This window comes from Cyprinus carpio, chromosome A3 (genome assembly GCF_018340385.1).
Source record: "Cyprinus carpio isolate SPL01 chromosome A3, ASM1834038v1, whole genome shotgun sequence".
NCBI classification, from domain to species: domain Eukaryota; kingdom Metazoa; phylum Chordata; class Actinopteri; order Cypriniformes; family Cyprinidae; genus Cyprinus; species Cyprinus carpio.
The window spans coordinates 27,794,539-27,866,627 of record NC_056574.1 but is presented as its reverse complement, the minus strand read 5'-3'; the positions used below and the strand labels follow the sequence as shown (position 1 = coordinate 27,866,627).

Sequence of the window (72,089 nt, the reverse complement as noted above, 5' to 3'; positions counted from 1 at the left end):
GTAAGAGAGAGAGAAAGGAAGAGAAAATAGTTTGCCAGGTATTTGGAGTGAATGAGGAAAGGAGATAGAGGCAGTCGGAAAAGACAGATAGTGTCCAACAATAACAGATAAAACTCCACTTACCCTCCTTCAGGTGGCCCCGGGGGTATATCTGTATCAGGCTCTGTTAGTGGAGATGGCTGTTACATTCCAGCTAGTGCTATGTGTCCAGGCTGCCTCTCAGCCCAAATCAGTGTTTTCCTCTGTGGCCCCTGCAGTCATCTGCCTGTCTGTCACCCATGGTCATATAATGGCGGTAAGGATGGTTGATAAGATTTCTCTGGACTTTATAAAGTTATGAATAAAAACTGAATGCTCAATGCTTTATGATTTTTTTTACAAGGGTTAAGTGTTGGCAATTTTTACACTGTTTTGTTTTGTCATCATTTTTGTCTTTTGATGAAACTGTTCTTTAAATTTACTTAATATTTACTGTAGTTATGTCATATTAATTCAAGTCCATTTTTTCCCTGACTGAAATGTCATGTAATTCAAGTCCATAAAGAGCTGAAAACATCTGGTAAACAATCGCTGCACCTTTTCTAAAACATAAATTAACTGCTTGTTTGCCACAAATAAATAAAGAGATATTTGGCCATAAGTTTGAATTTGGCAGGCGACCCATAGACCCATGGTATTTGGTCTGCAGATTGGCTTCAGAGGCTGTGGACTGAATCCTGCCACAATCCCTGGGTTAGTAAATAAACCTCATGTGCTAGAAAACAAATGTTTTTGTGAATAATTATTAGTTCCTATATTTGACATTTTACAGGAGATCAGTCTCATACAGTATACTGTGTGTGTGTGTGTGTGTGTGTGTGTGTGTGTGTGTGTGTGTGTGTGTGTGTGTGTGTGTGTGTGTGTGTGTGTGTGTGTGTGTGTGTGTGTGTGTGTGTGAGTGTGTGTGTGTGTGTGTTTGTGACATATCAGGACACAACTTTGTATAATGACATGGGTATGACACAGGTATTACAAAGAGAGGGTGACTTATGAGGACATAACCCATGTCCCCATTTTTCAAAACGCTTATGAACCATACAGAATGAGTTTTTTTGAGAAAGTAAAAATGCACAAAGTTTCCTGTAAGGGGTAGGGTTAGGTGTAGTGTATATATATACAAATACATATCATCATATATAACTTGCTCACAAAATGACTTATTTTGGATAATGCTGATGTATCACCTGGCTTCATGCAGGTGTACTGGGTGGGACTTTGTTCTGGCTTTCTTCTTGCCTGGCTACTGCATGACCTGGTGCTCCATCCTCGTTGGCGACTGGTTGACAGAATGTAAAGAGGCATTCCTAAAAGATCTTTCCAAGCAGTTCAGAGGTTCTGAAAACCATATGGAAGCATAGTCATTCTAATAAACTTTGTATATCCATGCAATATTGTTTGGACTGATGGTCCAATTTACTCATTAAAGCAAGTTAGCATATCTTTAGACCATCTATTCAGATCATTATGAATCCATGTACTAAGGACAAGTCCAAACAGCACCTGATCCAGCATCCTAATCCAGTGGCGCAACACATGCACAATTTTTTTTTTCTGCATCAGTGTGGTCCGTTATAATAAGATTTGTTTTTTTGTTTTTTTTTGTTTTTTTTTGTTTAGCTGCTATTGTGTGCCGCTCTGCGATTTTTTTTTTTTTTTTTATTATTATTAAATAAATTCAGTGCTGCACAAAATGTTGCAACTGTCAGAAAATTCAGTAAAATTCACCCTGGGCTTGTAACAATTTAACATTTCTCAACAGATTGCCTTGGGGTTCGGTACTTAATAGAAATGCATATGAGTTTAAACAAACAGTAAGAGAAAATGTATTGTATGTTCATGCACCACTTTGAAATTAATGACCTTTCATGTCGTCACCTTTATTTCTATAGTGCTTTATACAGTACAGGTTGTCCCAAAGTAGCTCTAAAAGACAATAGTGTCATTATTTAGCTCAAGTCAGTTCATTGTTGGTTTAGTTCAGATCAATAACACTGTGAAGTTCATCAGTCAGAAATAAGTTTAATTCAGCAGTTCTACAATAGGCAGTAATGTTATTCAACTCAAGTTAGTTCAATGTTGATTCAATTCAGTTCGATACAAGCTTCAATGTTGCAAGATGTCATTCAGCTGTAAAGCAGCTCTAATGATGGTTAATGTAAATTACTTCTCTCTCTCTTTCCACACACACACACACACACAAAAAAAAAAAAAAAAAAAAAAAATATATTTTTTTTTTTTTTTTTTTTTTGTATTTTATATATTTTATTTTTTCAAATTTAGTTCTTTATTCTTGTTTGTTGAAAAAAAATCATATAGTGAATAAAAAGAACAATGACACTTGAGAAAACAAAACAAAACAAAATAAGTGAGTTTTATCATTTAACATGAAAAAAGCACAGAAATAAAGTCACATTTGCAAAATACCCAAACATACTATATCTGTATGTCCCCTAGGGGTAGGATGCAATAAACAGAGTAGGAAAGACATTCACCAGACTTAGACAGATAAACAACAACTATATTATTGGAAGGCATGTTGAACAGCAGGTCAATTTTTCATACTTAAAGAGCAGCTGAATTGCTTCAGGGTGCACTCAGACCCAAATCTGCAACAAATCTAAAAGGGAAACTGAAAAATACAGTTTTTGTGATTAGATGAGTAGCTATATTTGTTGGAAGTGCGTAATCTCTTAAGATGAGACTTCATGAGCGTGGCCTCTGCTTACACAATTTCTGTCATATCTCTGCTAAACTGTTCCCCCCTTTTTGTCTTTTTTGAACTGTTCAACTTATATTAATTGAAGATTTTAAAACAAGCAAATTCCTAATAATAAATGTTACAAAATGCTCACTGAACATCAAGGAAACCCATGACATGTACCTTTATTTTTATCTGAAGGAAGCACATTGGAAACAGACACCCACAAGTGTCATGTAAACTCAGGGCCGCTGCTGGCCAAATGGGTGCTCTAAGCAGAACTGTACATTCGACATCCTTTGAACTTGGCTGAAAGTAACCTTTGACCTGAGTAAAAAATTCAAATCTCTCTTGAAGTTATCCTAAAGCAGAGTCCACAACACTGTTGAAAAATGTTACCTCAAGCTTTTTGAGGGAATCACTGATGGGCTCATCTGCAGCCTCGTAGGCAACAATGCCTTTTAGTGCATCTTAGCCTTTTCTCCTTAAGCTCCTTTGCAGTTGACTGAGCATCCACAAATCCAGACTGTCTGTATTTCAAGAGAGAATGTTTTGCACTCTCAATGAGTCGAACAGCAACATCCAGTTGCACTGAACTAGACTGAAGCATCTTGTTCACCTGGTTAATATTGATTGTGTGGTCTAAGCTGTTGTCGTGACTTCGGAGAGTCTTGCTGAGGTTGGATCAGTCACTAAAACCGTCCCCTGACAGGTTTGTGTCTTTGGTAGTTTTTCTGCTTTGAATAAATTAGCCAACTTCTTATCACTTTCTCTCCATTTGTGAGTAAGAGATAGCATTGCAAACTATTAAAACCTCGTCCATCATTGTCTTTGGGGAAAGGAAAATCTGATTCTACTTTATATCGTCCTCTCTGTACAATTTCAAGACGATCAGAATCTGTAAGGTGACACGGCCAGAGAGAAGTATCAACTGGCAGAGCACTCGAAGGGGACACCACATCAGTTTCTACTTCTTTATTGAGTGATGGTTCCTCTATGTTCATGGAACTTTTGCCAGACTGTAGATTAAGAGTTGTGGCCACTGCATCTTTACCTATACATAGCTGCTTGATTGACTTGCTACAGTGCTGCATCCCACATCAGTGACTGTGTAGCTGCTGGGTCCCTCTGGATCAGTGCTTGACGGTACCGCTTCATCCTCTTTTGTAACAAATTTCAGCATTGACCCTGCATTAAATGAAGCAGAAGATATTAGTCACTGAAAAATTACTGAGTGCACTTTTAAATAAACAATTATTGTTAGTTTAAAAAAATAGTTCAATCTAATAAAACAACATTAACAGCAACAAAAAAGACAGTTACCTCCTATGGCTTTGATTTTATTAATACTGTTGTCTGATTGATTTCATGGTCGAAAGCATTCAGAAATCACACAAAAGAAAATTAAGCAGTTTTACTACAATAAAACCATGGTTAATTTTTGTAAGGGTTGTGATGTCCACATATTTTTGTTGAAGAAATTATAGAGGCTGTAGCATTTTCTATAACCAAAAAGTGGCCAAAAATGAAAGATTAAGTGGATATTTGAATGAAATGTTTGGTCAATATTGAACAAGGATTTGATGTCCTTTATGTATAAAAACAGCAATAACCAGGCATTTGATGCCCTTGGCATGCATTTGTAATACTATGTAATGTACACTGTTTATTTTGTATTATGTATTTTAACACTTTTATTCAATAAAACCATATTATTATTATTATTATTATTATTATTATTATTATTATTATTATTATTATTATTATTATTATTAAAGAACCATGGTTAATTTTCGCAAGGGAATATTAAGGCAGATGCCTTGGTGATGGTGAAATTGTTACCGACATTACAACATGTTATCAACGTCAATAGCCAAAAAAGGATTCACAGGATTATGAATGTACCTGAAACTGATGCACGGGCTTCATCTTGGGCTTTTTTTCTTTTTCGTTTCTCGGCGCCGGACTGCTGATATCTTTGCATAGTTTTCCATGAATTATTGTCTTTTACAAACATGAGGTGAGGGCAGGGGTGGGGGTAAATGATGACAGAATTTTCATTTTTGGGTGAACTATCCCTTTTATACCCGGGAATCGGCATTTTCAAGCCTCTGGAAATTCCAAAAGGTTTTCAATTTATAAAATGTCTTTGGTTGATATTATGTATTTCCTGTTTGGCAGGCCTGTGCTCCAATGTTCCACTGGAACGTGCTCATGGAAAAGGAAGAGGCCATGAATACACCTGTTGGGAACTGCCAGCTTTTGAACATGCAAACAGGAGAGGTGGCAAACTACGCCCCCTGCAGGGGACTTTATGTTTAGGCGATTTACACCAGAGGCTGTAAGATGCTGCTGTCCCATACAGTGATATAACTGCTATGATTACAGCTCTGTTTATAAATGTGCAATACAAATAAGCTTTAATTATTCTTCATTGTCTAATGTCTCAAGCACTCTGACCAATAATGACCAAATCCGTATGTGCAGATCCTGACAGGCATTACTGTGGAGCTGGATTTACCACAGACATCACAAAGGTTCCTTGCTTCACTTATAATGGTAATGGAGTAATTTGCATATTTGAATGTGTATTCAAACACCTATACATAGTCAGAGTCCTTGAATGAATTCAATGAAAACAATACCATATAAATATTTATTAAATGCTTTGTTTTTTCCTTTATGTAAAAATGTTGGTTGTGACAGAATGGCAGAGTGATACTTGGTGCACCAGTGGGCTATTATTTTCAAGGTGAGGTATGTTAGAAAAGCTACATTATGTATCTTCCAAAGAATGTCAACACTAGAGCAAGGCTGTTTTCACAACTGTGATTCAAATATTTACAAAAAAAAAAAAAAATGTTTTTTTTTTTTTATATGACTGTGAAGTGTGCTTTGACTACAGCAGCACTGTCACGCAGCTTTTCTATTTATTTCAGGTCAGATCATCACTGCATCTGTTGCAAACATCATGATTAGTGGCAGTGTGTTCTCTCCCATGCACTCATTGAGAGGTGAGACCAAAACACCACAAAGATGTGACCACTACGACCTGTATCTGGGTAAGATGTGACATCAAACATTAGAAACTGAGGCCAAATAAGCTCTTTTTTACATAATAAAATAATAAATATGATCAAATCTGAAGCATCCAGTGAGGTTTTGTCATTGTTCTGCATCATGATACTCTGTTGCTGCTGGGAATTTTAATAAAGACAACATCCCAGGTGATAAGCATAAGTGAAAAGCCATCTTAATTTTTATGTATTCAATTTAAACAGCTGCTTTTTAAAATGCAACACAAGTTTAATCTGCAGCCCTCATCTGCATTATATTCTCACCTTTATTTGACAATGATTGCAGATTATGTTGTTGGCGTCCCAAATGATTTGCACACCATAGGCTCTGTAAGTGCTCTTTCACTGTTACATGGATGATTATGCACTTCAGTTGTCCTCTTGTACAGTTACACAATTCATTATGGACTTAATCGTGATAAGTTGTTGTTGTACTGTGCTTGTTTTTAGGTCAAAATAATAAATGGAGCAACTGTGCCCCTGCAAATCATGAAGGCGATTAGTGGCATCCAGATTATTTGATTTGATTTGTAATGCAGGATAGGAAATAGTAAAGTTGTGTTTAATTAGTTCACAACAGTCTAATATTTTAAGCTATTACAATACTATTGAAAAGTTTGGGGTCAGTGATTTTTTTTTTTATATATATAATTTTATTCAGCTAGTATACATTAGATTGTTCAAAATGACAGCAAAGACATGTAAAAAGTTACAAAAGATTTCTATTTCAAATAAATGTTGTTCTTTCAAACTTTCTGTTCATCAAAGAATCCTGAAAAAAAAATACATGTATTATGGTTTCCACAGGCAGCACAACTGTTGACGATAATATAAAATGTTTTTGAGCATGAATGATTTCTGAAGGATCATGTGACACTGAAGACTGAAGTAATGCCTGCTGAAAATTCGGCTTTGCATCACAGGAATAAATTACATATTAACATATATTCTAATAGAAAACAGTTATTTTAAATAGTAATACTTTTTCATAATATTACTGTTGTACCATATTTTTGATCAAATATTTGCAGACTAAGTGAGCATTAGAGACTTCAGAAACATGAAGAAAAAAATCCTACCTATCCCAAATATTTTAATGGTAATGTATGTTGTCTACGAAACATTTACTTTAAATGTAATAATGATAGTTTTGTCTGGTCCTCTGTAGATTGCATCTTATTTTGGACATTCTGTGGCAGTAACAGACATTAACAGAGATGGGTAAATCATTCGTGCAGAGATCAATTTATCTTTCTGGTAGTTTAAGAGAATTGCACAAATGTTTTTTGAGAGGAATTATATCCCCTCTGTGATCATCAGGTCTGACGACATCCTGATTGGAGCAACACTTTTTATGGAGCAGCGGTCCACTCAGAAATTTTGAGAAGTTGGACAAGTCTATGTTTACCTGCAAAGAAAGGGCTTCTCCTTCTCCTCCAGACCCAACCAGATCCTGACAGGGACACATGCCCATGGGCGTTTTGGCAGTGCTATAGTCCCTTTGGGAGACATCGATCATGATGGCTTTAATGGTAAGGACTACTCTGACATTACAGAGCAGGATTTGCAGTGAAAATAACATGCAGTTTCATATTTCCATGGATAATTCTGAGCACAACCCACCTGTGTATAAGTACAAGAACAAAATGAACAACCAAAATGTTTTAATGAAGACACAAGACAAATCTAAAGGAAAATCAGGCAGTATGCCAAAGCATTGATCTTTACAGGTAAATTCTTTTAAATTAGGCATTGTGATTGCTGTTGTACAAAATCACATTCAGCACCACAGACACTTTTTATTTATTTTTTTTAGTTACAAGCAACTGACATTTGTCACTTAATAACAGCAGGAGCTCAAGCAGTCTCATTTTTCTCAGTAATGAAAGCAAAATATGAAAGTGATTTGACCTAAATGGGTCAGGTGTTATTCAGCTGTCACAGTATAATACAAATTAATGTTGAATTCTAATGTTTATCTTAAGTAAAAGTATTGCTGTGAGATTAAATCTTCTTCTTCTTTTTTTAATTTGAGAAAAATAAGCTTCAAAACATTTATTATTCCTTTATCCTGGGTAAGAGTGATGGATTGACCAACCAATATGTTCAGGTCATTGAGAGCCCATTTAAGACCTTCAAAGATCTGCCAGTGTTTGGTTTCAGCATGAGAGGAGGGACAGATATTGATGATAATGAATATCCAGGTATGTGATATATTACTTGAAATTACCAGAAAAACAATCATGCTTTATTTTTTCTTAAGCCATCAAAAAGTATGGTGAAAGTATGGTGGATCTCCTTTTGTGTTCATTGGAAGAAAGTACTACAGGTTTGGCCATTATGAGGGTGAAATGACAGAGATTTAATTTTTGGGGTGAACTATCCCTTTAAATTCAAAACTCACATGTACTTTATTTTGTTACTTTTTTTCTGCCTCCAACCAATGTCAGCAAATGCTAGCTCTTTTCACTAGAACCCTGTGATCACTGTCCACCTCCCATTACCTTCCCTTAAAATCTGACCAGCAAACGTCAGCTGGGTCACTGCATCGAAATATCATAACCTTCCCAACAGTCACACCTAGAGTACAAAGCCCACAAATAACTGCATTGGTAAAGCCAATCTAAGCTTCAGAGATTGTCCTCAAAGTTTGAATGTCTGTTGTGAACAATCTCAACTAAGAGCCCTTTCCCACAATCCCTTGGGGAGGAGTGAGGAGCTGTCTGGGCGGCACAATAGAGTCACCAAAAGACAGGAATGCTTTGGTCAGTGCCACAGCCCACTTAGTACAGATATAAATGAAAACGGGCTCTGACACTGGGCTTTACTGTGTGGACATGGCAATGCTTTTTGACACACAGCACCTCAAGCTCTTGAGAGGGTCTCTTGGCGTGCTTTATCTCACTCTCTGCCTGTGATCTATTAGCTCACTTCTGTCACACAAACTAGTCCCCACACTTCCTTTCCTCCAGTTTAACATGAATGTCTTGAACCTCAATCACAGTTTTACTTACTCACTTTGTGGTGTTTGCTGATAGAGAGATTCTAGATTTCAAGGCATATAATATGCTTTGGTTTATTCCCACTTTAGATCTCATCATTGGAGCTTGGGGTACGAGCAAAGTGGCAACCTACAGGTACCAGTTTAAAATAGTCTGAATTACTGCAAAAAAAAAAACGTATTTTTTTTATTGCAATCATATGGTCATATACACATATAGACTTCATCATTTTCAGTCCTTAAAATTAAACAGTGATATCTCTTATAAAGATAAAAAATAAATAATCAATACAATAAATAAAGTATGAACAATTAATGTGTTAATAAAAAATAACATTAAAAATGTATTTATTATATATTTATTAATACAAATATTTATTGATTAATTCATTCATTAATATTGCCATGAAAATATCCATATGTACCATATATCATGTGTACCATACCAAATGCACCATAACGTTATATACACACTTGTATAAAGTGTATATATACACTTAATAAAAATAATAATGCCAAATTCCACAATGCTCCATTGGTAAAAAATTAAAAATAGAGTTTGATTGTACACACAGCCTTTGACAAAAACCGGTATCTCCCTCCTTTTTTGCATTTAGCTGTTTTTCCCTGCTGTGGGTCGTGGCTCATCAGTTGAGAACCACCGATCTGAAGTATGATTCTGAGTGTTGGAACAATAATGTCTTTGGCTTTATCAGGGCACAGGCTGTAGTGAGGACACAGGCTCAACTCTCATTCTTCCCTGAACTTTTGAACCCCGAAGACAAATTATGTCAACTCCACCAGAGCAGCAACTTCATTACTTGGTAATGCATCTGAACTTAGTACAAGAGAAAGCTTCACTATGTCATCATGATTCAAGTGGCTGGCATTCAAAATGCTCGATTAGTCAGCCATGAAAAGCTTCTCAAGGATTAGCAGAGTTCGTGTCAGGAATGGTACAGTGAGCTATTGATTACACCCACATCCCCTTTAGGACTAATGCACGATCACAATGCATCAAGGACTTACACTGATCAGTGATGTAATCCATATTTTCCAACCCACATGGTTGTGGTACTTCTATAGAATATTTATCATTAACACTTGTTTTCTCTTTCCCATAGCTTTATAATTATGGCATGCATCAGTGTTTCTGGCCACAGAATTCCTGAAGAGATTTTAAGGACAAGCTGAGTCCAATCTTCATCTCAGTGAACTACAGTCTGGCTGACTCCCAAGATGCAGTGCTGCATGGACAAAGTGTGGCCATTGGACAGGTGAAGGCTTATTGTATATAACTGAATATATTGTTTTTGTCATTAAAGCGACTCATTTATATTAACCTGTTGAAACCTTTTGTTGTTTCTAGACATGGATAATACTAAACTGAGGTCCAGATAACATCTGTATACCAGACCTGAAGTTAAAAGCAGTAGCGTAATTTCCTTTATTTTGTTACAGTTATAGTTATAAACCAGTTACAGACAGGTAAACATTTATCAAAAACAGGTCAACACAACCAGTCCTGATCGGAGATGAGAATCCAGCGCTGCTGATTATTGAGCCTGAGAATCAAAGAGAGGGAGCATGTGAGACTGAGCTATATAGCAGACCAGAAAAGTCCATTTTCAAGTGTAGCAATGCATGAAGCACAGTTAATATAGAAGTCACTTTCAAACCAATTAGCTTTCTGTTGGTCAGCACAGCAAATCTGCACAATGAGCTTGAACCCAAGCGCAAAAATCTGCATGGGGAAATCTTCGGCTTTCAAGCAAAATTCCTATTTGCATGGATTCCTATCGACTGGATTTCATGAAAATTCGCTGAACACCGGTAAATGTGACAACACTTTTAGGGTAGGTTCAGAAATATTTTTTTATGATAAAATTTAAGTTAAGTTTTAGTATTTTATGTGCTTATATACACACACACATATACATATGAAACTTCCATTGGCCAGACAACTAGATCAAGCCTAAAAAAATTATATCTGACTGCCCCCTTTCTGTCATCACACTTAAATTAAAAACCAACCTTAAAAAACAGTATATATATATATATATATATATAGATATATATATATATATATATATATATATATATATATAATTGAATAAAAATGACAAAACCTACACACAAAAAAATACACAAAATTAATAATACTTTAAAATGTAAAAAGCAAATATAAAATAAAATCCAATTTAAAATAATAACAAAATCTATAAGAGTATATGATAAAATAACACTTACAGAGTCTCTTCTGCGGTTGACTGTGTTCTGCCTATTGCTAAATGGGAGCTGAAGGATTACCCAGAAGATGGATGGAAGATTGGATGAAGTAGGTCCACTCGTAAAACATGTATATGAGGTAATATGCTATGTCTAGGATTACTGTTAACACGTTCACTTAATCGGTTTTGCGATACTTATGCACAAGTTTCTTTTCTCCTGTCTCAGCTAAGGAACATAGGCCCCAGTCCAGTCAACGCAAAGCTTATACTGGGGTTTCCTGTTCCACAAAATGAGTCCTATCTGCTGCATGTCTTCGCTAATGCCTCTGAAGAGCTAATCTCCTGTCAAACAGACTATTCCAACATCGACCCACGTGGAGTGAGAGTGCCCCCTACTGACCATCATTTCGAAATTGAACTCACTGAAAAAGTCTGCAAATATCCTCTTAACACACTTTATACTTTTGAAAAATGCACACCTATATCTGTAAACACTGGCTTTTACCCTAACAACAATGTGTGGTGGTACTGTAGTACAATGTTACCATTTATTTTAATACCATACTATATAATAATCGATTATACTGAACGACTACCGTAATCATAATTATTGGTATTTACATGTCACTTCAAGATACTGTGGTATAACTATGGTACCATGTGCAAAAAAATCAATAGTGTGTGTGTATATATATATATATATATATATATATATATATATATATATATATATAATACAGTTAATGGCACTAACTGCTACCATACCTATTTATCTTGGTTCACAGTAAAGCTGGAGTCCTCCAATGCCCATTTTCATCATATGATCAGCAATGGCAAAATAATGTCCATGTGGTACGGTTTGGAATAATTACGATTTTTTTAAATGTTTTTGAAAGTCTTTCATGCTCAACAAAGCTGCATTTATTTGATCCAAAACACAGTTTACAATTACGGGGCCAAGCATTCCAGCGGCAAAATTAGGAGTTAAGCATGGCATGGAGCATCAGACCAAATGCAACAATGAGTAATAAAAGCAATTTTAGAATTTTAGATTGTAATTGAAATGGCTGAAAAATCGAATTCAACCTCTAGTAATATGATTAAATGGCTTATCACTTTTGACCAACAGGTGGCGCTGTAATCAAATCATTTTGATGTGTTCTGCGTGAGGTGACAATGGCACACACAAAGTTTGTTGTCATTATGTCAAAGCTTTGCAAAGATATAGCCTCAGACTCATTTTGGAACCATGCCTAAAATTTGTAATGGTGCTGTACGAAAATGGTTTTGTCAATTGACACTTAATGCATAACTTTCTGTCAGCACAGTCTGAAGGTGATCTGACTCAATTTTGGTTCAAATCGGACCAACAGTTGAGGAGGAGTTAGAAAAAGTAGGTTTTTAACATAAATCAAAATGGCGGACAGGGAGTTCCGATTTCCTAAGTGAAAATTGATATGTATGTTGTTAGGACGACCCAAGGAATATTTTGAGACCAGTTTCATTACAATAGGCTAATGCAATCAAAAGTTATAAGCATTTTTGGAAATTTTATAATTAAAGGTTAATGAATGGCTTATTACTCTTGGCCAATAGGTGGCGATGTTACCAAATTGATGTGCCGTGGTCAGTGTGAGGTGACAATGGCACATACAAAGTTTGGTGTAAATATGTCAAACCTTTGCAGAGATACAGCCCTCAGATGCAGTTTGGCATCTTTCCAGCAAATTCATTCATGCGCTAAATGAAAACTGTTTCGTGTATCGACAAGAAATCCATAACTTTTTGCCAGCTTGGTCTGAAGATGATCTGAGCCAAATTTGTTAAAAATTGGACCAACGATCTAGGAGGAGTTCAAAAAAGTAGGTTTCCAACATGAATCAAAATGGTGGACAGGAAATTCAGCCAAAATTGGTATCAGTGTTCTCAGCATGATCCAAGGAATCTATCAACATCAGTCTCATTACAATTGGTTAATGTAAGCAAAAGTTATTAGCATTTTTCTAAATTCCATTATAACTTTTGACTACAAAGGTGGCGCTGCCCCCAAACTTTTCGAGTCCCATGAGGTTATGGAGCCGAAGATTTTTGTAATTAGTTTCATAATGATATGCTAATCCAAAATGGCTGACTTGGGAAAACTGGACATCATTCGATTCGACATGATGCACTGAATCTGAAAAAAAAAAAAAACGTTTTGTGATTTTTGGCCAAACCATTCAGAAGTTATGAGCAAAAATATCTATTTTTCACATCTCCTGACCACTAGGGGGCACAGTGCCAAAACACTACAGGTAGCCTCAGGTCATGCTTGTTACAACACACACCAAGTTTGCTCTCAATACGCCAAACCGTTTCAGAGATTTAACCTCATATCCATTTTTGCATGTTTTCATAGAATTTGTTTGCGGGCTATTCCAGAACAGTTTGACTTATCAACTTGAATTCGGTTCACCGGCCTTTTTTAGAATTGTATTTTTGTGGTTTACAGTTCAAAAGTTATTAGCATAACATTTTTGAAATTTGGACAAGTGGTGGCGCTAGAGAGTTTGAGTTAGAGACTCCAAATTTGCCATGGTTAATGTTGGGACTGTCCTCTATCAGTGTGCCAAATTTCACAACTTTCCCGCAAGTGGTTCTATGGGCTGCCATAGACTTGCGGCGGAAGAAAAAAAGAATGTTAACGATTACAACAGGTGCCTCTGCACCTTCGGTGCGTGGTCCCTAAATAGTAATATTATGAAATTATTACAAATTAAATGCTCTCTATTTTGATCAGCAGTCACTACTGCAGTCTTCAGTGTCACATGATCCTTCCGAGATCAATATGCTGATTTGGTTCTCAAGTTCCATTTCTTATTTTTATAAATGTTGAAAACAGTTGTGCTGCTTAATATTTTTGTAAAAACTGTAATGCGTTTTTCCCCCAGGATTCTATGATGAATGGATAGTTCAATAAAAAGGCATTTATTTATATAAATATTTTGTAACAATGTAAAAGACTTTACTGTAATTTTATTTATTTGACAGTAATGTTGTGATTCGTCTTTGCCAGTAGAGGGTGATATCACCCCTCTTGTTAACAGTAGTTGCTTATTCATTGAAATTTTGATAATTCCACAATTTGAGCACATGGTTTGTACAAATGCCTCCAACTCTTATGCTTCATAAAACTATATTTCAATGGATTTATTATTACATATTGATATATCTTTCACTGTGCAGAACTGCCTTCGTTTTGAGTGTGAGGCTGCAGGACTGCAGAGAGATGAGAGGGCCATAGTAAGAGTTAAAGAGCAGACTGTGAGTACAAACCTTCTTAAAGGTGGGCAAAACTTTAAAGACAAAACCCTAGACCTTTAATGAAGTCATCTTATATTCATAGCCTTTTCTCTCTCTGTTTATATTTCCATTCACGGCTCGGAGACCATAACATAAATTTTGTACTTCGTTGTTTCGTTTGGTGGTTTGTATCATGAATTGTATGCAACTCCTCATTAAAACTACTTGAAATCTTAAATCTATCTAGACATATACAAATATAGTATGGAGACGTCCAGATGGACAAGAGGAGGTACCTTTGTGGTGGAGAGTAGTGTCAGTCATTGCTGGACTGCTTCTACAGTCTGCGCTGAGCACCATCTTCTGGAAGGTACTTCTATATGTTGAACAGCAGAGGGCGCTTTGTCCCATACAGGTCTCCTGGCTAACAACAAACAAAGCATATTACTGTAAAACAGATATGTGCATGCTTACCACTTACCAACTTCATCCATGTTAACATACAACACTGTATGTTTTAATGTGGGTTTTTTTAAACGTAACCATTGTCGATGTGATGATGATGGTGATGACGTGCAGCAACTGAATGGAGAACCTAATGAGACAGCTTGATGAGACATCACAAATCTTGAGCTTTATGATGCTTTAAGGTTTTTAAAAGTTTGTTTGCTAATTTTATTCTATTCTTTCTGTAATTGTATTAAAAATGAATCATGGTTATAGAGATGCAAGCATTAGTTGACCAGCCCAGCATTTTGGGATAATTTAAATGATGTCTCTTAATTTGGTTGATGATATTTTTTTTTGTTGTTGAGTTTAGTTTGATATGTGAAAATTTTATAAAAAGAACTGTTTTTTATTTTAATATATTTTCAAATGTAATTTATTCCTGTGATAGAAGTGCACTCAGCATCACTTGATCCTTCAGATATCATTCTAATTTGCTTTATATTCAGCCATAAATAGAAGTAGACCACTGATACTCACGTCTTGCGTTTCAGTTTATGTTAAGGAATGGAGATAAATGAGCATCGTCTCCAACCCACTGCCCTTGTTAGTAACATTCTTAGCAGTTCAGATGGGTGATGATTCATTTTGATTATCAGTCATAATGAGATCACTGAGCTGTAGAACAGATGATGAACACTGAGCTTTATTCATAAACCATTGTTACGTAAAATGTCACATTTATTGAACAATTTGCACCGAAATTCATTATGCATATGCTTGACTAATTGTAAGTCATTTGATTTCTGCCTTTTCTTTTCTTTTTTTTCCTTTTTTTAATTTTCAGTCATTAAAATGTCATGTCTGCACTGAAGTGTGTAATTATAATGCTTTGGGTTTGAATAAGTAATTAGACATTTGTTTGTGAGCACAGTTTGAGGCAAAAAAAAAGTAAACAGTGTATGGATAAGAATCACATAACTTAAAATTGTTATCAGAAAAGTATGGTGTGTGGCTCTTAGAAGTGCACTTAGTGATTTACATTTAGCTTAAGCCTTACTCGTCTGCAGTCTTTGCCCTCATGTGAGTCATTTTAAAGGTGCCATATAATGCATTGATAAGATATTTTAAATTGTTCTCTGATGTCCCCAGAGTGTGTATGTGAAATTTTATCTTAAAATACCCCACAGATAATTTTTTATAGCTTGTTGAAATTGCCACTTTTATTAAGCCAAAACGTGCTGTTTATGTGTATGTCCCCTTTAGATGAAAATGAGCTGATGCTCCCGCCTCCCTTCTCAGACGAGTGTGGAGCATCAAGAGCTCATGCTCGCGGTCATACCAGTGTTACGGTTTAACTGGTGGTGACCGTGTTACTGATCCTCACATTGCTTCCAAATGCAATTTTTAACTACCACATTCCTATTCACCATCATTCTGGTAGCACATGAAGGCAGCACTAGTGAAAACCGGCAGAGACAATGGTGGCTTTAGCAATATTAGCCTTACAAAGAGCGAAGAAGCTCTTTTGGAAAACAAAATATGAGGCATGATGCTTACTTTGTCTGGAGTCTGGACGTTTGCACACAAAGCGTTGGTATCGATCCCTCTTTCAGAAGCAATCTTTGCACAACTCCAGCACTGAACTGACTCTCGTTTGTGAGGCAGTCCGGCATAAAATGTTAGCACAAAAGTATAGGACTTATGGTTTTTTTTTTTTTTTTCGGGACATTCCCTTCGAAAATGAAATTTATCCACTGTGTCCTCAGCGGTCTATGGAGACTCCTATGTTCGTTGGGGCATCCCAACACACAACACTTTTAATGCCTCTTTGGCGCTGACATTGTATCTCCAGCATCTACAGCAAGAAAACAGTAATGGCGGACCACTCCTTCTCACTCAGGGCTGTGTATATGCTAATAGGGCAGAGAGCGTCACAAATGGGCAGGACTTTACCCGACTATGATGTCATAGTAGTGAGAAATCTGGAACGGCTAGGGTGGAGGGACTGATTATGATTTATTAGGATTATAAAACAATGACTTGGTGGATTTTTACTATTATAGGCTGGTTGTTTTTACACACTGCGGCCACACAACTGTGTTCAAACACCTTATAAAAGTGATTTTTGCATTCTATGGCACCTCATATTTCTCAAACATGCTGTTCATTTAATTGTGTAAAGCTTCATTAATTAGCAAATTTTTTGTGTGTGTGTTGCCTTGAAGGAGTAGTTAACAAAAAAAAATTGCTGAAAATTTTATTAACCCTCAGGCCATCCAAGATGTTAATGGGTTTATTGCTTTATCAGAATAGATTTGTAGAAATTTAGCATCACATCGCTTGTTCACCAGTGGATGCTCTGCAGTGAATGGGTGCCGTCAGAATGAAAAAAACAGCTTATAAAAAACATCACAATAATCAACAATTAATCCATACAGCTCCAGTCCATCAATTAACATCCTGTGAAGTGAAAAGGTGCATGTTTGTAATAAACAAATCTATCATTAAGGCATTTTAACTGTAAACCAATGCATCAATCTGAAATATGAGTCCTATCCATAATATTGCTTTCTCAAGTGAAGTCATCTTTTCTGAATCAGGAGAGAAATTTGCTCAAATCAAGTACTGTGTTTACAAAAAAAAAAAAAAAAAAAAAAAAACTGTCAGAAACAATTCTAAACAAATTTGTCAGTGGATTTTGATGTGAGAGGGGATGGATTTTTCACTGGAGCAAGCATTATTATTAATTATGGATTCATATTTATTCCATTAAGTTAAAATGCCTTAATGATTGATTTGTTTCTTACAAAAACGCAGCGTTTTACTTCACAAGCCATTAACTGATGGACTTGAGTTGTGTGGATGACTTGTGATGTTTTTATCAACTTTTCTGTTTTTATCATTCTGACGGCACCCATTCACTGTAGAGGAACCATAGTGATAGTGCTACATTTCTCCAAATCTGTTCCGATGAAGAAACAAACTCGTCTACATCTCGGATGGCCTGAGGGTGAGTACATTTTCAGCCAATTAAATTTTTTTGCTTAACTATTCCTTCAATCAATAAAACGCTGGAAACGGCCTTCAAAATGTGCCAAACGTGAAAAGTTGCATATGAGCCTCGGCCGACAGAGGACGCATGGGAGCACTGCACTTCAAAATCTCCCCCACCCATCTGGGACAACAGGACTGAAAGAAGAGGAGCCGTCGTTTTCGGGAAGGGAGTGGGCACCCGTGGCAACCGCACTTTATAGCAGTCAGACTTGTGCCATCCCGCAACGAAACATGGATGAACTGCTACTTACGGAGGATCTGACGATGCCGCTGTAAGAATGCGTCCACCGCACACCTCCCGCTCTTTTTTTCTTTTTCTTTTCCTCTGTAGTGCTTGGAGGACGCTGGCGAAATCACTGCCGACCCCAGGACCAGTTGGTGAGTTTGATTTGAGACCAGTTGGTGAGATGTGATATTAGTGTAGCGCGGTGTAGAACGGAACATCGACTCGCGGCTTTATTATGTAACTGCCGCATTTGCGCTCACAGCAGTTTATCACGCGCAGTTGCTTTTGTGCACATTTACTTTAGTGTCTTTTGGGAGTTACAGTATGGAAACAAAGGATTTCAAACTCAGACGAGCCCGCCTTTTATCTGTAAAGTGAAGAAGTTAGTTAAACGGGCCATGAGCTTCAGAAAAACAGTTGTATGTGGCATTTGTTTCATTCCTATCTTGGTTTAAGAGTGCACGTTATCTTGTGACAAACTACAGGCTATAGTGAAGCCAGTATCGTTTCGTATTTTAAGCCCACCCACACTGCTATTTCCATAAAAATAAGTAGTTCACTGAGAGATACATTGGTTTCTTATTTGTATGAAAATGTGTTTATTGTAAAAGTATATGGGAGACCGATGTAAATTGTAATTATTATTATTAGCCTATTATTTTCAATGTAACTGTTACACCAAGGGGGGAAAAAACGTTATTTGAAATAGAACATATGTTGACCTTTTGTGACAACTTGCCCCAGTGGGAGCCTGTCACACCATAATATGGACTCCGCAGAGTATTAAACAGCAAGATTAAAATATAAGATGTGGCATATATAAATATCAAAACATTGTTTTGGCCAACAAAATTTGCATTTAAGAGAAAATCAAACATTTGTGTAAGTGCCCCGCTACACACACACACACACATAGCCTAAATAATCATTTAAATCTTATTTCTTTAAACAAATAAACAAATGACTTGAGTGTTATTCAGAACAGTTTATGAGTTTTCTTGCTCTAGTTTTGTTACTCTAGTCTGGTGGCAGTTTGTCGCCACAGGACCTAGTGGATCTTTAGGAGCTGTTTGTGCAAACTCTTTTGTGAACCCCCCTTTCTTCCTCAGCAACTTCCAATGCATATTAATGTGGGCTTGGAGCTTCTTTTCTCTTATGCGCTTCATTGGTGCTTGTACTACTAAGCAGCTCACAAACTCAGCCACAGATATTTCAGCCTAAGTTCTGCCTTATCTCTGAACCATTTAAACAGAGAAATTAAAAAAAAAGTCTGTACTGAATTTAAAATTTTGACTGTCAGCATTTGTTTAGTCTTTTTGTGGTTAGTAATCTGTATCCTGCAAAGTCATTAGAGGTTTTTTGACCAACATCAGAAGTTCATTACTGGACTCCAGCCTTTACTGGGACCCTTTTGAAGAGAGACCTAAAGGTGAAGCCACATCATAAAGCTGTGTGTGAGTTCCCAGTTCTGGAGCTGAGAAGGACCTGGGATGACATTTTAAAAAGTCTGGGATCCGTTTTAATCAATGTTTTACTGTCTACTGGAAAAGGCTCTGCTGACTAAGCTCTCCTTGTTGTGCTGATAGGAAACATTAAAGTCAGAGTCAGTCAAAAACATGTGAAGGTTTTCCTCAAAGTTATAGACATATGAATAAATAAATTATTAGCCAAGAATAGATAAAGGAATCAAGGCACAAGCACCAAAGTACAATATCATTCTCCTTCTAGTAAGGGTTTTGTTTGTTTGATTTTTTGGTTCTGTGTACTAAATCTTTTTATGCACATATTAAGTATATCATGCATATTAATAAGTTGTTTCTGAAAATTAATTTGTTTGGGAAGCAGACAGGATTTGTCTTAACCAGTAAGAGATAATGTTATTCAACACATTAGTTTTTGTTTCTCTCTCTCTCTCTCTCTCTCGCTCTCTCTCTCTCTCTCTCTCTCTCTCTCTCTCTCTCTCTCTATATATATATATATATATATATATATATAAAATGTCATGCCACCATCAAATGTGCCCTTTAAACCTGACCCAAGAGTCTTTAAATGTAAATTATTATGAAAAATTATGATCATTTATTGCTGTTAGATTGGGAAGACAGCAGCTAATTACCTCAGCATGACTCATTTTCCAGCATCATTATTTTCTTAGAATTTCTACATCCTGCTTCTTTCCTCCAAAGTCTATACTTTAAAAAAAAAAAAGTGATATTGTCAAGTTCAAATGAATCATTTCAACTCAAGAATTACGAGTCCGAGTACAGAGTCTACCCATCATCTAAACACAATAGCTGGATGGCAGGGCAGTTTCCTGTTACTTCTCTAGTTTTATCTTGATGTTCAGGAAACTCGACACTGATCTTTGCATGCATTTTTGTGCACATATAGAATTTTTTTCTAAACATATATATTTGTCATGATCTTGCATCTCTTTAAGCAGGATCATTTAACAGCTGTGAGCTAAAGGGCTGTGTGAATCACATTGAGGCATCAGATGTTTGCTACTGACACGGTGCAAAGTATCTACCAGAGCGTGAAATATTGTTATCCTGATGGGTTTTTGCAGTGGCACGGTATGCACATCACCGTTCTAATCAAGCTGACACATAGAGCCACCAACTCTGATTTGGGACAAAGGCCTGGCGAGGGCAGGCCAGCCAAGACACTAATGCAAAATGACTGCTGGAGATCTTAGTGTGTCCGTCTGTGCCTTTAGGCAGGTGTTGACCATGCCCATTTTGGACAGTTTGAAAAACAGATGTGCAGTTCCTCATATAATGGTTCTGAGCCAAATAGCTGTTTTGCTCTTCTCTTTTGTCTTGCATTCATGATTGTGTAGGATACTGTCCTGTCACCACATAATGAGACATTGCTTTGTCAACTTCCAGTAGATTTCATGAGATTCCCTTTAAGGGGGTATTACATCCTTCTCCTCTCATGCAAAAACAAGGGTTACCATGACAGCGCTTATTTGAGTGCTGCCCCAGCTTGCCACTCTATGCTTTTATTTGGGGCACAATTGCAGCATTGTGCTGCATGACGCTTTTATTAGATGTAATTGAATTTTGGAACCTGTATGACTTCATAGAGCTCGAGTGATATCACATCAGCCATGATATCAATCACAAGTCAGTTTACAATAAATTATATGTTTACATGATAAGTATGTAAAACAATAAAAAAACAATTAAACCACAAAAAAAAAAAAAAAATTTAAATGCTGGATTATGCATGCCAGGCCAGTAGTTGGCGATGTCACTTTGTAAAGAACCTTGCAGATGCCTATAGACTGAAAACACGTTTTTATAGTTCACGCAGTGACGACAAAAGAATAGTTTTCAAAAATTTGCATTTTCAGGCCCCCAAAACACAGCTGTTGTGTAAATGACCAGTCAAAACACACAAAAAGTTTAGTGAAGGGTCAATTGTGCTGAGGATTAAAACAAGGTGTTTTCAACAGAAATAAGAGGCAAGTTTTTTTGTTTTTTTGTTTTTTGTGGTAAGCAACTATTGTCAATAGAACCACCATTAGGGAAAGATGTGAAGTGAATTGAATTCTGTTTTCGTCTGCAAATTCAAAGCACCTGTATGTGCTTTGGCAGGTCATAGAAAGGCCTTTCTAAGGTGATGTCGTGCTTTGACAGCAGATCTTTTATTTAAGGCTCTTTATAGCATGGGCTGTTTGTGGGCTAAAGGGTACAGAATAGCTTGGCAGGATTTTCTGGTTACACGGGCCGTCACAACTTTAAGGAGTGTGCGTCTGGCCATCAGCCCACCATGAACTCCCCGGGCAGCTGTTCAAAGGTAGGAATTTCTTTGTTGACACCAGACACCCTAACGCTGAGAGGAAATGGCAGATTTATCAGCAGCAGAGCCCCTGTAAACCTGACCTCTGAGGAGATCCTGCTTCACATCATCAAAGTGTGTCCAGATATTTTGATTGGTGGGTGTAAAAAGCTTTAGGGAAAGAACGCATGAAAAATTGGAGATTACATCATCTACGTTAAACACGAAATGGCCTAATGCCCCTAAAACACAAAGCAGCCAGACATCTTCTAGTGCAGCAGTAGAGCTTGTTTATAATGTTAAGTCTGTGTTTTGCTCCGTTTATTGTGTCTAATATGAGTTTGGTGATGTTTTGAAATATTAATCTGGATTAGGCTTTAGAAAGGGTTCCTAATTTTGTTTGTAATCCTTTTGGTCATGCAATATTCTTGTTACTGCTGGCATCTTATTCAGTGCAAATAAATGAAATGTAATGAAACAGGATTGATTCTATCACGTTAAATACATTGCATTCACTTGCATCTTAGGCTGGGCAAAACTAAAATCTAGTTCTGCCTTAGTGCTCATTTTGTAGTTAATCTGTTTAAAGTATTTTTTAATTTCATACTTATGTCCAAATGTTAAGCCTGTTTTTGCTTTTATTCTTGATAGGGTTCAACTCTAGAAGCCTTGTTGTACTTGATAAATTGTCTAAATATTTTTTTCTTTTTTAAGTGCCCACCACTGACAGATAAAGTGAGCAGTCTTGTGAATCTCAGGCTCGACATTTCAGACGTTTCCTCTCATCAAGCTGTGCAGAAGTCTATAAATTCCCTGAACAACAATGGGTTCATTAGAGCTGAGTCAACACATTTCTGCTGTGCTTTTCCTCTCAGGGGTTGTATCAACACCTTTAGGGCCCTTAGAAGATCATTTTTTTCCTTTCCAGCAAAATCTTGAACTTTAGATGACTGGTTTGTTTTTGCAGGCCTTTAAATCTGTAAATGTACCAGCTAAATGTGTACTGAGTCTGACCTTGAATTATTTGATCTTACATTTGCCCTTGCTCCTTGGTTATTTTCCTCATATAACATCCAACCAACATGCTGAAAATATCTGGAAAAGCTCCAGAATCCTCATGAGGTTGCCTAGAGGAGACAGGGACCGCATGCATCTCAAGTGTCATTACATGAAGAGTAGATGTGCTCTAGTTTTAGCTGAGGAATGAATAGCAGGCTCTTTGTTAGATATTTTTTGTCTGATTATTACATAACGTTTTGTCCTGCTGAGCAGGACCTGGGTTACTGTTTTCCTGTTTTCCTTGGCTTAGGACATCGTCCAGCTGCTGCTGGGGAAAGGGTGAGGCTTTTGAAAATGATTTATGAGCTGTTCTCTGTGACTCAGGACTCTCCAAACTGTCTTATACCAATGGAGAGGTGAGAGTTTGCTCTTCATAACACAGACACTTTTCTCACACCTGCCAATGGCAGATGAAGCTGTACGTATTTATTTCTTACAGGCTACCGTGTGTGTGTGTGTGTGTGTGTGTGTGTGTGTGTGTGTGTGTGTGTGTGTGTTTTGTATTTTATATTTTGTACATGTATTTTATATTGTTGTAGTTATTTTATTCATTATTTTAATACATTTTATTTTAATTTAATTTTTATGTATTATGAAATTAATTTGGTTGTTAATTTCATGCAATTTTATTTTGTGTAAATTATTTTGGAGTTACTTTTTTTTTTAGCACAGATCATTATCATTAGCCCCATAATCATTCACAAAATCATACATATGACACATGCTTTTGTTTCTTATATTCTTTATTTTTGTTTGGGTGATTTATGTGAACACATTCATTTGAATAGTGCCCGTCACTTCAGCAACAGTAAGGTGTTTTATTTTTACAAATCATCTGAAACTATGTATTAGGCTATTCCTTATGTATGTATTATGTTCTGGCCAAAGTTTTACTTGCATTTGGTGCTAAGTGAGTGTTACTTTTGGACCCTGCTACCACACATACATCAGTACCTGTGTTTATTCAGCCCTCACAGTACGGCTACGGCTACACTGCCTTTATGTCTGAGACTTTGTAAGCAACCCAGCAAAATCCCAGTGGTTTTGGACAGGCAGACATTCCTGCTTGGCTGTTAACACATCATCTGAATGTCTAAAAAAAACAACAGGGTGGCCTGGAAGCATCGGTGACACCGGGACCACCTGTCAATGAATTAATTGCACCTTTTTGCCTTGGTGTAACTTGGAGATTTGTCTTGTAGGATTTCCCCACTCTACCATCTTTCCCCGGTGTCACATTGACGTTACACTTGCCTGAACAATGAGGCTTTCTAATTTAAAACCCGATGGTGTCATTGTAGTGAGATAGAGAGAGGAAGAGATTTGCAAATCCTTCAGTTAAATTCTAGCAACAGCAACAACACCATTTTGGCTGCTAAAGAGGCAAAAAATAAATAAATAAAAAGTTGATTGGTTAATATTGATAATTGTTTAATTTTAAATGTTTATGGTCCATTAAGCATTATTAAATTGCAGAGAAGACATTTCAGAAGGGTAGAAATGTGTTGTTGTGTTTGAAATGTTTCATATGTGCAAAGATTTTGCAAATATCTGGCAAATGTCCCTTAGTACTTCACTCCAAAGTGCTGTGGTCTCTATTCAGTCTCATCAGATGCCTGTAAAATAGACAGTCAGCCTGCTGGGAAATGCTGCTCCTGACTGCCACTGTGTTCAGGAGTGAGTGGAAGAGATTTCATTTCTTAAAGGGATACTCCACCCCAAAATAAAAATTTTGTCATTAATCACCCCTATGTCGTTCCAAACCCATAAAAGATTTGTTTGTATTCGGAACACAATTTAAGATATTTTGAAAACCGGGAGGCTTGTTACTGTCCCATAGACTGCCAAGTAAGTTACACTGTCAAGGTCCAGGAAAGTATGAAAGACATCGTCAGAATACTCCATCTGCCATCAGAGATGAGAATACGACTTTATTCAATAATTCACTGTATGCCCTTCTGTATCAGCTGTGCTGTTTCTACGTGTATTTAGCTTTGATTTGAAAGAAAACAGCGCATCCTTGTAGCAGGATGATACAGAAGAGCATAAGGTGATGCTTGACACTGTTGACAATGGAATTATTGAATAAAGTCATTATTTTTGTTTTCTCGTCGCTTCATAATGTTACGGTTGAATCACTGATGGCAGATGGAGTATTCTGACGATGTCTTTCATACTTTTCTGGACCTTGACACTGTTATTTATTTGGCAGTCTATGGTGGGGTTTCCCGTGCTTTTAAGTCAGAGATGTCCATGATAAATGCGCTGCTGCCCCGCGACCCCCAACACCCCCACCCCCACCTCAACAACCCCTTTTTTTGGAGCCTCCAAACACCTTTAACTTTAGCAAACAGTGGGATACGTTGTGTTGCTGCGCGTGATGGTCGTACGTAACTTGATTGTGATTGACGCTGACGTAATCTCGTAATGTCTGGGACAAAATTACAAATTGAATTAAATATATATATATATATATATATATATATATATATATATATATATATATATATATATATATATATATATATATTATATTTTTTTTATTTGTATCAGACTTTTCTGAAAACACCATTTAACAAGTATTGAATTAACCCTTTCACACGTAAGTTTTTAAAATATTCTGGGTGACCCCCCCAGCGTGAGTTTTTCAAGGCGATCGTTATTTAGATGTGTCACTTTATGGTTTCCATGGTGACGCGTCATTGCTTGTCACGTGACACACCGCAGAAACAACAGAGCTGAATGAATGATGATCTGCTTTTATTTTTCATTCATTTTGTCATTTTTCCTTTTTTATTCAAAATATTCACAAATTTGTTAGATATGGCATGAAATAGCTGATATTCCGATTGTCAAATATATGCAAGTGGAAGTGTTTTGTTGTTTAAACACCTTTATAACGATCGCGTTAGTTGAGCTGTATGCGCGATGGGCGCCGCCATCTTAGTTTGTGCCGCAGACGCAGTTCAGAGAATCGGATCTGTTGGATTTACAACACGTGAATTCATCCACTTCTCCCGAAATACATAAAAGTAAGTGGATGGTGAACTGGGAGAATAATAGAGTAAACTTTAAAGTTACTTACACAATGTGTATCTGATATGCATAAAATGTGTCTAATTATAATGGAAAGGATTATTATTGCCTCGTCCTTTGACATCAGTGTGTATTTTACAAACTCTAAATGTATTGTTTTTTTTTAGTACTTATATGTCTGAAACCTAAAATAAACATTATGTGGTTGAAAACACTGAAAAGTTGTGATGACAGCTCTGAGCGCGCCTGTCTCCGGCTCAGCGCCAGCCAACGCGCGAGAGCACATTTGAATTTCACGTCATGCACTGACCGGTGTGATCGTACACTCCAGGGACCAGCCTAGACTGATCACACCGGTGTGATCGTACACTCCAGGGACCAGCCTAGACTGATCACACCGGTGTGATCGTACACTCCAGGGACCAGCCTAGACTGATCACACCGGTGTGATCGTACGTGCGAAAGGGGTTAAATTAATTGCAACAAAAATATATAGGGCCTATATATTTTTTCCACTTTTTTTTATAGAAATCATCTCGCGACCCCTGCGCCGGGGTCCCGCGACCCCCCGAGGGGTCGCGACCCCCACTTTGGGAACCACTGGTCTATGGGACAGTCACAGGCCTCCCGGTTTTCATCCAAAATATCTTAAATTGTTTTCCGAAGATGAACGAAGCTTTTACGGGTTTGGAATGACAGGGGGGTGATTAATGACAACATTTGCATTTTGAGCTGAAGTATCCCTTTAATACAAGCAAATAATGAAGTGCTGTTTGTTTTAAAGAGGCGACTGGACAGGACTAAACATGGAAAGAGTATGAAAATGTAGTCTTCAATTTCACCTTCCACTCAAAAGCAGATAAATAATTATACTTGGCAAATTAATGTTTTAGTTTTCAGTAAACATTCAGTTATAGTAAAATAAAAAGTTTTTCTGTGAGTTAATTTTTTCCGCTGAGGCTCAGAACTTTTTATGTCGCAGAAAAGTTTCCTGGATTATTTGCGCCTTGCACTTCAGCTGAAACAATAGACAGGAAGTGGAATACAGGAAATCCTGGTGGTTGAGTGGATTCTGTTAATGTTTCTCTTAGTGATCTTGAATGTGTAATATTTTCTATTTACTGTTTTCTATTTTAATATATTTTAAAATGTAATTTATTCCTGGCTGAATTTTTAGCAGCTATTACTCCAGTCTTCAGTGTCACATGATCCTTCAGAAATCAATTTAATATGCTGATTTGGTGCTTAGTAATCATTTATTATTATTATTATTATTATTATTATTATTATTATTATTATTATGTTGATGACAGTTGATCTGCTTAATTTCTTAGTGGAAACTGTGATAAGTAGTAGTTCATGATTCTTTGATAAATAGATAAAGTATTTTTGAAATATAAATCTTTTGTAACAGTTGTCTTTACAGTCACTTTTATTCATTTTAATGTTGCCTTGCTTAATGAAAGTATTAATGTTGTAATTAAAGTATTAACAAACTTTTAAATGGTAGTGTGTGTGTGTGTGTGTGTGTGTGTGTGTGTGTGTGTGTGTGTGTGTATATATATATATATACACACACACACACACACACACATACTGTATATACAGTACAGACCAAAAGTTTGGAAACATTACTATTTTTAATGTTTTTGAAAGAAGTTTATTCTGCTCATCAAGCCTGCATTTATTTGATCAACAATACAGAAAAAATAATAATATTGTGATATATTATTACAACTTAAAATAATTGTTTTTAAATTTATTATACTTTAAATTATCATTTATTTCTGTGATGCAAAGCTGAATTTTTAGGATTATTATCACATGATCCTTTAGAAATCATTCTAATATGATGATTCATTATCAAAGTTGGAAACAGTTCTGCTGCTTAATATTTTTTCAGAACATGTGATACTTTTTTAGGATACTTTGATGAATAAAAAGTAAAAAAAAAAAAAAAAAGCTATGTTTTTTAAAATATAAATTTTAAATTTATTATACTTTAAATTATCATTTATTTCTGTGTAGTCAGTAATTTTTTTTCTTTCTTTTTTTTTTAAATAAAATCAATACTTTTATTCAGCAAGGATGTGTTAAATTGATAAAAAGTGATAGTAAGAAAATATATTATTAGAATATATATTATTAGAATTTTTTTTTTTTTTTTTTTTTTTTAATAAATGCAGTGCTTTTTAACCTTTTATTCATCAAATGTATTAGACAGCAGAACTGTTTCCAACACTCATAATAAATCAGAATATTAGAATGATTTCTAAATGATCATGTGATAGACTGGATGTTACATGTGACACTGAAGGCTGGAGTAATGATGCTGAAAATTCAGCTTTGCATCACAGGAATAAATTATTTTTTTAAAGTATATTCAAATAGAAAACTATTATTTTAAGTTGTAATAATATTTCACAATATTACTGTTTTTTTCTGTATTTTTGATCAAATAAATGCAGGCTTGATGAGCAGAAGAGACTTCTTTCAAAAACATTAAAAATAGTAATGTTTCCAAACTTTTGGTCTGTACTGTATATATATGTCTTTTTTAAAAACATCTCAACGATGCTTTTCAGGCCAGCTGTTTTTCTGGATATTGTCCTTTTCTAGTCTAGTCCTTTTATGCTCCACTGAGTTTTACTATGGATGATATTATGAAAACAAGGTAACCAAACAGTTCGCTAAGGGAATATGACCTTTTCTGTTCGTGCAGGTGGATTCTGCCTCTGTGTGATTCATGTGGGTTCTTTGAATATAATCATCATTGTTGTGCGATTAGGTCTGCAGTGCATGACTGGTTCAAAAATCTCATTTTCGGAAGCAAACTTGTGTCCCCTTGCCAGGAAATGCAGGGACCCATTTTTTCCCCCACAGTTAGCCTGCTGACATCCCCTAGTATCCATAGTAACGTGCATCAATTGACCCATTTAGAATTAAAGAACGAGAGGTTCTGAAAGACGCTGCAGCATGTGAGCGTGAACAGGATGTGAAGCAAGCCTTGCATGAATGGAGTGTAAAACAGTTCTGGTTGGGAAAACATGACTTGTTCATGACTTTTCCTTATTAAGGAAAATTTACATTTTTCACAGAGCAAAATGTTCACTGAAACTTAAAAACTGTATTTTAATGTATTTACAGTAAAATACATTGAATTTAATGTGCCCAGAAAAAAAAAAAAAAAAACATTTACCCAGACCCCCAAATTAAAAAAAGGGCATAGACTTGCTGTCTTCCTGGCCTGTTTACATGTCTCTGGTAGTGCCCTTGTAAAAGTTCTGGGGGGATGAACCAGGTCATCCATTTCGAACAGTAAGCACGTGTCCTCAGCTAGACAGATTTGCTGCATTTGCACAGTGTCAATCGAAAATGCTGGCAGACATTCTGTCTCACTGAAAGAGCTCAAAGGCACTCTGTTTTCGACTCTTCAATGTAAACAAACCAGAGTACTTAACGTGTCGGATGAGGACAAACATTTCTAAACATAGTCGTCTCATCTGTTGAATGTAGGCCACTGGGTCTAGAGGTGTCTAACATAAACCATGAATGTGTTGTTAAAAGAGACTTGACAAAATTTTATTTCCATACACTGATGTAGTCTCGGGTAGCTTGTGGCACAAGACTGGTCCACAGTGGCGTTTTCTCAATTATGTCAGTATATTCAGAACTAACTGTATTAAAATGATTTTCTTTCATAAAGGAATATTGTTTAAAATGCCTTGAATTCTTGTTTCCACAGAGGTGCTGATTAAAGTCCAGGTATTTGACAACAGCGACCTGTCACCATTAAAGGAATCCACAGTTCAGGTGTGTGGAAACCAGACGGTCTTAGCATCCAGCCTTGCAGGAGGAGATGGGATTGTCACACTTACGTTCCTGTACCGGCCAGGAACATGGGTCATCGTCACGGCATCAAAGCACGGATTTGTCACAAACTCAGCACCCTGGCAAGCCAGCCGCATCCCGCGTGAGTACTTCCTGTAGGACTGAACATTTTTGCCATAGTGTCAGGGGAAGCCTGCAGTTTATTGTTAGAAACAGAGTATTCAGTTTCATTCTGAAATTCACACACATTAACTGGACTTCCTGTCAAAACTGCTAAAGCAAGACCAGTATGTGTTTATGGGCTTGTCTGGAATCATGTTAATCCCTTATTAAAAATGCATAAGTCATTTGTCTTCAGATTAAATGGGCCCTGGTTTCAATCTAGATGCCCCAAATGTTACCATTTATTTAGGTTGCTTTTGAGTAACCTTAGAAAGAAACACAAAAATTAGTATCCAATAACCCCTGATTTAGATTACGAATTTAGCACACGCTTTTATCCAAAGCAGCTTCAAGTACATTTAAGGTGAATGTATTATTGGTTTATTAGCTATTACATTGCCATTTCAAGTGCAACTGTTAGCATTATGACATTTTTGCTCATGGCCTCAGTGAACTTTTCAAATCTGATGAGTGATTTGCGATCTGTTGGCTACATCCTATTATTTAGATGAACCATCTAGATCTGTAATCCAGATGAAGCTTTGCACACAAATGGACAGGAATGTTAAATAACACTCACTGGGCTGAGGAGCGTGCTGACCCACGTTGTGATACCTAGCAGCTGTTCGGAGTCAGACCCCAGACGGTCATGTCCTCTTTTGAATCTCTCGCTCCACAATTGGTTTAATTTTATTTGGACAACAACATCGTGTTCTCTGCCGCCCCTCTCTCCACCCAAACCCCACCCAGTTATGGGGTCAGATCTCTGGGGGGGGGGGGGGGGGGGGGCAGTGAAGTCACGTATTTCAGCATGAAGCTGTCTGTACGAGCAGCTGGAAGCCACTTAGCCAGTGGGGTTACAGATATGGAGGCAGCCAGCAAATGTGGCTCCATGTCGTGTCAGACCAGCCGGGCTGGTGGAAGAAGGCCTCTTTAGTATGACATTAGCCTCTTGGGGGGGCATTACACACATTCCCATTGAGTCACACCAAATTAGGAGATGCTGTCAGAAATGTGGACGACCAAGATTGGGTAGATGAAATGAAGTTGAGGTAGAAAGGAGGTTTTTGAATGAATTGAAATGGGTGGACAGATCAGACTGAGTTTATGTTATTCAGATCAGCTTACAGGAATAAATTTAAGATTAAGATACTATACCCGATGTCTGAGGGATATCAAATGTTTATAATATATATATATATATATATATATATATATATATATATATATATATATATATATATATATATATATATATATATATATATATATATATATATTTTTTTTTTTTTTTTTTTTTTAACCAACCAGTCAACATTTGGTATTATTTTAATGTAATCCTATTTGGCCATTAAGTTTCTTAAAGACAAAGTTCCCTTGCCAGTAAACTTCTATTATGGCTGATTCTTGTGTCACAACTCAAAAGAAAGTACTGTTGGTAAGTAAAGTTTGGAACTGATGAAGATTTTCTCCACAAGATCTTGGATCGATTTCATTTTTCAATTCATGGTTCATTTAGGTATATTTTTGTTTGACCAATCTGGTTCTGCCATGTGTTTGTATTTATGTGTAGGCCCCAAGGACAGCTCTTTTCCCGCCATTTAACCTGTGAGATATTTAAAATATTTAGAACAATATTAATACATTTTAATATTTTTGTTTGTTAAATAATTTATACATAATAATTTACAATTTATAAAAAATATAAAAAAGAGAGAAAAAGTTCTGATTCACAGAGATAGCTACTTTCAGTTAGATTTCATTTTTTGATTCAGTGTTATTTAAAGATATTTTAAGTTTCATTTAATTAAATTTTAATTTTTAAGTATATTTGTGACTACTCTGGTCCTACTCTGTGTTTGTTTGTTTTTGCATGCAGGTTGGAAGGAACACTTATTTCCCACCATTTTGTTTGTATAATTTTTAAGAATTATATTTAACAAATAATCATATATATATATATATTACTGTAATTAAAGCAATAGGTGGTTCAACAAAATACTGACACAAGGGGTTGTTCCTTTTTCCAACTCAGAGATTCTGTTTTTTATTTATTTTCTGACATGTTGGTGTTGTATCTTTAACTTGGATGTTATAAGTTGCACTGAGAAAATACAGCTGGATAAAATAAAAACTGTGTCCATCTTCATTTCAGGCTGCAAATCAACAAAACGTGATTATTTTAAAGGGGAGTGATTCTTTTCTATACCCACTCTATGTGTATATAAACAGCCAATGTTAGGCCCTGTGCATTTACTTCAGTATGTGGTTTGCTAACAACACATGCCTGTTATGCCAGTAATGGCTGTAATATTACTACTAGTTGACAAAATCCTTTTAATTGGCACTCATGTTTTCATCTGGATGGTTGTTTTATTACAGGAAAGATGGATTAGATGACTAGCAGGGGTGTGACAGCTGTGTGAAAGTGATGGAATGCCAGTCATTTGACTGACAGTGTATTTGGTCTGTACTCCAGCCCCAGATTGCATACTGAACGTTTTTATAGTATTGTCACCATTTTTGTGTATGTGATTTAGCTTTATGAAGGTTAACATTTTTGACTCTCATCTATTTGGTACGAAAGCCACCTGCCCCTATTTTTACAGCCTTTAGTCTCTTAGCCATGCTGAAAAGGGGTTTCCAAAAAAAAAAAAAACCCCAATGATGTCGTGGAGTTTTAACTGTTCCCGCAGCACTTTGATTATCTGAGCAAGTCACGCGAACTCGGAGAGTGAGTCATACTCACAGAGTGATGAAGCAGTTGCTTGCAGCTCAGATTTAATCAACTGAAGTCGGGGACACTTGTTCTTTCCCCCATTGGCCTATCTCTCTTATTCCATTATGGTTTAACTGAATAACTCTATTTTACTTATTTTAAAGAGCTCATGATATCAAAATTGAATTTTGTGGCATTCGGTTCATGCTAATATTAGCTTAAAACCTTCTACAATGGCAAAAATGCATTTGGATACCTGAAGGGATAGTTCACCCTCACCCTCATGTTATTACAAACCTGAATTTATTTCATTTTTCTGTGTAACACAACATATTTCATAAAAAAAAAATACAGCCACACAGTTTTGGAATAATAGGAGAGTGAATAAAATGTAAAATTATGACCAATAAAGCTTAACATTAAAGCCTAATATTAAAATTCGATATTATTTGATCTAAATAAATTAGAAATAAAAAACATAAACCTAAAATCAGTCCATTTAAATGCTACAAGTGAATTTAGACATGCATAGTATCATGTAAAATGTATATTCATTTTGAGATATGCTAAAGATTACATTTAAAAGTGCTATGAAATTATTAGTGTTTTTACAGATTAACTGAGTGTTAGATGACCCTCTAACCTTGGCTGATAACAGATATTGTACCAATATAGTGTGCATCCCAAGACATCATTCTGGCTGTATTCTGTATTATCAAAGCAGCGGGTGTATAAATGTGAATTGTGTTGTCAGAAGATAACTAAGGTTACAAATGATGTAAAATGAAACCACACAATGCCAAATCAGTACCCTCCCTCTCTTCATACGTACTTTTCTTTGAGCTTCTAGCTAATGCAATGTGGGCAGTACTGTTGTCACTGCCTCTGAGTTTTGTGCCCTACCAAGCAGAATATTAAAGAGACCAGAGCCCCTTCTGTTCAGGGCATCTGTGCTTTGTGTGTGTGTGTGTGTGTGTGTGTGTGTGTGTGTGTGTGTGTGTGTGTGTGTGTGTGCATGTGCGTGTGCGTGTGCGTGTGCTTGTATGCATAACTGCACGGGTGTAAATGTGCATGAATTGACTGTGTCACGTTTCCCACAGTCTTTTCCTTAAAGTGACAAGCTTTTTTTATGTCAGAGCTGGGGAAATCTGAATGTAATATACTCTGCACTTGGGTTCTGATATCTTCTGGTGGCCTGTTAAATATAAAGCAGACAGTCCCTATAGAATCTTATTAAACTTTTTTTTTGTATTGTTAATAAGCTTCTATTAGATTGAAGAGCTTCATGTTCTAATGAAATAAACACTGTAAAACATGAGGTGTGCATAGGCAGGAGGAGATTTCAATGTGCCATAGCAGATGGGAAATGGACACAGGATTTCTGCTCCCAGCATGCAACAGTCTTCTGGAGCACTGCCAGCATAGGTTATCCTGCCCATAGAGGAGCACTGAAGGGTGAGGTACATTTAGATTAGCTGACAAAGATAGATGTTGTTGGCACCATAGTTTTAGTGTTAAAAAAAAATATTTAATGTTGGCATGCCAATGGGTAACCTTCTGATACTTCACATGATATGTCAAAGGCTCTGATGTTTACGTTTAGATGTCTGTCCTCTGGAAAAAATATTGATGGGTCCAAAACCAAGATCCACTGAAGGCCAAAGGAGCTGATGGTGTGGTAATGTTCGACAGGAAGTCATACAGCTACAGCGCTATGTCAGATTTTGTCAGGTTTTACTTGCTGTTATCAAAAGCTTGTTTGAAGTGAGATCATGGGTTCCTGCTGTGTTGCAAACCTGAGGATTTGACCGTGCTGAGTCGTAGCTACATCTACATCTAGCAGCTACATGTGGTGAACTACGGCAGAGGTATATTCCTACAGCAAAAAAAAAAAGCCTTATGTTCTCCAGGATGAATGATCCCTGAAAATGGTCTGGGAAGTGGATTGTTTACTGATGTTGACAGACATGGAAAAACAATAGCATACAAATGATGCGAAGTAAGATGCAGTAAGACAACCCCAACCAAGGGACACACATTTTCATGTACACCTGGTGTTTTAATCCATCTCTTCTGTCCACATTCAACCACTTCTGTCCTTATTTTGAGGGCAAGGTCTTTGGGCAAATTTATGTATGGACTTTTTCTGATCTTTTGATTTAATATTGCGAAATAAGCTTACCCAATTTACATAAAAATGTGAAAGGCGACAACAGAAAATGAAAAAAAGAGCAGCAGCTTTTGTTTGAAACGCTGTGGGTTTGTTTTAGAATCAGGACTGGTAAGAGAAGATGGACATTTTTCCGCCTTAAACCCAAACTTACGATTCCAGATGGCAAAGTTTAAATCCTGTCTGGCTAACATGCTTCAACAACGCGTCCCGTAATGTTTTAGTTTTAGGTCAGAAGGCAGAGAGGAGGCATTCTTTTGGGCTGTTCAAATGCATAAGCATCCACACTAAAAGAGCGATTCGATCTAATGTGTTCAACTACCTCTGGAAGTAGTTAAAAATGGACAAGCTCAATAGGTTTTACACTCCATTAACACCTGTATTTAGCATCATCCATTTGTTATTGGATCGATCAAAATGCATCTTAATACCAGGTGTAAATAGGGCCTGTCTGTCTACTAATGGGCTGATTCAGATTCAAATATTTTGTGGAATCGGTGATACTTTTATCAGGATTATTTGATTAATAGAATGTTCAAAATAACAGCATTTATTTGAAATAGTAATGTTTTGTAGTATTATAAATGTCTTTACTGTCTTTTTTAACCAATTTAATGCATCCTTGCGGACAAAAAGTATTAATTTCTTTTAAAAAAGAAAACGACTAAATATTTAAATGCTAGTGTACTGATGCTTCTGTTTTTGTTTCTCTCTCACTTGTGTTTCAGTATACGCCTCCGTAAGTCTGTACTTACTTCCCCAGAGACCAGCCACTCTCCTGCTGTTTGACGATGTGGTGCAGATACTGTTGGGTTTTCCAGGTGAGTTCTTTCTTTCTTTCTTTCTTTCTTTCTTTCTTTCTTTCTTTCTTTCTTTCTTTGCCTTAAAGTGACAGTTCATCCGACAGTTAAAGTTCTGTCAGCATTTGTTCTCATCCATGTCCTTCCAACCCAGTATGACTTTCTTTCTTCTGTGGAACATACAGGAAGTTATTAAGAAATATAAAGTGTTGTTTACAGTGGAAGCCGATGGGCTCAAATATTGTTTGGTTCCCAGCATTTGGCAAAATATCTTGCTTTGTGTTGCACAGAAGAAGAAAGGTTTGGAACAACATGAGGTAGGGTTAACCATATGAGTACCACAGTTTTTCAGTAGGTTTGACTGATGCTTTATGTCTGTCTTTAATATGGTTTACTGATACTCTGTGGTGGTTCAGCCAGGCTGTGTTCCACATTGTTAGCTTGGAATCTGAGATCCGAATGCAGCTCCATTGATTCACACACATCCTGCGGTGGTTACATGTGCATGCAGATGTGTGGAACTGCTGAGTTGGTTGTTTAATAATCAGGCTAACACTATAGCCTCGTATCTCAAGAGCTGTCAATAAGCAGACACAATTTAAATGAGACTGGACGCAATGCCTGCTAGCTATTTCACCACGTTGCACGCTCAATAAATGTCATCAAGATTTACAAACGTGATCAAATGACACATTTGCTTTGGAAAGAGGTTGTTTCCTCTGGCAACGTAAGGAAGATTTAGAGAAACTGCTGCCTGTGTTGCCTGGGTGGCTTGTGTGTTTTGCAGTGCCAGTCAGGTGTTTAATAGAGATTTTTATGGATAAAATTATGGTTGTGGGAAAGTGACTTTTAGTTAAATGCTTTCTGGGTGGGAAGTGATTTTACCCGATGGACTACTATGATGTAATGTACATCATGCAAACTTAAATATCAAAGCCCTGCATATCCTCGATGAATCAACTAATAGTTTTTAAAATGTATGTAACAAATTAAACCTGTCTTACTTTAAGTATTATTGTTACCAAAGAGTTTTTTTTTTGGATCTTGATTTAAACAGCTTACCAACCATCAATTCAATAAAGCATGTGCAAAACATAACTCTCAGTGATCAGTGCATGTATTACTTAACAATATATACTTCAAGAAAACATTGTTCAACCCCACAGCACATTGAAAGGTACATAAGTAAACTGAATCCAAAAGGCAATGCAAGGCAATGTCTCATAGATGAGTTTGAAGTTCGGTGTAAAAAAAAAACAAAAAAAAAACACTGAAAGAGAAAGAGCTATATTTATTGTAACTCTCTATATGAAGCCTACAGACTTTACTAGAACCACCGAAAGACAAACATTTTGCTGAAAAATGCACAATACACAATTTTACAGCCTAGAGTGAAGACATTATGATTTGGGACAAATATTATGTAATTTAATGGAAAACTGTGTGACTGGTGCTCAGAGTTTGCTTTCTCACGTCAGCTTTAAATATGCAACTTTGCTGGCTAACAAATGCAATAATGTGACCAGCTGTATATAAACTAATGCAAATAGATGGTAACAATCATAAACATTTGGGTCGGACTTGCATATGTTTTGTGTGTAGGCATCCTGATGCAGCTCTTTCTGCCTGATCCTTATCAATTTAATGAGCTTGATCTCTCTGTGCATATAGGGGTGTCCCTGATGTGCTCAGTGATTATAGTTACATGCACTCAAAAGGTGCAGTGTCCTCCCATTCCCCCTTCTGCTGTGACAGCACAACAGCTTGCTCTTGTTCCCTCTTCACAACAGAATACCATCAGCGTCTCCAAGCTGTTCCAGAAATAAATGGGCAACTTGTTGGGCCTAGCACAGAAAAAGGCCTCGCTGACTGATTTAGACATTTTAATAACAGTGTAAAGTCCTTGAGTAATTGTACATTACTGTACCAAAATGTTAGTTTTTTTTTTTTTTTTTTTTTTTTTTTTTTTTTTTTTAGCAGCCAGTGAAATAAACAGTATATGTAATAATGTAATGTAATTGGCCACAACTATGATCCTTTGTCATTGGGAAGTGGCGTCATACCACAGTTGTTGACCTACATGAAGATATATGAACTTGAATTGAATTTCAACACTCTCAACAATCAGTCTATAAACAACTATATTAAAATGTCAAACAACTGTGAAACAGTTTTTGTAGTATTTATAAACTATCATAGAATTTTATAATATTTAGAATTTCTTTTTATTTATACAATTATACAAAGTATTTTTTTATCATTATTTTATTGCAATTCAAGCTTTATTTCAATTACTAAAAACTAAATTTGTGTAGTTTTATTTTATAAAAACATATATATATCAAGTTGTGTGTGTATATATGAAATGATTTAAAATTATATGAAATTATGTAAATAAGTATGTTTAGGCATCCATTTAAGTTGTACTTTACCATTCACCCTCAGAGATGATGCTTACTGAGAGAAGTAGAGGGAGATCAGGACTCACACTAGCATGTTTTTTTTTTATGCCTCAAAACCCATTACCATGGCAACTTTGGCAGTGGCAGTAGAATGTGCATTTTGTAACAGGAGGGGTTATTATTAATGTGTTGCATATCTGTCTCTGTTGTGTGGGAGGAACGTGTCATGTAAAACCTGATCTGAGATCTGCTAGTCTGTCAGTGAGCGTTTGCTGCTGTCCACTGTTGTAAAGAGCTTGTTAATGCCTCCTGTATTCAGAAAACCCATGCACAATACAGCATGTGCCTTCGTTGTTTTGTTCAAACATGCACCTTCAGAGTATTTGTGTGCAGAGTCAGGTTATGTTTTTTGGGAGCGTTTTTATGAAAAGTGAGTCAAGCGAATGTACAGACAGAAACAGCCTAAACTCTGAGCCGTAGCGTGGGTGGATTTTTGTGTTCACAGCATGCCAGCCTGAAAAGAAGTTACTCAACTGATTTGGGCTTTAGGGTTTGTTTAGCAACAAGCAAATATAAATGGTGAAATTGAATGTTTGAATAGGCATTGTTGTATGTCATTGCTGTGTTTGTATATCTGGATGTCTTTAGGTGCATTTTAATTAGTGTGAATTTAGAATACTGGATTGAACTGAATTGCAATTTTTAGTACACTTGTCAATATTTGCAGTGACTACAACCACTTTACAAAAAGAACACTTTATTATGATAGCCCTATCTATAGTTAAATCTACCTTAAAACTATGCATAAATCAGTTTTATAAATTCTCTTCTTCATTTTTCCATTCTCTGGCCAAGAGGGGCATTATGTCTTCCTCTCCCAACAGAGCTCAAGCACATCTGTAACTGAGAACATGTGCAATGAAGAGAGAGATGAGAAATGACTTTGTTGACTAGAGAGGGAGGCAAGGTGAAAAAGGAGGGAAGTGTTTTTCTGAGAATAAACTGGTGAGAATCAAGCGGGAGTGTGAGTTGAATGTAAATCTCCTGAGACCTGCTTGCATGAACAGCTTCTAGGCACAGGGCCTATTGAGATACAGAGATCTATTGAGTCATTCTTACTGCTGTAAATCAAACCATTGACAAAATGGCAGGTGATCTCCATAGAATTGACATCATTCAGACATGATAATTATATGACTTAAAGGGATAGTTCACCCAAAAATGAAAATTCTGGCATTAAATACTCTCCCTCAAGTCGTTCCAAATTTGTAAGACCTTCGTTCATCTTTGGAACACAAATTAAGATATTTTTGGATATCAAGGTCCAGAAACATAGCATGTGCGCACTTTCGCTTCGTGTAAACAATGCAGAACGTAAGCAGTAGCGCAATGCGCATGCGTTGTTTACATGAAGCGGAAGTGCGCACATGGAACAACTTGAGGATGAGTAATTAATGACAGAATTTTCATTTTTGGGTGGATTATCCCTTTAATGTGGTTTTTCAGTGTGGCTTACATGCTCAGAAAGTGCACTACCACTGTGTCTATACCGGATGCGAGCGGCGCGGTGCGACAAAACACTATAGATCTCATTATAATCAGTGATGCTGTCTACACTGGATGCGGCGCGACATGACAAATCCCTGACAGAAAACTCCTGCTGTGTTTTATTTATGACGTATTGACACAAATTTCAAATGATTTTCAACGGTCGCTTTATCGCGTCCAGTGTAGACAGACTTTAGCTGTTGCGGCGTGGCAACTATTGTGTCCGGTGTAGACATGGTGTAATCATTTTGATAGATAGCTTATCTCCAGTACCGGATAAAGATTACATAGGAAATGCTTGTTTGGATGAACTGACTGATTGCTACCATATGGGGGTAGTAGGTATGACTAGAGTCATATTTCAGATGAGTATTTTTAATACCATGTCATATAGGGGTGTGCACAAATAGTTGAATATTAGAACATTCAATCTGTAATTATTATTTGAAAAATAAAAACACTATTCGAATTTTACTACGTTTTGCTTTGCTGGCCGTAAATGCAGGGAATCCATGATAAATCCTAAGCACGCAAACTAAAAGTCAGTTTTAACTAAATGCACTGGGTGGTGCTGTGGAGAGTGTTAACAAGTTGAATGCGTTTGATCCCAGAATGTCGTTGTCTGCCTTGCGATGTTTGGAATTACTTTGATCACGTGTGAGCCGAGAACAGAGCTTATCTGATAGCAAAATGATCTTGAGACATATGATTTAAATTTCCTTGAGGGAAAGTGTTTTTGGTGGTTTAAGAACAGAGAGCTTTAAGAGATTTTGGTTAGTTTGCCATTATCTTTGTGTCTCGGGAACGCCTGTGTCGGCGCACATTCTTATTGTTTTGAGCTAAAGGAAACCTTGAGATATAACATTACGTTGTTTTAGAGCATTGTGTGTAATGCCTAATCAAAAGCTTCTTCAGAAATGATGACAAAAACATGATTAAAAAATAAAGTCTTTCTTGTTAAACGTCATTTAACCCCTTACCAATCACCCCCCATTTTCGGCATGGAGAAAGAAATGACATACCCAAAATAAAAAGATAAAGAAATACTAATTTTTTTACATAATGAATAAATACAATATTTTTGAAAAATGCCCATACCTAATTTCATACTTATCACAGAAATAATTTGTATCACAAAATATATGCTGACAGTTTATATTTTTTGTTTATATTTTAACAACTGTGTAACAAAGCCTATTTTTAGAAAATGAATTAAATACTTTGCAAATGAAATGTACTTTAAAGTTTATATTACTGTCTGGGACCTATAATAATGGTTAACTTTTCTGAGGTTAAATGTAATATTATGGAACAATTATCTCTAATACTCATGACATAAAAATTCAGCTGGGTAATTGATGTTTTGTGTTTTGTTATTTTGCATTTATTTAGCAGACATATTCATCCAAATGTGTAATAATTTATCCAAATAATGAATCCAATTTAAATTAATAACTATTTGTAAGCAGATGGTACACATTCAATTTAACTCTGACCCCAAACTGGCCATTCTCACAATTGAATGCATCTGTGTCAGAGTGGGTAACAGGCACTCAGCATTAACTCTCATTGTTTTCCTCAGACTGCTTGACCCCAAGGTCAGCAATACTAATCTATAGCATTCAAACAGCCTTCTGTACAAAAGGCACACTAATGCTATACTAACATCTATGGCTTTGTTATGGAAATGGTGATAATTTGGCTGGTGCTGTTGAGAGAAGAGCACTTTAGTTATTTTTCATGAGTAGTATGTCTCTTTGGTGAGCTGACTCCCTCAGGGGTTTTAATTTTCTCAGTCTAGCTCTCTGTCCGTCTTTAGAATCATATAAGTCTGTGAACTCTCCCCTTTAATCCAGAAAGGTTTTGCTTTGCTTCACTAATATTGGGCCTGTTGGTAGCATTTCAAAGTAGGCCCAGTTGCCCAGCTAAAAGAGAATAAAGGAAACCTATTAGTTTGGGGAGACACAATGGTCAGTAATAAGAAATTCATTGTTTTCCATTTACTTTTTACTGTATGTCATCTGTAATTTTAAGGGGATGTATTTTTATACGCAGTTATGTTAATGCCATTCATTAAGCCAACTGACATTTGTGATGTTTATCACTGAGCATCTGTCTGATAGAAGGAGGTCTCATCAGGGAGGCAAACCACATGATTTTGCACATGAAGGGGATTCTCTATGCAATTCAAAATGCCCAAGCTCCTTAGGAGGCTTGCCATATGTCGAAGCACCAGTCCCAACTAGACTGTTCCGTTCTTTTACTGCATAATCATAGTTTTCAGTGTCAGGTTTACAGGGGATCGACCCATCTGCAGCCCAGTCCTTGTGCAATCCTGGAGCAATTGCAAGCTTTGTTGGTCAGATGCTGTTGCTGCCCTTCTTGTCATCGAGTAAGATGCAAATCGCTGCTTGTGCCACGGTATGCAGTTAGGCAAAGATATTAGTCAGTGAGTAGGCTATCACATTATCCTTGCTTTTTATAGCCTAATTGAATCTAACGCTTGTCTTAAATGTTGGTATTTATGTTTGTTTCTGTTGCTCAGGAGGAGATGGTTAGGCAAATGGTATCTGGTTTAATTTTAGAGATCCTGTGGATGATTTGTTCTGTATTAGTTTCTCCTCTCATCAAGAGCTGGACATGGTAAGTAAATAAATGAATAACTGTGGCCAAAAGAGGGAGTGTCACAGCCTGCCTGCTTTCAGTGGTCCCCAAGCACTGTCATGCTATCCTAGATGTCTGGGCTGATCAGTGACCGGCTAACCCGGCACTAATCGGAGCAGACAGCCTACAGTGAGAGATACACGCTTATATTTTTAGACCTTCTTATTCTCTTATTCCTATTTGCCTCTTCTATACTAAGCGAGCCAAGTGGAGGAGGAGAAGGGATTACTGCAGTGTGGATTCTGAGCTCTGTATTCTTCTTGTAAAATGTTTCAAGAAATTCAAGATACTACATAGTTACCCCCATTCTGGGAAAAATTATCTTGATCTGTCTTGGGATATTTTTAGCAGTTTCTTGAAATTATTAGCCCTGCCCCACAGATTTCACATAAAGTTACCTTGCAATTCCTCTCTCTGACAGGCAAGAGAGGAGAGTAAAGCAAAGCAGCTATAGCAGAGAAATGTTGAATCACTATAACACTCATTATAACAGCAACATTCATTAAAGGAAGTGGTTGTTGACAGAATCCTACAAAACTGCATTCACGAGTAAAACACATGGAAACAACAAACCCCAGAGCAGCTCATTATTAGGGCTGGGAAGCAATAACTGGCAATAACTTATTGAGAACAGCAGTCATACAGGGCAGACATTGTAGTCTGATTTGCAAAACAGTTATGACTTCATTCTTTGTCATAAACCATAAATTCCTTACAATTAATTTATCCATACTCAGTATACCTGTACATTTTTATTGAAGTCTTTTATAAACCCTTGTTGTCAAGGATCCCGGAGACAGCCATGGGTACAGCTTCAGAGAAGAGCCATCCGACCACCCCTAAACACATCCCAAATCACCCTCTCTGCAATGCTCACCTCTTCCCGCAGTCAGTATGAGCTTGGGGGCTTTCCTTACCCCCTTGCCTTGGAGAACAACTCAACAGGTGAGGTTATCCAAACACCTCTTTAAAGAAATATGTTTCTGTGGAGTAACCATGCATCTAGCATTACTACCCCCCACCCCCCACACACACACACACACACTTTAATAATTCATCATTGCATAGAATACTGCAGTAAACAGAGGACTGCAACAGTGGCCTCATGGAGTTTAATCCGTTTTTTGCTCTTACTGTCTGCCTTGATTCAGGAACCAACAGTAGCTGGGTGGAGCTAACTGCTCTAGCTGCAGTGTGTGCTCAGCTCACTGGGCCCAACGGCACTGAGGTCCAGGTGTCAGAACCCATTCACATCTCCATCCCCCTTCCTTCTGACTCACCTCTCAAGACTGCCACCAGTGTCCCAGTATGGAGGTTCGAGGACAGGACAGGTAAATAGCATTTAACAAAATTCTGGTTAACTTTAAACAACAGTATGCAAATAGACAATTTTATCCTACGTTACTCCTTACAGGGCTCAAACTAGAAAATTTGTTATCAGTGTGATCAGGAGGGTGATCATGAATGCCCATTTCAACGACACCTTGTTCTATTTACCATTCTGCTGATACAGATACTGCAGCAGCCTAGTACCTAATAGTTCAGGGGTGCCCAATCCTGCTCCTGGAGGGCCACTGTCCTGCAGAGTTTTTTTATTAATTAAACACCTGAACCAGCTAATGAAGGTTGTTGGGAATACTAGAACTTCCATGCGAGTGTTGAAGCATGTTGGAGCTAAACTCTGTAGAACATTGGACTTCCAAAAAAATAAAAAATAAAAAAATAAAAAATTGGACACCCTTGTGATAGTTCATGCAAGCAAAACTAAGTCAGAATATGAGGACAATGAGGAGTAAGATGACAAGGGCTTAACTTGACATTTGGGAGAGTGGGGTTGTAAAATGTTTAAAAGTGTGAAGGAAAGAAGAGTGAAGGAAAGAAAAATAGTTAATAAAGGAGATAAGATGGAGAAAGTCACTGTGGAATTTCCAGATCTAGTTGAGATCCATTCAAGCAGGTTTCAGATAAAGTGAGAGCCGGTAAAGTGAGTGCACAGTACAAATCAAAGAAGCTGTTAGGCCTTCTCACATTGGAGAGATAATTGCCTGCCAATTCATAAAGTGACGTGACATTCAGCCAAGTATGGTGACCCATACTCAGAATTCGTGCTCTGCATTTAACCCATCCGAAGTGCACACACACAGAGCAGTGAACACACACACACACACTGTGAACACACACCCGGAGCAGTGGGTAGCCATTTTATGCTGCGGCGCCCGGGGAGCAGTTGGGGGTTCGGTGCCTTGCTCAAGGACACCTAAGTCATGGTATTGAAGGTGGAGAGCAGACATAGCTCCCAAAACAGACATAGAGCAGACATAGCTCCCAAAACAGGATGTAATTTAGTACATGGCAAGCTTTGCAGAATTTCCTAGATCTTTCATTGATGCCAGCTTAATAAAGAGAACAGCTCTGGTGGAAAAATCAATATGACTAAAAGAGGGTAGCGGCTTACTTTCTGGCTTTACATTCAGGTCTTAGTTTTCCATAGATTGCTCTTGATATAGTTGCATGTCATTCCAGGTTATCTTCTACATCTCTGTTACATTTTTTCAGCTCTTCACCCTAATGTCTGGGCTGCTTATTTAGCTCTTTCCTAAAGTGTGGTTAAAGATTCATTAAACCTCTCTTAGATCCACAGAGAAATCTTAAATGATTTTAAACTAAGCAGCTTAGTCTATGGCAACCTAATCCCAACTTCCCCTTTTATCCACAGTAGGCAAATAAATGAGTGGTCAGGGAATGTAGTCAGACTCCCTGGTTTGCTATGGTAACATTTTGACAGATGCAAATATGATTCCCGCAGGACTGTGATAGGTGTCAGTAAGAGGGTCATTTGGCCTGGAAAGCCTTCTCTGACACCTTTGACCCTTGCCCACCCTGTTTTCAAGATAACTGACAGATAAGTCCGTTGAAAGAATATTTTGTTGTCAGAGTATCGTTCCCTATAAAAATGTTTGTTTGATATAGGTGGGATATTGAGACAGATAGATAATTAGGTTATCTCATAATTCTATCATATAATTTGATTTCTGATAACAAAAAACAACTCTGAAATATCATTCAGTCTTATACGATTTGCACAGGCCTCTAGTACTCTAGTAGTATTTTTTAATTAATCGTTTTTTTAAATCACGTTGATTCAATATCGATTCTCAAAAGCTGCGAATCGATCTTTTCCGTTATTTATTTCAGCAAACATTAAATAGAAGATCTGATTAATGTGAATCTTTTCATTAGTCTTCTCCTCTAGATCTCACCCTCTTATTTAGCCTTTTACTGTCACTAGGTACGTTTACATGGACACTTTTTGCTTCCATCGGAATGAATTCATTTTGATTGATGAATCACAATGTAGTGTTTACATGAACGCTAAATAAAGTGATCGGTTGATGTGCGCGTTTATATGTCACAAGCTTCTGATCGGATTTAATCTGTTGACATGTGCACACTGCATGAATATACAGAGTTTCCCGCTGCTGTCGCATACTGTTTTAAAAAGCACAAGTGATATTTATCTATTTCGGGTACTAAATAGGCACGACCAGCACATGTTGTGCAGTGCTGCTTGGGCTACTTTAAAAAAAAAAGTTAAAGTGCCCCTTCCCGCACCCAAAACCAGTCGTCTGTTGATGAGAGTCTTAGACAAGGACTGGTGGGACGTTGTCCTGCTCTACTTCACAGACGCTGAGTGAAAGGGGAGTTTTATAATGACGGGACACTCATTTATGACACTTTATTCGCCAGGAGAACAGCTTGTTCCGGGCGTCATACGTCATTACGCAAGTTCTATGTCACTGCGCATGCGCAGTATTTTCCAGTTTTGGTTTTCAATCCGATCTAGTGTTTACATGTCCTCTCACTCGGATAACAAAAGGAATAAGCTACCCCTTACAATCCGATTGAAATTTTAGTCAGATCTGGCCAATTCAATCCGATTGACCTGTTTACATGTGACTTTTTTTATTCTGATCGTGCTTCTAGTCCTATTACGATCGGATTAGTAGGGTCCATGTAAACGCAGCTACTCATTCAGTGCTTATCATGGTGGAGATACTGTTGACAAGAACCAAGAACAAAGCAATATGCACCATTTGCAATACTCTATAGTATAGTATTCTATAATAATACTAAAAATCTGCGGAACCATTTAACATCACGCATAAAGGCACCATAATTTCCGCAATGAAATGTTTACACAAGCGCGGACAACGCTCGCGGTGTTTTCAGCCTCTGTCGTCTCACTATGATGATATGAATACACGAATTTCATCCCCAGCTGCTCTGAGAGTCATTTCATTAGCATTTTACCATTTAATCTGACAAAACTATGCCTTATGCCTTCATCTGATTAACAGAAGAATTAAGAAGAACATTTTATATGGCCCTATTATTGTTTAAAAAAGGACCCTATACAAAAAAGAAGAGGTTTAAAATACAGGCCTGTGGCTCTTAATTTCTTTTTATAAATTCACCATTATTAAAATGATGTTTACTGTTCATTTTTTAAAAATATCAAAAGCATTTGTATTAAAACTATATTCACTGAATGTAATTTTAAAAAAAAATCTAGAATCGAATCGAGAGTGTGTGAATCGAAATCGTATCGAATCGAGACATCTGAATTGATACCCAGCCCTAGCATTCATCAGATTACTTTTGACATAAGTAATAAGGTAAGCAAGAGCTTTTTTTAGAGCCAAAGAAAGAATGATTTTGGACCATATGGTAGCTTAGTACATAGAGCTGCTCAAGCGGTGCCTACCAGTTTCCAGGATGCCAAAATCTATTTAGATAGAGAATGCTTGAGAGCTTTAGAGAAAGAAAACCTTGAATATTCAGTGTGTGTGGGTGATCAGAGAGAAATGTGTTTCAGAGGATAGTTAGTTCTGGAGAACAGGGGCCTGTATTCCTGAGCGGTGGGCAGCTGTGAACTCTCAGTAAGTGTGTTTTTGACCATGTGATAGACACAAAAGTCTGTATTGTTTCAGACTTTGCTCTGTAGACTGTAGAAACGTAGATGTTGAGAATGCAGCTCTCAGAGTCTCCCTCTGCTTTCTCTTGAAAAGGTGGGGCCTCAATGCCCAGAGTGTTCAGATTATAAAAACATTCAGTGTCACTGAAAATTTGCCACTAAGTCCCTGTTTGCTTTGGAGACAGATCACAGACAAAACAGCCCATACAGAGAGAGCGGATGCTTTTGCACATGGTACTTGGAGGGGCTTACTATACTGGGAAACCCCCCTGCTTTGGAGCACAGGTCTACCTGCTGAGCTGAAGATATAGCACCTTCTAGTGTGCGTATTTACACATTGCATGCAGCTGCCTGGGTCAGTCTTGAGCAGTTTTGTGCTGTAGGTAGCTGGTTCTTAGGATTCTGCTGTGGAGCTGAAAGTGCACAAAGCTGTGAAATATGAAATTATAAATAGCAGTATTTAATATGAATAAAAAAGCAACAGTTTCCAATAAAAGTGTTATTGCTGATATGTAGTATAGTATTTCTTCATAGTAACAGGTTCATTTTGTACACTCCAGTTGTGAAGTCCAACACAGGGTGAGCATTTTGTGTTTAGAGGAGGGAGACATTTGAAATCGTATTTGTCAGGGACATGTCAGAACATATTAACTCTCTGTGCTCTTTTGTTTGGCCTTAGGGTTTGTTGCAAAATTTGTGTCCCTCACTGCCCTGCTTTGGTGCCCCATATTACATTATCTGTGTGATTTTGAATATTGAATGGTAACCTAGACTGATCCTAGACCTAAAATTACTTTTTAATGAAGAAAAGCTATTGAACGTGTAATTTGGCACAGTGTGGGTCTAATCTGTCCCTGGCGCACTGCCCATTCACATTTAATTGAGCTTTTCCTGTAAGCTGAATGCATTTCATTGCATTTTTCACTGTCTGCTCATTTTGTAATAAAGTCCTGGTTTGCTGCAGGTCTATGGGTCAGAAGTGGTGCTGGATACATTAAAAAAGAGGACACTCAGATGACATGGAGTTTTGTGGCTCCAAATCTAGGATACTGGCTTGCAGCATTTCCCTCAACCTCAGGTGAGACCAGCAGTAGTTATATGGTATATTATATTGTATGAAAATTAACTTTTTTACATACAAAAATTACTTATTTTTGTGTTAAAGGAACAGGTCTGAACACCTCTGGTCTAAGGGACATCACTACCTATCACACTATTTTTCTGCTAGCGATTCTGGGTGCCATGGCCCTTCTAGTGCTTATTCTGCTGTGTTTGCTACTGTACTACTGCAGGTATCATTGCTCTGTGTGTGTTTGTTGTGTGCCTGAAAAAGTAATTAATAGCTTATCCTTGTAGGCATGGCCTTAAGTTGAAAAACCCATGTCACAGCAAGACTTTTGTATAGGCATACACAAAAGTCTTGCCATGAGCTTAAAATCACTTCCATGAGCAAATAGAGCAGGACACTAAACTACATTTGTATTTATTATTTTGGTCAAACTGTAGTCAGTAAATATGTTAACAAAATTAATAAATGTTTTCTTTATATGTATATTTGGTATAATATGTAACAGATATTATTATAATGTTTCAGGAGACGGTGTCTAAAACCTCGGCAGCATCGCCGTAAGATGTACCTCTCATCCACTCTGGAGAGCTCAAAGAGAGACCAGGGCACATCCACTTCCCACCTAAATCTCATCAGCGGTGGACACGCTGAGACAGCGTCCTCGGCCGCCGACCATGATGGCATCAAATCTGACCTTTCCTCCAACCGTGATCTCCACAGCTCTCGAGAGGACTTCTTCACACATGGCCCCATCCAGAGACAGCACAACTCCAGGATAAACTCTGACACAAAGCGAGGAGAGAGCTTCCCATTGAAGATCACTCGTTTCTCAAACACAGGAACTCGAGACCTGCTCCTGCAGGATGACTATAGCAAAGGTTACAGCTCTGCTGAGGACTCTGACGAGCGCAGATATCATCACCATAATGCTAAAGACAACCAGGGCTATTCATCAGACCCACCGTCTCCACCTCCACTTTTGCCACCATTTACTGGCCACTATCAGGATCACAGTCGGGACAGCAAGCCCCCAGAGTATTATGTAGCGGCAGGGGATCACCTCAGTCGGCCCAGTTCTGTAAACACCCAGCCTGGCCAGCTGATCTTCTGTCATTCTATGGAGCAGATGAAGGAGAGCATGTACCACAGCATGGTGCCCACGCTGGTCATCCCTGCACATTATATGCATCTGCCTTCTGATCTGTCAGTTGTGGAGCAGGCAATGGAAAGGCAGCAACAGCTGCAGCATGATATGGAGGGCATCCAGGTTAGCATGACACTGCCACGGCAACAAAGTCAAAACCAAAAGCAACAACAACAGCCGCAGCAGCAGGCCAGGCAAGAAAAGGAAGAGTCGTCGTCTAGCCAGCAAGCAGAGGGACCTTCAGAGGAGAACTGGGGATCGGAACAGTCCACTGCCCCCGTCCGTATCCCTGTCCTTTTCAATGACTCCACCATTGCACAAATGAATGGAGAGCTGCAAGCGATGACAGAGAAGAAGCTGCTGGAGCTTGGAGTAAAGCCACACCCTCGTGCCTGGTTCGTTTCCCTTGACGGCCGTTCAAACTCTCTTGTTAGACACTCCTACATTGAGCTAAGCAATGAAGCCTTGCGTGCACCTGTGGGCCCCAGCAAACTAGCCCAGGACCACCGTACTGAAGCGCTCCCCGTGAGTTCAGGGAAATCTACTCACCGGAAAGTAAAAGAGGAGGGCAGAGTGAAGGAGGGAGGTGAAAGAAAAGCTCATGGAAAGATTTATTCCAAGCTTCCCGTTATCGAAACACCGGACTCAAGCAGCGAGAGCCATTCAGCCGTGTACTCACCTGAGAACTCCACAGCGCCACTGCTTGACGAGACCTCAGAATCCAGAGGAGGGACGTTCCCTCGTAAAGGCCGCAGTCGGGATAACAGCACTCGTAGTAGTGCCAGCGAGATCCACAGAGACTCTGTCCCCAGTCCTGATGATGACAATGAAGCCGACGACAAAGATGATGATGGAGAGAATAAGAAGAGCCCCTGGCAAAAGCGTGAAGAGAGGCCCCTCATGGTGTTCAACGTCAAGTAACACATGCTGTCCAGGACTGGTTATGGCACCATCTTGGCTATACATTTTGTTCTTATATATGCTTGCTAGTGATAAAGATGCAGAGCTGGAAAAGAGTCAGATGAAAAGCACAGTAAGAGACATGGCACTTACCTGAGTAATAGGCCATAATCCGAAACAATCAAGACTTATAGGTACCAAGAATTAGTGCTGAATGCCTCGTGTAAAGAAGCATCTGAAATCCTCACACCCTTTTAGATGTCCTTCAGATGGTTTAAAAATCTGATGTAGTTCTGGCAGCAGTTCATGAGGCCAGAGGGAGCCATAACTTCAAATCTGCACTCTTCTCAAAGAGTTGTCTCGCTTTCCTTAAGTGACACCCATTTTTTGTAAGAATGACCATGAGCCATTTTAAACTTTAGACTTTGGGAAGCAATCCATAAGCCTTAAAGAGCTTTTTCCTTTTAAAAAGAAATATAAATGAAAATGAATATTAATGTGATATAGGTGAAAAAGAGGGCTGTTGTGCGGATTGAAAGATTTTATCAATCTAGAATGACTTTTATTGTAGTGGTTCACACAAACGTTTAATCTGTTTATATTACTATGTAGAGCGGAACCATTAAGATGTGTGGAAACCTTATATTTCATAAACAGGAGTGAAATGTTTGCTGAATAAATCTGTGCGTTTACTCCAACGTGACTTATCGAATCCTAGTGGTTGGCACATAATGACACTGTATTTTGTACTATTGGTAAAAGTTCCCCTTTTATACTTATCTTTAAATATGTTTTAAGGAGACTGTTTGGGTTAGGAAAACTGCTCTTAGATATGAATAAAAAGTTCTGCTTATATACTGTACAGAACACACTTTGTACTCTGAATAAGCCTTCCCTGTTGGTTCAGTGCAGCAGTAGGAATTGTGTTTTGACTGACTTACCTTGGACACCTGTGAAAATGTTTTCGCACTAATCTTTGCTGTAGTGCATTGGAACTTTTGCCATAAATCAGAACCACTGTTTCTCAATTCTATTCTGTCAACTGAGGAAGTACAATTTTGAACCTTTTTCATTTATGGACGTTTTTGTGTGTGACTGAAGATACAGACTGTGCTTGAAAAGGATGTGCATGGATGAATTTACACAAAAATGTCGTACCAAGTATTTTTTTTAAAACAAGTATTGCTTGATTAAGCACTCTTACTTAACTCTGTGAACCACTTATTCGTAAATAACACCCTAGTAAATTTACACTCTCACTTCAGTCTTATTCATTTTATTTCTGACTACTAATCACCATTGGCCTTGTACTTATAACATGTGAAGCATTAGCAAATACATTATTTATTTTTACAACTAAAAAAAGAACCTACCATGTAGCAACAGTAGTCTCTCGTCATTCCTCTTCAAAGTGTATATATACATATATATATAGTTTGCTTTAATGATGTAATGATGTGCCTGTCATTAAAGAAGTTATGCTGAAGAATTATTATATTATATAATATTCTATTATAATGGTTTAATATATATATATATATATATATATATATATATATATATATATATATATATATATATATATATATATATATATATATATATATAAACATTATTTAGATTTGTCCATCACCACCTGTAAAGGTGATATTGTTGACATAACTGCCTGTTGGCAAGTGAATTTGGAACAGTTTGCGGTACATCCCTATCTATATTTTTGGCTTTACTTACGTTAACGAAATAAATATTTTTATTTAATATTGTGTCTACATAAGCATTTGTCCTCTGGGTGTGGGCTACGGACAGTCACTAGGTGGCACAAGGTTACAGGGATTTGTCATTTTAAAATTCAATGTGATGGCCTTTGATGTGTTTCCATAATTTTAGGAATATTGCTGTTTACGCTGTTGACGTTTACTTAAGTAATCTAACGTTACGACTATGCCAAATGTATTTCTTGCCACGTAAACACAGTAACTAACTACTCAGCGTCTGGCGGGCACGTGGTCGGCGGCGCGCCTAAGTATCCTCGAGAGTGCGCAAGCCTGACAGCATAATGCGCGCACTCGTGTTCCCCCGGATGCGTGTTTACTCAGTCTCCTCTCCACCCTTGAAATGAGAGAGGTACGGAGTGGAAGGGACATCGTTTTACAAGAAAACCTCCACGAACGGACATCCAAGAGCAAGACCGGTCGACAGACGAGCGCGAAGAGTCAAGGTGTAGCGCGTGGATAAATTGATTTGACACCAAGGTCAATTATCTTTCTATATAAATATAAAAAAAAAAAACCTTTAGACACGGAGAAATCAGGAACCTCTGAGGATGGAGCAGGCATACGGGGCTGGCAAGGCTGGTGGCACCTTCGATCCAATTACGTTCTTTCAGCAACCGCAGGCTATTCTTCGCATAGTGTCATGGGTGAGAGTGATTCTAATTGCATAATTTAAGCGCGACCCCGAGCGTCATGTAACGGCTAGTAAAGCTTTGCCGCCGAAATCTGCGCTTTCGCAATTTATTGCTTTGGTTTTTATTTATTCTCTAGTTAAACAGGCATGTACATGAAAATATAGAGAAACAATCCTACCTTAAAGTAATGCAGTGTGCATCACATTTGTATTGTAAATATGAGACTAGAGCTGATATAGACCGATTTTCTTAAAATTGTGTATATAGACTATTACACTATTTTTTTATTTTTTTTATTTTAGGAAATACTTTATTCTGATTGGTCAATCTTGATATTCAGTTTACAAATACTGCTGTGTAATGACTGTTGTCCGTGGCAGAACTGTATAACTAACAAACCACTCACCTTATGTTACCGAAATACTAGCTGTACATGTTCTGTAGCTAGTGTAAGATAGTTATTACAATTATACATATTTATTTGTAAAATGAAACAACAGCTCAGACACCATTAATGGATATGGAGGATAAAGCATGTAACAGCCAGGCTGTGATAGTAGCTTAAGAAGCTCAATATTCATAAAGGAGGTTTCTAAGGTCTGTTAACTAACTAAACAATGTTTCTTTGATCATTCCCTCAATCTTTATTCAGCCAGCTCGTGCATGAATGAGCATGCATGCACTATTTGCTGATAAAAAGGTTTTGTGGAGAGACACATGGTGAGGGGGTGGTGGGAGATTAGAAGAGGGGGGCTGATGTGGGGGAGGGGGTGGGCAGGTGTCTGAATCAGTGATTAAACCACAGCTATGTTGTTGAGTGATCATTCGAGAATTGAAATTATTTACATGTCAGAATCGACACATAAGGATCTTGTAATATCAAATAAGCACTGACTCAGAGTTCATTGCTCATTTATAAAAATGGCATTCATTGGCAACAGAAATTAGAAGAATGCTAAAAGACATTGAAATGATTATAAAACAATTCTCTGGTTATGCTCTACGAGGTTTAGAAAAGCTCCACTGAGCCCCATTCAAATCGTATATTTATTCATGTTTTAATCCTTTTGTTATGTCCTTTATTTGAGCATTTCTTTTCATACATTTTTTTTTTAAGTTTTTTTTTTTATATATATATTTATATGTTATATCAGCTTAAAATTAACAAAAAATATTATAATAAATAAAATAAAATGAAATAAAAAATATTATTAAAATACTTTTGCTGTAATCACAAACTGGACTGAATTGGATATATTGGAAAAGTTTAGGCATTTGGATAAACATATGAGATATATTATTGATCAGTGTAGACTGTGGATGTTGTTAGTAGTTACTTTAGTCTCTGTTTTCTAGTTTTTTTTTTCCTCACTGTATTTATGAATTTTCCAGTATTACAAAATGTTTAAATATTTCAAAAATACATTTTACATAACTTTTTAACGTGACTAGGGATAAAGAAAAGGGATCTGAATAAAAAAATAGGAAACTAAGAAACTATCAAAATAACAGATGCAGTCAATTATCCCCAAGTATTAAAGCGCAATTAGTTATCCCTAAAAAGAATACAGAAATGACCCTCAGCAACCCCCGTCCCCCACCACCAAAAAAAAGAAGGAAAAAATGAAACATTCTGTACTTGTGCCAGCTAGCAAGAGAAAATTACACACTAAATAATACAAGTGTGGTCACCAATGTTGGGAGTAACGCGTTACAAAAGTAATGCATTACAGTAACATTACTTTTTGCTGTAACGCAGTAGTGAAAGGCATTACTAATTATTTTTCAGTAATATTTTACTCGGTACATGTTCAGGAATGCTTGCATTACAACACACTTTTAGCCCAAAATATAATTGTTCAAAGGAAAAAAAAAGGGGGGGGGGGGGGGGGGGGACAACAGCAAGACCGCAAGAATTAAAAATGCTGCAAGTTCTATTTCCTGTTCGTGGTCAGTCAATAGCCGCGTGTGGTGTCCAAGTTTGTAAAGAAAGACTAAACGACAACTTCTGATATATTTGTTTAGCGATTTATTATTTAATTCATCTCCCTCTCACTGGTGGAACCGTGGAACTTTGAATTGTGTGACGTTGTCCAGTGAAGGCGTGTTTAGGGCGGGTTTTACAGGAGTGCCGCAAGGCTACTGGCCCGGCAGTGGAAACGCGGCATGATTTCGGCCTCTGTGCTCGTGGTCCGAGGCTATTAGCCCCGCCCAGCTCGCTGTAAGCCCCGGGAGCCTCGCTCAGAGGAAAATCGGCTAATGGGTAAAGATGGCAGAAGACTGTACGTGCGCGAGATGGACGTATGCGCATCTTGTCATGGCATTAGAGTTTACATATAGTCCTGTTGTGTCTAATATGAATAGACCCAAGCTATTCACAGATATTGGCAGATAATCACTTTAGCTCTACCATACTTTTAACAGATTTGGATCGTTTGTGATTCTGGCTGTCATCCTTTCTTGCATTGTCTTGAGCCTTCACTTTGCCAATTATAAGCTATATTGTTAGTAGCCTGGATAGCCCACAGTCATTATGCTACACCATATAGCCCTCTGATTTAAAATGCTCTGCAGTACATTTTGTCATTTTAGAATGAAGGGTTCACACAAAAATGAAAATTAGCCTGTGTTTTATTCACCCCCGAAGCATCCTATGTTTACATGACAGGAGTCATGTAACGCAGTACAATTCTGAGACAGTAATACTGTAAAGTAAGGAATTACTTTTAAATAACAGTAACAAGTAATCTATAATGTATTACAGTTTGGAAGTAACTTGCACTTTACTGGTGGTCACCCACTGGGGGAAAATAGAATAAAATCATTATTTTCAGTTTAGCAAGGTGGTATACATTTCCATATACTCAAGAAAAGGGCCCCAAATTTTATAAAAGTTCTTGGAAGAGCCCTTCAGTGAATGTCTAATCTTTTCCAGTTTGATAAAGTGAAAAATCTCTTTAATCCACATTGAGTGGGTAGGCAACGTAGATGGTTTCCAATGCATTAGAATCGAACATCTATCCAGAAGTCATACAAAGGCCTCAAAATCTGCCTTGTAACCTGTGATGAACTAGTAAGGGAGTGTACCAAAGAGTGCTGTTGTCGCTACGGGTTTGATTATTATCCCAACCACCTGAGATATTGTCTCAAATATTTGAAACCCAATATCCATGTAAACTTGGGCAGAACCAGAGCATATGTGCCGAGGTTGCGGGACTCTGCCAGTTTGAGGCAGGATTTCCTGTTAGTCCATCCAATGGAGGATAGAGAGAGTGTTCAGGAAAAATGCATGCAATTATTGTATGGGTGGGAATCTTTTGGAATCACATGATTTGATTCGAAACTACTCATGCTGTGATGATTTGATTAAAAATTGATTCTTGTTTTTGTGCCTTTTTTTTTTTTTTTTTTTGTCAAGTAAGCTTCATTCTTAATGTTTCTCCCATTACAAGCCTGCCCTGTGAACTGTCCAGGTGCTGCACCGCTCTTGCAGTCAACTGCTACCTTCTCTGCTCCTACAAAATCACGTTATTTAATAAGTGAATCGATTTTTTTTTCCTCCTCCTATAAGTTCCTGTATGCACAGAAATGCCACCCTTCACCTTTAAGAGGCATCCAACTGTTGATTTGCCTGCATGTTAGTGTGTGTGTGTGTGTGTGTGTGTGTGTGTGTGTGTGTGTGTGTGTGTGTGTGTGTGTGTGTGTGTGTGTGTGTGTGTGTGTGCAGTCTGTTGTGTGGAATCTTCAGGATGGATTGGAGGTGTGTTCGTCTGATTCATAATCTGATTGGCTGAGTGAGTGCTGCTTCTGCGTTGGCATGACAACTATCTGAGACTTGAGGCTGGATACTAACAGGCTCACTTTGAGGAAAATAAAAAAGAGTAAACCGTCAAAGGCATTAATGGGATTGCCTCTGGAATATTTCTGGATTTGAACCTGTGTCATTTGTCAGTCTCTCTCTCTTTCTATGAACTGCAACATGAGAGTGAAGTGAACTCCTTAGTCATGATTCAGTTCTGGTAGATAACATGATGCATTGTGTCTGATTAAGACTCGGCATCTTTCCTCATTTCTTGTTTGTAAACAGTTTCTCGCTGTAAAAATGATGATCTTTTGGATTTTTGACCTTGCATAAGCAGTCTCTTTTCCACAGGAACCCTCACTGACTGACACATATTTCACAGACAGGGTTTGAAAACATGGGCATTAAAAAACAGTTCATTCATTTATTCTCCCATGCTGCCACACTGTATTCATCCAGCATCTAACTGCAGTCTGTTTTACAATAAATTACAATACCACATCATTTTCTAGCTCGTCTATTGGAATTACTTTTTTCTCTTTTTTTCTTTTTTTTCAAAGAATATGTTTTATGGTGAAAACCCTGCCTGCTCTGTCCTGTTCTGTGATACTTTAAATATAGCACGTACTGTAGACCGTTCTGGGAATAATGGCACAGCTGAATTCTGCTGCAGGGTGGCATATTCTCCATCTCTCTCCATATGTCCACCTTTTTTCCTGTAAGTCATTATGTCGTTTATGAGGGAAAATATCGTTTGCAGAGCCTCTTTATCCCTTGTGATTCATTTATTTCCTGGCAGGATCTTCCATTGTCTCGTTGTGATATTGTAGCAATGTTTCACTGTTTAATCATGCACTGTCTCATATCTAATCAGCATTTACTGTCTTGCACTCTTATTTGAGATAAAATAGATATAAACATAAATGTTCTAAAGGGGAAAAATAAAGGAATAATTTTCATTCATATGCACCAATATTATAATACATAGAAATATATACAAAAAGTGTTGACCAACATTTATTTTTATTAAAATATTTTATTACATGAACACTCAACAGGAAGGCTAAAGTAAACATTTAGAGTGATAATACAGAGAATCACTGAGTCTGGAATCAGTTATGTCAGAATATATATGACAATATCACCATATTAGCTTTTGTAGGTGCTATTAAAATATCTTTGACATGAAGTATGCTATTTACCAAAGTACCAGAGCAGTTAGTGCAGTTTAATTTAATTTTCCTGTTTATAGCACAGCAGATCTATTGCTCTACATATGACTGATGCTAATGAATATCCTATTGTTGTTTCTCAGGTCATAGACTCATGATTTCTGAATGCTGTGAAGCAGTGGTCAGGTTGGCTGTGTGGGGGAGCACTTGAGATGTATAGGTGGTCTTCATCTGTAGTCTTATGACTCAGTCTTTCTCCCTCTCTCGTGATCTCTCTTTCCCGCATAGTGAACACAAGGTCAGGAAGATTAAAAGCGAGGGATTGGAGGGGGAGGGGAGAGAGAGAGGCAAAGCGAGGCAGGCATGTAAAGGACTGAGAAAAAGAGAAAAATGACGAGGGGCACACCGTGTCTTTTTAGTGGTCAAAAAGACATCCTTTTAACAAAAACGTACACTATCCAAACTATCAGTGAAGTAGAATGATTGCACTTTTTTAATGCAATTATAATAAATGGATGCAAAATGAATGCAAATACACCATAAAAGAATCACAAAAATGGCCCATATGCATAAGACCATTGAGGCCATCTTTTGTGTAAGAAACATACCAAAATGTAAGTCTATATTCAGTCAAGAATCGGACCAGCCCAAATTAATCAATGAATCATTCAGAACTGGACCAAATAATTCATTCAAAATACTGTTTTGTAGATAACAGAATTCCCATTTTCATTTTTCTAACTTGTTTTAATTGATGTCAGAGCATCACTGATGAGCTGTAGATTAATTAGCTTTATTTTAACCTGTCATTATTGTCCTGCCCTCTATCTAACATTACACAAGCGGTCACTGTGCTTTGTGTAAAGAGCCCTATTGAATAGCGGTTTCTCTTCCTTTCAAGGTGTTGATTGATTTATTGGTGGATGAGCCATAGTTGCTGCACAAACGAGCCCCAGCTGATATGTCTGGATGATTGAAGGACCAAAAATTACAATGAAGACCAATGAAAACCAATAAAATATTATTAAGTTTAATCCCCTATTAATCCCCTTATGGTATGTGCTAAACTCTACAAAATGTGACTTCTATGTAATATTTAGGATAGGGTAGCACTTTATTAAGCCACTCTGGGAAATTGAGGCGTTACAGCATTAAACAAAAATCACATAATGGAAAATAGAAGTAAATGCGATATAACACAGCGCAATATAAATCAATACAAAAATAGAGAGTCAAATATTTTTGTAATATTTATGTTCAACGTGACAAGCCTTGTATAAAATATTGTATAGAATTAGCAGGTGAAAAGAGAAGAAATGTGCTTGGGCGTATGATGAAATAAATGTTAAATATAGAAAATGTGCAAGAATGGGTTTGTCAGCTTATGGTTTCATTTAAAGAGACTAGAAAACCTGGTTGTCACGATATAAACAAGATGACAACCAGGACAAGGAACTATTTTGTGCATTTTTTACCAATAACTTAAAAAAAAATCCAAAAAAGTGTTAAACATTAATATTGCTCATTTCACCGACATGTGCCTAAAACACTCCAGTCATGTTGAAACTGGGAGCACGTGAAGCCTTGCTCCTGGCAATCACAAGATCCAGATCAGGCATGCTGCCTGTTACAATGCTTGCTTTCATGCTCTCATTGGCCATGGGCCCTTGTGATCCAGACAGCTAATTAAAGGCAGGCAGAACACTTGACCATACACTTGAATTCACAGACTCAAGAGAGAGAAATGTATCACAAAATCTTGCATGTCTTTAGCAACACGTCATATGGACAATCAGTATGCAGTCATACTGCTTTATCATCTCTAACATAAAAATCATGTTTGCGTTTACAGTCTTATTCATGTTCACTTAGATGATCGGGTGGGCAAAACAAAAAAGAAATGAAGATAGGCTATATGTTGAAATCAAGATGTTGATTAATTGTCATTTGTTCATGAATCAGACTACACTGGTCATGCTGTATATGTTTTTGATTCACTGTAAAGAAGCAGTTCAAAAGAGTCAAATGAATCATGAATCTGACTACATTGGGTATACTTTATGATTCTGATGAACTAAAAAAAGACACTGGGTCATAGTGTCATTAGTTTGTGAATCTGACTCCATTGTTTGCATGTTCGTTTTGCATTCATCCGGTAAAAATATCTCAATAGAAAGACATTTCTTGCCATTATTTTGAAGTTGTCTTTTTTATTCTACATTCACAATTCACAACTTTTTTTTTTTTCTTCAAAATTTTACTTCTAAAATGCAATGCAGGAAACACTGTTAAGTGCTGATTTTGGAAGTAAATCCCATGGAATGGTTTTAAACGTTAAAATAAGATAAACAGAGCTGAAAGTCCTATATTATTATACTATACTATAGGGCTTGCTTATACCTTAAGTTAACCATAAGTCAGCCGTGATGATATATTATTTATATGTGCTTAATAAGATTTAGATAAAGGTTTGAATGAGCCATTGAACCTGTATCTTAGAGATTCAGTGTTTATTTGATTTGATGTTGCCACACCTCTTAACATAAGTTTTAATATAAAGCTGATACTCGGGATTAAATCATGGGCTTGTAGCTGGCAATTAGGGAACGACTATGGGATGATTTGCTGGTAGCCAAGAGCATTTTAACTTAATTGCATGAGTGGAGTAATGAAGTGTCTCTCTCTTTCACTCTCACACATTCAGACATATTGGACAGATGCACAGCTGTTAAAACATCAGACTTTGCCAAAAATTGCCTCGATTCTCTTGAGACTGACTATTCCTCTGGAGCCAAAATGAGAACATGGGCCCATCTGAAAACAAAAAGGCACTTATTATTATGGAAGTGTCAAATCTTCCCTGTAAGAAAACAAACCCGGTAACAACAATCAACAATGTAATACATACACATGCTCAATGCTTTCTGTGATGATAGAATGCATCTGCAAACAATATTTATCTGCCCCAAAGTTATTTTTAGTTCATTTTATTTATTATTTAAATTATTATTAAATTACTGATTCTTTTAGTATTGCAACAAAGAAAACAAGGCAAAAATAAAGTTCTGTTTGTAGGTATCTAGTTTAATTACTTCTCAAACAACACTCACTGTATTTCAAAGATTTGATTCTGCTAAATTGAACCTTTTGCAAATCCAGTGATTAGTTCTTCCTCAAAAGCACTTGTATTAACCTGGGACCTTACATTTCACCTCTTCTCCAACCTGTGTACTAATCTAGCATACTTTTTTAGGATATGTCCATCATTTTTACTAGTCGCTTTGGATGAAAGTGTCTTGTCAATGTATAATTGTAACACATGTACAGTACGAAATCCCAAAACCTGACTACCTAAGACTAATAATGACTAACCCAGGGTAAAGTATGAACAATATAACCCATGGTTATAAATAAAAGTGTGGTAAGTCCATATCACCTTTACACAAATTCTCATGTTCTTCTTTTTATTCCCCTTCCCAGATCTTTTCCATTGTGATCTTTGGATGCATTGCTAATGAGGGCTATGTGAACCGTCCGGACGAGGTGGAGGAGCATTGCATCTTTAACCGTAACCAGAATGCCTGTAACTATGCCGTGGGTATGGGAGCCCTGGCCTTCCTCTGCTGTGCCGCTTTTATGGCACTGGATGTCTACTTTCCTCAGATAAGCAGTGTTAAAGACCGCAAGAAGGCTGTGTTAGCTGATATTGGCATTTCAGGTAAACTGCTGATACAATGCAAGTATTACATTAATATTTAATATGACTAAGATGATACATTTATTGTATAGAAACCACACACTGCGTCTTATTTATTTGAACACCTATGAATGGTTTTATATGTCTCTTAGAAGGTGATGTTTCCCATATACAATTGGTTTTAAGGTCTTCTTGACTCAAAAGCACTCCTAAAGTCTGATCTAGATCTACTTCTTCTACCACAGCATGACCTTAAGCTGCACTGCCCTCTGTTGGAAAAATGTAACTTCTGCTAGACTTACTACAGTGCTATGCTGAATTTGTGGTGTAGTAGCACCATGTATGCCTGTTAATATAAATCGACTGTTTTAATTAGAGCACCGTTAGATTATGCTATCACTCTGTTTTGGATTTATTTGTTTTCAAAAGCATTTATTGACCTGAAATTCTGCACCTTTCCCATTTTTCTCCCAGCCTTCTGGTCTTTCGTGTGGTTTGTGGGATTCTGTTTCCTGGCCAATCAGTGGCAGGTGGCTAAACCAGAAGATAACCCCCTCAAAGAGGGTGGAGACGCAGCCAGAGCGGCCATCACCTTCGCCTTCTTCTCCATATTTACTTGGGTCTGTACTGACTTAATTATATATAATTCTTCTGTAATTTTTCATCTAAAGTAAATGTTTGCTACAAAATCTAATTGATCTGAATCATATTTGATTTGTGAGATTCAATGTCTACATTTTCTTTTCTTTTTTTATTATATAATTTTATTATATAGATGATGGCCCTTCTTCTTCCCAAGGCCTTTTATTACACCAGATTGCATTGGTGATGAACCAGTAATATTTGTATTACTTATATACTTAAATAATATTTATTAATATTTTAAATTAGCTTTTTTATATTTTAAGTTTTCATTCAATTATAGTTTTTAATATTTTTTAGTACTTAAACGTATTTATTTTAGTTAGTTGCCAAGGTAATATTTCTAATCTTCATTAAAGCATTTTAAGTTTTTCATCTAATAATTACATTTTATTAGATTACATGCATGTCATGCTTTCTTCTCAATAACTGCCCTGTGAACATGAACCACTGTACATGACCTGTGCTTCTGATCCACATGGCTTCATTCACTAATCTTCTTTCTGTACTTTGCTCTCTAGCTTCTTTTCCAGAGAATTTACTTATTTAGCCCAGTAATCATTGCTTCTCTGTTTGCAGATTTTGCATCTAACCTATAATTCCTCAAATCACTTCTCTTACAGAAACCACCCAGCTGCACTGATAGGATTAACCCAGTGTTGTTGAAATGTTTTTTGACATCATTCTTTCTGTTGATCGTTGGCTCTGGTCAATCTGTTTTTCTTTAGGGTGTTCTTTCGCTGCTGGCCCTGGAGCGCCTAAAGAAAGTCTCATTTGAAGAGGAATATGACAAACTGTTCACCCCTCATACACCACCTCCATTTGTCTAACATTTACCCCACACATACTTATTTGTTTACTATGCCATAGACATCAACTACAAATCTCACAGTCATAGATACCAATGAAGATGGAATGTTTTTTGATATGATATATGTTGTTTTTTATTGCAGTGCCATATCAAGCCCTGAACTTCCTTGTACAAACTGGGAAGAGTTTTAAATAAAATAATACACATATCTAGTTGGAATTATTAAATTATGACAACATGATCTACAGTAAGGTGATCTGATTTTCACCTTTCAGTCTATTTCACCATTTATCATACAAGTAAAGACTGGGGTTAAAGGTACACTACTTTTCAAAAATGTGTGTTCATTAAGATTTTTTTGAAAGAAATTAATGTTTGGGGTTTTTTTCAGCAAGGATGCATTGAATTACATACCAAACCTGGAAGTGAATTTATTTATAATGTTAGAAATTCTTTCTATTACAAATAAATGCTGTCAGTTTGAACTTTCTCTACATCTAAAGAATGCTAAATAAAATGTATCACAGTTTTCACAAAAATATTAAGCAGTACAAGTGTTTTCAACATAAAAAGAGAAATATTTCTTGAGCAGCATATCAGCATATTAGACTGATCTAAAATATCTAAAAAGATCATTTGACACTGAAGACTGGAGTAATGATGCTGAAAAAAATAGCTTTGCATCATAAGTATAGATTACATTTAAATATATATATATATATATATATATATATATATATATATATATATATATATATATGATAGGAAACAGTTATTTTAAATTGTAATAATATTTCACAAAATTACCATTTTATAATATTTTTGATCAAATAAATACTGCCTTGTTGAGCATAAGAGACTTCCTTCAAAAACATTAACAAATCTTCCTAACCCCAAACTTTCCAACTTTGTGTGCCAGAAAATCAGTGCTTTCCTGTCTAAATGATTGTTTTTAAATTGCAGTTACAGTTTTAATTGACTAGGGGGCACCAGTTGCACATGTATCGTTCAGCTGAGCTCTTTACAGAATTGTTTTGTAACATTATGCAAGATTGTCTACAGGATTTGTGGCCTGATACACTGACCGACTTACGTTAAATGCTCATTCACTTCTATTGTTGTCATGGCATTTCATGATCAGTTAATCTTAAAGCTGACTAACCATTTAATCTTAATCATTTTAATCAAACTAATGCTTTTCTCTGTTTTTTTTTCTCCCTCTCTGTCCCATCATGTCATTCTCATCAACTCCTTTCATTTAATTCTTACCTGATTTCCTTAACTGATACCATTTTATTCACTTTCTTCAATTTCCTCCTCTCCTGTTGCCATAATCCTGTAATATTGATTGCAATTCCCCCTGATCCCACCCTTTAAACCTCCTCCTGACATCTTCATTTTCCTAAAGGCTGGTCAAGCTTTTTTCGCATTCCAGAGGTACAAGTTAGGAGCGAGTTCATCTCTCTTCTCTCAGGACTATACTGATCCCAGCCAAGATCCCGCAGGAGCACCTGCTGCAGCCACAGAGTACACTGGATACAACGCTGACATGGAGGCTAATTATGACGGCTCTGGTGGATACCAGAACCAAGACTACTAAGGTCAAGTATAAGGATGTACACAACAGCCTTAACCAGCTAGGCTGACAGGGTTACATGGGGCAAAAAAAAAAAACGTGAAAAGGACAAATGGGAACTTATTTTGGGCACTTGGGGTAGAATATGGGGGCCATAACAGGCTGAAAGGAATTCAGGGGTTTGTTTGGTGCTATAAGAACCCCTTGTTGATTTAACATGATTATGATATTTTGCAGAGGCTGTGGCACAAGATTCAGTTTTGGGCTTATGGGTTTGGGGATGATCAATTTGATTGGTCTACAGATGTGTGTCCATCCTGAGCAAACCGTGGATGGTGTCTGTTATTAAATAAAAGACTTCACTGATTGGTTTAGTACACTAAATCGAAATCTGTGAAAATGAATCTCAACTAAACTGATGGAACTTTGTCTCTAAAGCAGTCATAGAAACTAACAAGCTTAATATTGGCCACACATGCAACAAAACCTGACCAAACTAAATGCTTCTAAAGATCACAGTGTCTATGTTGGTAAAGTGTAGGTGCTACAGGTGGAAGATTTCGTTAACCCTTAACCTAGATTGCATTGATAGCTCTCTGCTGCCATTTTGTCAATTGTCCAAGGATCTTAAAAGATCATTTTGAACAATATCAGGTCTGGGATTAAATAAGTCTGTGCATTGCTAGGCATAGAGTGTACCAAGAGACAAACTGAATGGTAATACAGAGAATAAAAAAATATTGAAAATTTTTTAATGTATTTATTTTTTGAGCTATGATTACGTGCAGCTGTGATTATGTTATTTAAGGTTTAAGGTATGTTTCTTTAAAGAAAGGCAACATTTCATATATACAGTGGCCCCAAACAGTATTTGGACACATAAGCACAGCTTAAATAGCATACAGGGTTCTCAAGCCTCATGCATTCACTGTGAGATTTCAACCAGTTCATACACCCCACCTTGTATTTCTCACGCTGGAAGAAGTAAGGGATAACTTGTCCGGCTGTCTACAATTAATTGACAATTATAGTTCATGGCAGTCTGGAGTTATACAGAGTTAAACTCTCCAGCCAATCAGAAATTAGAATTTTGTTGTTTCAACATGGATGCACACACACTCGGAGTGTAAGTTGTAAGGTCAAGATCCAATGAATGCTGTAGGTAGCCCTTTGTTTTATTAAAAAAAAAATTAAGCATTTTGATTTTACAATTCCTAGACGAAATCACTTGCCTGTGATCCAAGATAATTGGTTATTTGTAAATCTGATAAAGGACAGACAAATTCATCCAAATAAAATAAATTGTTTTTTTTTATGTTTCAAAAATACAATTGTATCAAAAATAAAAATAAATTTGGCCCCAAACGAGCCAACTGAACAGCAGTGCTCAATATACATACTGTATTACATTATGTACATTTAATGTACATAGTATGCCAGTATGTCACTTGTGGAAATATTATTCATAATTATGTATGCTAATGAGTTCCTTTGTAGCACACCTAGTATTGTTCTCTGACAATCTTTTTTATCATTTCAATTGATAACATTGAAAAATTATGATTTTTTGATCATATTTACTGTAATAACTCTTGCTCTAGAGCAGCAGCATTGTGTTATTTCTTTTTTTTTTTTAATTATGAAAAAAAATGTTCAGAATTATGTACCTGAATATATAAAACCAGCATATTTTTTATTTAATGACAAAGATGTAATATAATCAAGTACACAAAGTATCTTTACAAATTTATTATGAAAATAACTGTTAAAAATAATAATATTAATTATGTATTTTGCATTTAAAGGTGTTGTAGTGCTTTCTGAGTCAGGAAACTTTTTTTGTTGAAACTCCTAAAAAAGGAAAGCTACAATACAATCAACATATTATATAGGTTATGTATCAGATGTGCTCTATTATAATGTATATGTGCAGTTATGGAGCTGGGATACAAAATATTGTAAATAAATAAACAAATTTTGATGTAGTGACTGTCCATTAACTGAATCACTAGGTTAAAATGGCTCAGTGTATTTTGTCCTGTCTTGAATGTTGCTTGTCTGGTAAGATGTCTGATATAGCTGACAATAAAAGAAATTGACTGATGGACATAGTTGCCTATTCTTGTTTGTATAAAACATTATATAGGCCTATATTTGCCTATTAATAGTGTAATATTATAAGAATTTTTAATTTATTAGTATACAAAAATAGAATAAATAAACTCATAAATTATTGCAATTTATGAATGAAAAGTTTGATTCTGTGAACATTTTTATGCAGTGTCCCTGAAAAGTATTTACACTACGTTTCAGTGACATTTTATACTACCTTATAAAACTACAAATTCTAATTATATTTTTTGTTTTGTTTTTTTCTTGAACAATGCTTAAAAAGCGCTGCTTTAAAATAAAAGTAACTTCAATAATTTCTAATATAATGCAATGATATTTATTTATATTTAAGTCTTGCTTAAGCATCCAAATACATTTTGTGGCTACTGTATGAATATGCATGGAAGGAAACAAATTTAGTGTGCATGCCATAATCTAGGAGCAGCTTCATTACTGGAGTGATGTGACATTTCCTGGTTCTCATGCTTGTGTAACACTACATGCATTACATTTCCATACCATAGTGTGCTGAGTGGCCACACTGCAGGAGAGGTGCGGCACAAGAGAAAGATCAGTTCCTGTAATCGCCGGTGCGTCACTGAGAGAGCAGTCAGTGACAGGCAGGGGACAGAATGTATGTGTAACACGAGAATATGACTGTCCATAACCTCTGTACACACAGCACTATATTCAACTGATGAGTGAATGCAGCGCCGACGCTCACTTGGTTTGTCACTGACCACATGCAATGACCATGCTTTTCCATATTAACTATATTTTATAGTGGTTGTTTGAGGGGAAAACAACACAGAATATAAAGTTGCTTATTGAAATATTTTAATTTATTGATTAGTAACCAGTGTTAGGCTGCATATGTTTAATCTGCAGCAATAAATCAATAAATAAATCAATTTAAAAACAGCAGCATAGTAGTCTTTTTTATGTGATAATTCATTCAAAACATGTTTTTGAAAGAGATTGTGTGTAAAAGAAGATTACCAGTACAAAACAGTTGATGCCACATGTTTATAATCTTCTGTCTGGTTCCAGATTTAAACACTGTTTAGTTTCCATTCAAAGCCTTTTGATGTCTGTTAATAGGCCCATGGAGGAACAGATGTCATGCTGATACAATGTGATCAAGCATTTTAAGCTTCAGCAACAGAATCCATTTAGATAATAACTCGAAAGCAACATTTTTAAGACAAATCTTATTATAGAGCTTACATGCAAGTGAATAGATAGATAGATAGATAGATAGATAGATAGATAGATAGATAGATAGATAGATAGATAGATAGATAGATAGATAGATAGATTTATGGTTATATAGTTAGGTAGATGGTTGGTTATATATATATATATATATATATGTTTATATTGTTTGATGGATATGTGGGTTGATGTGTTTTTATTGTGTCTTATATGCATGCAGTGTTGTGCTACAGTGTGTGTGTGAGTGTGTGTGTGTGTGTGAGAATGTTTTGATATGTGGGTGTGTGAGTGTCAAGTGTCATTGTAGACAAAGTACGGAGTGATTCCATCAGACAGAAATAGCAGCAGAGCCGTATAAATGTCTGGCACACACTCTGGCAGACAGACATCCAGACAGAGCAAGAGAAAGACAGACGAGTCCTCCCTCAAACTCAACCAAAAAAAAGAAAATTACAAATCTTCAAAACAGTATTGACTAAAGAATCCTGGTAAGATCATTGACTGTCATTTAAGTTTTTAAGCCGCTCACAAACAGAAGTTAAAGATGCAGATGTGCACAGTCCTGGAGAAGAAAGGAGGATGTGTGGTTGGAGCCGAGCTCAGCTGCAGTGTGAAGGAGGAAAATCCAACTAAGAAAGAGAGTTACACCGCTAACTGGCGCAGCATCAATATGAAGACTCGACCTGAGGATCGGTGAGTGCTAGACATTCACATACAGCTAGATGGAAGCTAGATTTTTATGCATGTATTTAGGTGTTTATTTAATTATTCATTCATTTTGAATTTATTGAATGTCAATGATCTCTTTTACAGCGTTCTGACTCTGCAATTAGCTTTACTTATGATTTAAATAATTAATTTTTTGTTGATTTTATATAGTCAATTTGACTATTTACCTGAGCAACAAAATGCAAAACTGTTTTCAGAAAACATATCTTGAATTACATTTGGCAAATGTGTTTCTTGTTTAAAGCATAAATTCACAAAATGTTGTTTTTTCTCTCTGCAGCCAATCGATGTTGATGTCAGACGACTCTCACCGGGAGTCCCTGTCCCGTTATTGGCAGGCGCGTCCTCTCAATCAGGCCTGCCCATCGGGTGTTGTCAGAGTGGGCACTGTGGACACAGGTGTAAGGGAGCACCAGCTCTTACCCTACAGGAACACCCTGCCCCTGCCCATCTTCAAGCCTGCTGAGCTGGGCGTCCGCCTGAGCCGTGGAGCCCCACACACCCTGGAAGATCTCCCTCCCACCCGGGTTCTCGACGGAGCCTGTCCAGACAAGAGACCATTGGAACAGATCACCAGGGACCTGCCGCCCGTCAAACCCATGCGAATGGAGTTTGCCAAAGCACCCAGAGCCCTGGGCCGATCCATGTCTCAGGAGGCCCAGAGGGGCTGAAAAGCAGAAAGACAAATATGAGTCAAAGACTGTATGGACTATTTTAAATAATGAGATAAAGGGTAGAATGAAACAGAGGGTGTGAGCAAGTAGGTTTTAGGGAAAGTGAAACAACATTGTTCTTTGAGTGAAACCTCAAATTATGTTCATGATGGGAAAAAGAAAGCTGATGATCCTGATAATGATCTTGACAACAAGGATAATGCTATGTATAGTGAATTTGACTTGTAAATAGCTTTTGCTTGGTTTGTATTGAGCATGTTTGAAATGCAGCACATTTTGTTTGGTTGCCATTAATTATGTACATAGGTTCATTTTTTGAGCTTGTGTTAATGTTTTTAACATGCCATCAAGGCTGCTCATGCAAAATAATTGTTTTGTAAAAGAGAAAAATATTTATTTTTGTTTAAACTTTAATTAACAAATAAGAATTGCACTATTTATTAACAGCTGGTATTTGTTGTCGGATTTATTGATAGTTGATATTTGCTATTTACCTTAATCACTTCAATAAAGTTTTATTAGTAGCCTATAAAATCAATTTTGTTTTATTTTGTTTTTGCTTTTATTATTATTAATGAGAAAGAAAGAAAGAAAGACTGGGAAAAAACGGGAGCTATTTTTTTCTGAAAAAGAATGGCAATATTCATTAGGAAAGGAGATCATTCCTTTCCACAGCTACCATCAATGTTTGCAAGGCTATACTTTCTTCTTTAAAGGTGCACTACAGGGCTTCTGTGGCCAAAACATAAAATTGCATGTGACTTGCGGAGATGGCTTTTTATACCTAAACGGGTTCTTCTGACACAAGGCTAAAACAACTAACCTGAAGTATAGTGTTAGTAGCTTTTTTTATGAATATTGTTTTTCATGATCGGATCCATCCATGACAATTCTGAACTTAATTCAGATTTTCTTGACAGATGATTGCATGATTAATTTGACCAATGAAATCGTCTGCCAGGCGGGGTTTGCCATAGACATGTACACACAGATGCCTCATTATCGACTGTTTCTATGGACCGCTACAAAGACTTCCGCCATATTGGAAGGGTCAACTTGACAGTATTTACCATAATAATCAATGAATATTCGAAGATGCCACAATCCTTATATCTATGGTTCATTTTTTGCATTCCCATTTGCTCAAATAGCAAAAGAAAAACTCCATGATAGTGTTTTCGTGACAGAAAATGCACTGGTTTCACTATTTTACTGAAACAAATCATTTTTACAGTGTTAAAAGGTACAGTATTTTCTGCTTGAGAAAACAACAAAATAATTGCATTCTATATGGGAGCTGGGACTGTTTGATGAAAAACAAATCTAGTCTATAAGAAATCACATTAGAATCGTTGGTTAGTAGAACAGAGTGCTTCAGAAAGAACAGACGGGTGAAGCTGTGACTCTGGTACATGCTGTCTGCTTCGGCGTTCAGTGACTTAGTGCCAAAAATGTCATCATCAAGAGGACACAGTCTTGTTCGAATGCATCAGTATCTTTGTTTCCTTCTATCTCTCTCTCTTACTGATTTCTCTGCCTCGCACTAATTAAAATCTATCCTTTTATTCCAGTCGTAATCATGGTAACTTTTCTGTATGTGCTGGTGTCACATTGAAAGCTGTTAGATATTTATAGCTTAACAAACAGAGCAAAAGGGCGAGAGACTAACAGGACGAGAGGGAGGAGAGGTGCTGATGGTGGTGACGGGGGGCTTCTGCACCCCTCCACTGATCCTTTAATCCTGCTTGTTCTCGTTATTTCTCCTGTTAGTTTTTTCAGCTGCTGCAAATGTCGCCACACTCTTCCCTGTATATCAGCTTTGGAAACTCTTTGGAGTTTATTTCTGAGTACTGGAACATTATGTCTTGCAATTGATGATTATATTGGCATGATATAGTACATTGTATTTTAGAAATTCTTAGTTATTCGGGTGTAATTTGTGAGAAGTGAAGTAATTATAAGAAATTCTAACTTTTAATTACAAATTGCAAGTAAAGTTGTAGATGTGCAATGTATAGTGCAAAGACTTTATTTTCTTTCTTTTTTAGCTGCATGCTAGAAAAAAAAAGAAGCTGGTGCTTTGGGGCCTCATACAACCATAGTTCATCCATGAACACCTTTTAAGCTGTACTAAAAACAAAATAAGTAAAATTAGTTATCATTTGGCCAAGTCTACAAACCCGATTCTAAAAAAGTTGGGACACTGTACAAATTGTTAATAAAAACAGAATGCAATGATGTGGAAGTTTCAAATTTAAATATTTTATTCAGAATACAACATAGATGACATATCAAATGTTTAAACTAAGAAAATGTATAATTTTAAGGGTAAAATAAGTTGATTTTAAATTTCATGGCATCACACATCTCAAAAAAGTTGGGACAAGGCCATGTTTACCACTGTGTGGCATCCCCTCTTCTTTTTATAACAGTCTGCAAACGTCTGGGGACTCAGGAGACAAATTGCTCAAGTTTAGGAATAGGAATGTTGTCCCATTCTTGTCTAATACAGGCTTTTAGTTGCTCAATTGTCTTAGGTCTTCTTTGTCGTGGATCTGGACTGCAGTCTGGCCATTTCAGTACCCGGATCCTTCTTCTACACAGCCATGATGTTGTAATTGATACAGTATGTGGTCTGGCATTGTCATGTTGGAAAATGCAAGGTCTTCCCTGAAAGAGATGATGTCTGGATGGGAGCATATGTTGTTCTAGAACTTGGATATACCTCTCAGCATTGATGGTGCTTTTCCAGATGTGTAAGCTGCCCATGCCACACGCACTCATGCAATCCCATACCATCAGAGATGCAGGCTTCTGAACTGAGAGCTGATAACAACTTGGGTTGTCCTTGTCCTCTTTAGTCCGGATGACATGGCGTCCCAGTTTTCCAAAAAAAACTTCAAAGTTTGATTCGTCTGACCACAGA

At 37.0% G+C, this 72,089-nt stretch overlaps 4 protein-coding genes across 7 annotated transcripts in view; all 4 read left to right on the top strand.

Moving 5' to 3' along the window:
• Window positions 1-1,624, top strand: part of LOC109075702 — a 1,803-nt gene extending 179 nt beyond the window's left edge. Inside the window, exons 1-3 of the mRNA XM_042714951.1 lie at window positions 1-38; window positions 134-310; window positions 1,179-1,624. The exon at window positions 1-38 is cut by the window's left edge and continues 179 nt beyond it. Coding sequence (XP_042570885.1) covers window positions 1-38; window positions 134-310; window positions 1,179-1,397 — 434 coding nt within the window. The 3' untranslated portion in view covers window positions 1,398-1,624. The remainder of the gene's footprint in view (window positions 39-133; window positions 311-1,178) is intronic.
• A 16,324-nt stretch (window positions 1,625-17,948) lies between these two features.
• Window positions 17,949-51,585, top strand: LOC109057143 (protein FAM171A2-like). 2 transcript variants are annotated; one of them, XM_042727839.1, is made up of 8 exons: window positions 17,949-18,210; window positions 29,688-29,915; window positions 35,553-35,645; window positions 43,025-43,183; window positions 43,390-43,569; window positions 48,178-48,291; window positions 48,385-48,505; window positions 48,808-51,585. In XM_042727839.1, exons 1-8 carry the CDS (start codon window positions 18,111-18,113, stop codon window positions 50,345-50,347), a joined length of 2,535 nt encoding a protein of 844 aa, XP_042583773.1. In that variant the 5' UTR covers window positions 17,949-18,110; the 3' UTR covers window positions 50,348-51,585. The 2 variants fall into 2 exon arrangements, with proteins under 2 accessions (XP_042583773.1, XP_042583763.1); XM_042727829.1 differs by having other exon boundaries at window positions 17,950-18,210; window positions 48,379-48,505.
• Window positions 51,586-52,346: 761 nt separating this feature from the next.
• LOC109057152 (synaptogyrin-1-like) lies at window positions 52,347-66,540 on the top strand. Of its 3 annotated transcripts, XM_042727861.1 has the most exons (5): window positions 52,347-52,745; window positions 61,188-61,425; window positions 61,879-62,024; window positions 62,180-62,229; window positions 62,775-63,451. In XM_042727861.1, exons 1-5 carry the CDS (start codon window positions 52,650-52,652, stop codon window positions 62,806-62,808), a joined length of 564 nt encoding a protein of 187 aa, XP_042583795.1. In that variant the 5' UTR covers window positions 52,347-52,649; the 3' UTR covers window positions 62,809-63,451. The 3 variants fall into 3 exon arrangements, with proteins under 3 accessions (XP_042583795.1, XP_042583789.1, XP_042583783.1); XM_042727855.1 differs by lacking the exon at window positions 62,180-62,229 and having other exon boundaries at window positions 52,348-52,745; window positions 62,775-63,449; XM_042727849.1 differs by lacking the exons at window positions 62,180-62,229; window positions 62,775-63,451 and adding an exon at window positions 64,266-66,540 and having other exon boundaries at window positions 52,369-52,745.
• Window positions 66,541-68,017: 1,477 nt separating this feature from the next.
• LOC109110354 (telethonin-like) lies at window positions 68,018-69,701 on the top strand. Its single transcript, XM_019123411.2, has 2 exons — window positions 68,018-68,453; window positions 68,770-69,701. Exons 1-2 carry the CDS (start codon window positions 68,305-68,307, stop codon window positions 69,158-69,160), a joined length of 540 nt encoding a protein of 179 aa, XP_018978956.1. The 5' UTR covers window positions 68,018-68,304; the 3' UTR covers window positions 69,161-69,701.
• The last annotated feature ends 2,388 nt before the right edge of the window (window positions 69,702-72,089 follow it).

What these genes read in the sequence shown, in the direction of transcription:
- LOC109110354 (XM_019123411.2), top strand. Translation starts at nt 68,305, where the DNA reads ATGCAGATGTGCACAGTCCTGGAGAAGAAAGGAGGATGTGTGGTTGGA. An exon ending in AAGACTCGACCTGAGGATCG is followed by an intron (nt 68,454 to 68,769) that starts GTGAGTGCTAGA and finishes TTCTCTCTGCAG; the next exon opens with CCAATCGATGTTGATGTCAG.
- LOC109057143 (XM_042727829.1), top strand. Translation starts at nt 18,111, where the DNA reads ATGCGTCCACCGCACACCTCCCGCTCTTTTTTTCTTTTTCTTTTCCTC. An exon ending in CTTGGAGAACAACTCAACAG is followed by an intron (nt 43,184 to 43,389) that starts GTGAGGTTATCC and finishes GCCTTGATTCAG; the next exon opens with GAACCAACAGTAGCTGGGTG. An exon ending in GAGGTTCGAGGACAGGACAG is followed by an intron (nt 43,570 to 48,177) that starts GTAAATAGCATT and finishes GGTTTGCTGCAG; the next exon opens with GTCTATGGGTCAGAAGTGGT.
- LOC109057152 (XM_042727849.1), top strand. Translation starts at nt 52,650, where the DNA reads ATGGAGCAGGCATACGGGGCTGGCAAGGCTGGTGGCACCTTCGATCCA. An exon ending in TTCTTCGCATAGTGTCATGG is followed by an intron (nt 52,746 to 61,187) that starts GTGAGAGTGATT and finishes TCCCCTTCCCAG; the next exon opens with ATCTTTTCCATTGTGATCTT. An exon ending in TCTTCTCCATATTTACTTGG is followed by an intron (nt 62,025 to 64,265) that starts GTCTGTACTGAC and finishes ATTTTCCTAAAG; the next exon opens with GCTGGTCAAGCTTTTTTCGC.